The 60,948-nt window shown below is 46.6% G+C and overlaps 2 protein-coding genes across 6 annotated transcripts; one reads left to right on the top strand and one right to left on the bottom strand.

The window, feature by feature from the left end:
• Window positions 1-450: 450 nt before the first annotated feature.
• On the bottom strand, window positions 451-12,350 carry LOC144784957 (cytochrome c). 2 transcript variants are annotated; one of them, XM_078664075.1, is made up of 3 exons: window positions 12,249-12,350; window positions 4,859-5,035; window positions 451-869 (listed from the first exon to the last, which is right to left on the bottom strand). In XM_078664075.1, exons 2-3 carry the CDS (start codon window positions 5,025-5,027, stop codon window positions 724-726), a joined length of 315 nt encoding a protein of 104 aa, XP_078520201.1. In that variant the 5' UTR covers window positions 5,028-5,035; window positions 12,249-12,350; the 3' UTR covers window positions 451-723. The 2 variants fall into 2 exon arrangements, with proteins under 2 accessions (XP_078520201.1, XP_078520200.1); XM_078664074.1 differs by lacking the exon at window positions 12,249-12,350 and adding an exon at window positions 11,483-11,528.
• On the top strand, window positions 12,350-42,956 carry CMC4 (C-X9-C motif containing 4). Of its 4 annotated transcripts, none has more exons than XM_078664076.1 (3): window positions 12,350-12,486; window positions 15,398-15,465; window positions 42,419-42,956. In XM_078664076.1, the coding sequence occupies exons 2-3, from the start codon at window positions 15,408-15,410 to the stop codon at window positions 42,589-42,591; spliced, it is 231 nt and encodes a 76-aa protein (XP_078520202.1). In that variant the 5' UTR covers window positions 12,350-12,486; window positions 15,398-15,407; the 3' UTR covers window positions 42,592-42,956. The 4 variants fall into 4 exon arrangements, with proteins under 4 accessions (XP_078520202.1, XP_078520203.1, XP_078520205.1 ...); XM_078664077.1 differs by lacking the exon at window positions 12,350-12,486 and adding an exon at window positions 12,525-12,735; XM_078664079.1 differs by lacking the exon at window positions 12,350-12,486 and adding an exon at window positions 12,755-12,899.
• Window positions 42,957-60,948: the final 17,992 nt, after the last annotated feature.

Genomic DNA, 60,948 nt, shown 5'->3' with positions numbered 1-60,948 from the left:
AATGCTACTAAAACTGAGGTTTTCTATTAGCAGCACCTGTAACCTGGGCATTCACCTTGTGTTCTAGTTTTTACACTGGCAGCATAGCAGCCGGCGCATGTTTCGATTACAGTTGAAGATTCGGTGATCTTTCTTCCCTTTCATCTACAACTTGGGGGGAAGTCCTCAGAACCTACAGCCCAGTAAAAACTGCCAGGGCATGTCCATTCCCAGTAGCAACCCCAGACTGGTTCTGGCATTTTTTGGGGCCTCTTTAGTGCAAGGCTTGGTTCCAGAGGCAGTCAATAGGTTGCTACCCAGAGGGGTACCAGTGGTTTGATTCATTTGAGAGCATCCCATCCATCACCTTGTGTGGTGCTATAAACAGCCCCAAATTCAGTCACAAGCTTTCGCGTCAAGGATGCCAATGTCAACACAAGCACTTTACAAACATACAACGAACAGACAAGATTGTGCTCTCTCCATAGGCAGGTTATATTTAATTTAGGCATTCTTTACATAAAAGCACCTGCAGCAACGATATGGAGCACAAAATGCCGGCGCGGTGTTCAACTGGCACAGTCAATGAATAATGGACACATCTAAACTCAAAATACCCAACGGAAATTCAGTGTACGAATGATACATGGATCAGTGGTGAAATAATACATTACAAAGGACAAAAATGTACAGTTTTAAAAGTGCCTCTGCCGGACAGTCCACTCTAACAAAGAACCAGATCTCTTATGATGTCGCCTGCTTCAGGTAAGCGATCAAATTACGCCTCTCCTTTTCATTCCTAATGCCAGCGAAGATCATCTTTGTTCCTGGGATGTACTTCTTGGGATTCTCCAAGTATTCCATCAGCGTATCTTCACCCCAGGTAATGCCTAGAAAGAGAGAAAAAGTAGGCACATTAAGGAACCCATGCACATTACAAAGCGGGGACCCAATATATCACATGAGGACCACACACCTGCCCAAGCACCTGGAGACCTTCTCAGGTGACCAGTGAGCTATGCAAAACAACATAATATAACATTTCGTATAAAGCACTTCCAAAGAGACCAAACCGCAATTTTAAAGATTCAAACTTGAACAAAACACATAGCTGTGCACGGAGAGTGGAAAAGAAAAGTGCTATGGGAAGGTATGCAAAAGGAAGCTACAGGAACTTTTCAAAAAGATAATTTCTAATAAAGTGGGGAACTGTTCAGTAAACTTCCATTTATAAAGGTGCAGTTGCACTTTCTATGGGGTGAATTATAATACTTTCCATGTAGCTTCATAAAGAGAAGCTCAGTACAGCATGCTTTGAAGCTATAGGTCTTCTGTGCAGGAGTAAAATCTTTTGCCAAGCAACATATAGCGTGTGTGTTTTGGAGCAGGGAGGCAGAATATGATTCAAGTTTCTCCAGACAAAATAGCAAACTCACAATTTTGGAAAAGTGTGTGTCGGGGGGGCTGCTTTACCAAGCTTCTCTTAAGTAAGCTGATATATATATATATATATATATATATGGGAAACTAATGCTTTTCAATCAGGAAAGGATATGAACCAAGATATTTTAGTATCCAGTTTGCCCCAAGGAAATTCTTTTCAAACTTGGAGTCCTCACTTTAATGAGATAAGCCCTCACTGTGTACCAAGTGTATGCAAATGCAAGTAAAAAGGCATCTGGCGCATATACACTTCAGCCCTGAAGAGGACTGTCCCTGAAGGTGCATCTTCCTAATTGGTATCTGGCATTGAAGTATTCACAAGTAGTAACCCCTGGAGCTATTTCTACAATGTGCTCCTCTAAACCTTACCTCTGTGTAAATGGGCGCTAGAGTCTATCCTTCTACAGACAGATACGGACAGATACCTCCATTTATTACCTGTTCAGGCGATATAGCCTCATCCACTAGAAATGAACATGTTACTTAAGTACTAAATAAGATTCATCAGTTTGGGAAGAGGAATTTATCGAGTACGTGCACATCATTAAAATCCAAGGGCCATTTACTCACCCATTTTAAACTTATGTATGCTTACACATTAAAACAAGCATCAAGCATTTGCAATGCAATCGGTCTCGCATTTGTGAGTCTATATGTATTTAGCTCTGCAGCACATTCGCCTGGGTGCTGAAACATCTGTTCTTTAACATGGAGGGAAAGTAAGCACCAAACTGCGTGACAGGCCAGGTTTTGGAACAGGGAGAGAAATATTGCCTTTCAGCAGGAAATAGTATAGTCCAAAGCTCTGATTTAATATAAAATCATGGCGTTCGGTGCTCAGATCACTGAAAATACAAGTTTGAAAAAATATTGTCTACGGGGGCTCGTTGAAGACAATTTCTAGGGACTGGAATCTAGAGAAGGCTAAAGTGATTCTGGTATTTTACTGACCTCTGCTGGTCGTTTTCTATCAAGAAAGTTAAATAGAGGCAGTTGCCAGAATTTTTTTTTAAAGAAAGTCCCCAAGCAGAAAGCTATTCTGGTATTTTACTTACCTCTACTAGTCGGTTTCTATCGAGACAGTTAAATAAAGGCAGTTGAACAGAAAAAAGTACAAGCGGAAGCAGACTAGTCCTAGGGCTGATCAGCAGAGCCCACAAAGTACATACACATAAGTATATACAAGAGGTCTCGAACACTCCTAAATTTAAATGTAGGGGTTAAAAATAAATATTTGCCCACCCATGTAGCAGATTTGTTCCCTGAAGCCGAATTTTTACACTACTACACATTGTGTCCAAATTTTCTTCTCACACTGCATGTAACAGTGAATGTGTAATAAAAGTGGGTTAACTCGAGTGGCTACACGTCTACCTCAAGGAATAAGTCGACAAAAGCGTCAGGTTAAAAGCACAGATTCAATCATGTCCAGTTATTAGTCTTAGGTCCAAATGACAGCATGTCCAGGTCACCACAGACAGCAATATTCAATCTATTTTGTTCTTCCGCACATCCAGATGTGTTCTGAGGAGCTGGAGATCAGGTGCCACTTTTACACAATTCACTAGTCAGGTGGACTAGCTGAACGGCAACTGCAACAAAGTTGCAAGGGGCAAACCCGCCCTCTATTGCAGCACACCATGTTTTCTTTATTGTATACTATACCACCGTGCACCGTTGCCAGTGAAATTCAACATTACAGAGCTGCCAACATGGGAAGAAAGATGGTTTCTTCTTTAGCGAGGCGAGTCCAGGGTGTGGCAGGCAGGAGAACGCAGGGTTGCATTCAGATGCACGGATGTGATGCAGCGGACGTCTGGAAGTCCTCAGCGTAATATAAATGTGCTTTGTAGAGCGCAAACTCAGGCCCGAAGGCATCTTGGAGTTGTCAAAGGCGGGTCTGGGTGTAGATCGGTTGGAAATGAGGCTACTTGCTGGGATTCGGTGTCTGCTAGTCTTGCAAGAAGAACCAAGTCTTTAAAGCCTTTCTAAAGGAGAGTAGGGAGGGAGCGGCTTTTAGTGTCAAAGGTAGGCTGTTCCAGAGCACTGCAGTGGTCCTGAAAAGCTCTTGCCACCCCAAGTAGTCCTCTTAAATGAGGGGACTGTCAAGTTTACGGCAGAGCCGGAGCAAAGAATATTCCAACTGAGCTTCTCCTTACAGCATAATAGTTCCTGGCAGCGCAATGCTTTATAGGCCGGGTATAAGGATTTGAACCTGCAAAGACCAGTGCCCACTTCCTGTGCCAGTGTTGCTTTGGGCCTTAAAGCAATGGACCCCGGAGGGTGAATACTGAAGCAGGGGAGACACTGTTAAGTCTGGGCGTCAGAAAGGTGACAGGGGGTTGGGGGTGGACACTGCTTAGTCTGGGCATCAGAAAGGAGGCGGGGGTCAGGAGATGGGAGCCATTGTTTTCCACAAAAAGCAGAGGCGAAAGCCTGCTTCACAAGGCAGAAGCAATCATTAGTGAAGCAGGTGCAGCGACAGACGATTCGTTGGAGGGGCCCAGTGCATCACAATTATGAGTCTTACTTTAGAAAGGGTGAATGGGGCGCATTTTCTGTTCGTTGGGGCTGAGGGCACCATTGCTGCAAAAAGGAAGACAACGTGTGCAAGTAAATTTTTTCAAGAGAGGGGCAGAGCCCGTTTCATGGCTGGAGTGGTGCTTAGGCAGGGTGGGGGAAGTGGTGGAAGAGAGACGGATATGTAGGGCCTCAACAGTTATTAGTGCAGCAGGTGAAGTTGCAGCGGGGTCCAGGGTTGCTGGGGGCTCACAACACCCCAATTATTGGGAGTGGTGCTTTTGTGTCAATTCCGTTTGATGCCCAACATTTAGTTTGGCGCATGAGAACCTCTTGGATGCTCTTCTAGCCGGTGAACGATAAAGAGTTGTCAACCCGGCCTCCTGGAGCCATCACAAACACCACAAGGATCTTCCCCAATTGACAATTATGAACCTGTAGTGCGGGCACTGTGCAGAGAGCTGTGAAATGCAAGTAATGCAAGAAAACTACAACTCTTGGAAGAGGCAGTCGAGCATTTGCCTGGGTCGCCACATCCACCCAGTTCTTCACTGTTCTACTGCTCCAAAATACCCCTACTGGTTGAATGTGTGGGTTCAGAAAGTATAATTGGTACATGTACAATACAAACCACAACAGTTCTGCCCAGAACAATCTATGACCAGCAAGGCCCGTTGGCGACACTCCTGCACAAGATCTCTATCATAACATGAGTTTGCGGTTTAACTGCAGAGGCGAGTCCCTTCCTGGGTCATCCTCTAAACAAGGATCTGACCGCCTTGGACGTTCTTGTTAAAGGGAATTTTGGCCATTCCGAGACTGTCTTGAGGACACTGGGGTTTTCAGAATAGTGATAAACCGGGCCTGGTGAGAACAGGTTCACGCAGAAGAAGCGCTTCACACTTTGCACATTTACCTTTGTTTTTGTTGGCCTCTGTATACGAGAAGCCTGGAGCCTGCCCCGTCTTGCGCCCAAACAGGCCGTGGAGGTTGGGGCCAACCTTGTGCTTCTCTCCCTTTTCAACGGTGTGGCACTGCGCACACTTCAGAACGAAGATCTTCTTTCCCTTTTCAGCATCTCCCATTTTGAAGCCTGAAAAAACAATTGGAAAAGTCACCTTTTTTAAATGTTCTAGGTCTGCAAAACATACAGTGAAAAAGGGCGGCAGTTCACGAGACCGAGATCCACACACAAGGTGAAAACCCTCACATATGAACGGCACAACACTTTCATCGGTGAAGTAGAAAGAGCACGATTACCTACTAATATAAGATCCTCCCAGAGGAATACACTGGACTATGCTCTGTTTAGTCTGTACGTTGATAAACTGTGTCTACCTACTGCTATTTCAGCAGGCGATGGCGCCCTGCTCATCTACTCTGGCATCGCTAGGAACTGCAGATAACAGAACCAGAGATGATAGCTTACTTTTCAAGCAGCACAGAGAGAAGCGAGGATTGGTCAGAGTACAGAGCACTTTAAAACTATATCCAACTGGAATGGAAACGAGTGATGTTTTGGAACACTGAACGCTGCACCGCGCTGCAGCAAGCCCACACAAGGAAGCCTTCTCACTGGTGGCATGGTAAAGTAAAGCACGCTCCATCTCTGCTACATAGGTTATCTGATTCAGGACAGTGAAATTATGGTCTGTTACTGTAGGGAATATACATTTTCTCCACCTCACAATCAGTACACAGAGCAAGGCTTACAGGAGGCTGGAATGTGCTGGTAAGAACTCAGTTGTCCGTGGCAGACAGACATCCAAATGGATGTGCCCTTATGACCAGAGCGGTCACTTCGAAGCTGGGGAACCCGGTTTGAGTCTGGGGAGAGGCTCAAATATCCTGTGATTCTAGGAAAATCACTATCTCCCTGGGCCTAGAAACGAACGTGCCAGTCTAATGCAACTGATGCTCATGTAAAGTAAAGCGCTCTGATATCTTCGGGTCGAGTTCACGTTAGATAAAACTCTAATATGCAGGAGTATTGTGTGTGACATGGTGAGGTGGAATCAGAGGGTGGCTAGAATAGCTATGGGGTGCACAGGTGTAGGAAGGAAGGTGTCTACAACAGACTAGTACTCATGGGTGCAGGCGGACCGGATGTCAACAACAGATTACAGCATACAGGTCTAAAACATAATACCGCACACATGTGTAGTAAAGGCAGGGATTTACAACAGAATAATGCTACAGGTGTAGCAAGATTAGAGGTCTACAGCAGAATACTGTTTGGATGTTTAGGGAGGCCAAAAGGCACAAAAATCATTAGTTTGTGATGGGATGTGTTAAAATAAGCCTTGGCAAAGCAAATAGGTCTCATCTATGCAAGAGCTTTTGGTGTTGCCAATATGTCTTAGCCATGTTGTACCCCAGCGTGGTGGTTGTTCAGCATGGCTAAAGGATAGTGGGGTAAAGGAGTGTGTTGTGAAGTAGAGTTCCGTGAAGTGTTGTGGGGGGAGCAGTGTCAGAGTGGATGGGCAAAGAGGGAAGTGGAGTGGTACAGAGTGTAAAGTGCTGTAGAGCTTAGTGAAGTGGTGTAGAGGGTGTTGCAGAGTTGAGGGCACAGAGTAGCGACGCATACAGCAGAGTAGTGTGTCCTATAATAGAGTGGACGACGGAATTGCATAGAGCGTCGTGGAGTAGTGTCAGTGGACTGGCATAGCATAGGGTGGAGAAGAGTGCCGTAGAGTAATTTAATGGAGTAGAGTCAGAATGGAGTGTGGTGTCAGAGTGGACTTTAGTGGAGTAGAGAGGTGCAGAGTAGAATTGGATAGAGTGGCATAGAGAGCAGCGGTGCACAGAAGAGTGGGGTAGAGTACACTGGCAGAGTATTGTAGAGTAGAGAGGTGGAGAGTGAAGTTGCATGGAGTGCAGTGGTACACAGTAGATTAGAGTGGCGTAGAGAGGGTTGGCATAGAGTGCAATAGAGTGGTGCAGAGGTATTCAGTTTTGCAGAGTATAGTGACATACAGTACAGTGATGCAGAGTATGAGCTTAGAGGTAAAGTGACAGCAACGTAAACAGGTGCAGCGTGCAGTGGCAGAGAGTGCCGTAGAGTGCAGTGTAGATTATAGTGACGAAGGGAGCAGCATGCATAAAAGAGTAGTGTGAGGTAGAGTGCACTGTCAGTGTTGATTGGAGCAGAGTGCAGGGACGCAGAGTGGAGTGGCATAGTGTGGAGTGTTGCAATGTAGAGTGCAGTGTTGTTGAGTGGTGCAGAGTAGGGTGGGGTAAAGTGGAGTATGCATGTACTGCCATTACAGACAACACTTCAACTTAAATGACTTACATTTGTACAGACAGTTTTACTGATTAAAGTATACAGCGTACAATGTGTGGCTATGTCATCACCTTGAACTTTGATTCGCTTCAGGGGTATTAAAATTTGTTTCCACCACACTTCAAAAATATCAAATATTGTGCTTCATTTGTGCTTTCCATATTCTGAAATATCTGTACATTTCAGACATTTAAGTTGTGATTTATGCTAGAAAACCCAGCAGGATGATCTTAAATCCTCTCACTTTGCAGTCAGAGAAAGAAAAGTAAACGCCAAGCTCCCTGGAAGATAGAGCCTATCTTTGAATGCCCCGCAAATAAGGCAAGAAGATCATACTGTTGAAAGAATACTGGGCAAGGGAAGGGAAGCAAATAGAAAGCAACCAAGAGTTACAATCCGTAAAGTCAATGGTAAGCAATGGGCGGAATGCATTCCCATGGCAGCTTTCTGAATGTCCCCAAGATGTCATTAGCAAATTTAGACTAAAAAGAACTCGATAAACTTACAAAACGCACATCTCTAGTTAATTTGGCCTTGTAAAGCACATTAAGTGCTGCCAGTCCCAATAAGTACACCACGGTGGGCAGAGGATCCGGATTTATTTCTCTAAATGGCCGATGAACTTAACGGGCTTGTTCTGAACAAATCGTGCAAAGAGCTCAGGTGTGGTCTTCAGGTAAACAGTTTGCGTATGAATGTAATGTATTTTGGTGTGAAGGTTTGGAAAACCTAAGTGTACATCAAAAGCAGATTACACAAATGTTACAGACATTTAAGCATGGGGAGATAAAATTAGAACATGGGTCCCCAGGTCGCAGCACAAGCCCTCCCTATCAAGAATTAGAACCGCTGAGAAAATGGTTTAGTTGAGAACTAATGGGAGGTCACCCTGGGAGACCATGACAGGAGGCAGAGAAGAAGGGAACAAAGTATCCAACAATGCAAGCTCACCCCTGGGGCCCAGCATCACATCACTGTGTGGCCAGCAGGCACCCCTTAGGTTTAACAGTTTCTTCTCTCTGCTGCCCTTAGTCTATAATCTCTGCCCTCGTGGGAGCGGATCAACAAATATGCTGGATCTAAGCATCACTCTAATTCCACACTTGAAAAGGCCAGTGTGTGCAGGAGGCCCTGGCTGGGACGTGCAAGAAACCGGTGTGGGACACAGTGGTGAGAGCGCTCTTGTCTGAAGCCCTGAACGGAGGTACAACACCCTACGGATGCCTCCTTCTTGGCGTAGGGTGAAGATTGCAGAAACTGTGGTGGAAACACAGGGCCAGTCTGTGCTCGAAGGGACACTGGAGGGATGGATGACCCAGAGTGAGAAGTCTGAAGGCCTTCCTCGGACAGGAAGGTAGGGTAATGCTGGCCTGGCAGGCTGCGTGTGGTCGGAAGTTTCAAGACCGGAGATCGCCGTGTTCTGTGTTCACCGCTGATGAGGAGGGGTTAGGACTGCCCAGAAAAAAGGAAGTACTTCAACTAAAACCCCGGAGAAGAGGCAAACAAAAGTGGGCCTTGTGGGTCCCGCAGCCACAAAGGTCTGCATTAGCAGGGGAAAGTAAAACATTCTGCCAAGCTTTGTCTTTCAGAGTTAGCAGGACTGGAGCAGGGAACCTTACAAAAAGGGACTAGAACTCACACATCCCCTTTTTAGTGGCAGGTCGACCCCCTACCAGCCGAGGTCCTTCCTGCACGCCCCGTATGCTCACGCCGGAAAAGGTGCCCAGAAGCCCCCTCGCTACTGTCGGGCACACCTCACATGGCAGCCGCTCACCTGCCTCAGACAGCAAGTCACCAACGTTTAATAACGATCTGTGCTAAGACTTTCTGTATAACGGATTAATAAAAACATTTCGCTAAGAGAACAGGAAAAATAGCCACAAATAGATGGGATCAGAAAAATCCGTGTTTAACGTCACAAAAAGGAATCCCTTCATGGGCCAGAACTCCATGAAAGGGAGCCCCGCATGGTTTGTAAGGCGAGGGTGGGATGAGAACAGGCCACGCCGCCCAGGGACCTCGGCTGTGTGCAGGTGACGGGCTGACAGCTGTCCCAGCAGCCTGTCACTGACTGCGGGGGAGGGAGGGGCCGAGACATGCCGAGCCTCCCAGCCAGGCCTCGGAGGTGACTGCCTGCACGTCGGCGGTGCCTTCCAAAGCCCGTCCTTCCAGGGAGAGTGAGTGCGCCTGGGGAGGGGGCGATTCCCTGCAAGCCACTCGGGCAGATGTGCACGCAGGCCACTGCCAGGGGTGCGGGTAACTCCAGGAGTCACTGGACGTGTCAGATGAAGGGGAGGAGTCCGCGTGGGCAGCGGATCCCTCCATATGGCAGTGGTGTAGGCCAGTCTGAGCACTCCATCAGGGGTGACCTTGTGTACATCCACTGATCCCTTCATAAGGCAGGCCCGCGGGGGAGGGGTGTTGTGGGTCAGTCTGTGAGCGCTCCATCAGGGGTGACCTTGTGTACATGCACTGATCCCTTCATAAGGCAGGCCCCCCGGGAGGGGACAGTGTTGTAGGTCAGTCTGAGCACTCCATTAGGGGTGACCATGTGTACATGCACTGATCCCTCCATAAGGCAGTGTTGTAGGTCAGTCTGTGAGCACTTCATCAGGGGTGACCTTGTGTACATCCACTGACCCCTTCATGAGGCAGGTTCCTGGGGACGAGACAGTGTTGTAGGTCAGTCGGATCCCTTCATAAGGCAGTGGTGTAGGTCAGTCCGAGCGCTCCATCGGAGGTGGCCATGTGTACATCCACTGATCCCTTCTTTAGGCAATGCTGTAGGTCACGGAGCTCCATCAGGCGACCTTGTGTACATCCACAGATCCCTTCATAAGGCAGGCCCCAGAGGGGGCAGGAGAACAGTGTTGTAGGCCAGTCTGTGAGCGCTCCATCGGAGGTGGCCTTGTGTACGATCCCTTCATAAGGCAGGGCCCACACATCGAAAACTTCAACCTACTCGACCCCCTTCAGTCTGGCTTCAGGAATGGCTGCAGCAACGAAACAGCAACGCTCAATGTCATTGATGACATCCATCAATCACTTGATAATGGCGAGACCTGCCTTCTTATCCTCCTTGATCAATCCGCAGCGTTCGATACAGTCAACCATTTAGCCTTACTCAATGTTCTTAGGACCCGTTTCGGCCTTAACGACACCGCCCTCAAATGGTTCACCTCATACTTTAAACACTGAACTCAGCAAATCAAAATTCAAAATTGTCTCTCTAACCCCTCTCCTGTGTGCCTTGGAGTCCCCCAAGGATCGATTCTCTCCCCTTCCCTCTTTCTGGAACCCCTCACTCTCATTCTTAAACAAGGAGGCATCACATACCACCTATACGCTGATGACATCCAAATCTATTACCAGATTAAAACTCACGATGACATCTTACACCTGAACAACTCCCTTCACAAGATTCAATCCTGGTTCTAGTCAAATCATCTCAAACTAAACCCAAATAAAACTGAAATCATCCTCTTCTCCCCTAAAAAGAACCCTCTCCCCGTTCAATCCTGGATTTCAGACCTTAACGCACTCAACTGCTCATGCACACAGTCCAACTCCGTAAAATCTCTTGGCATTACTACCAACACCCTCACCCTTAACGTTTACATCAAAAACTCTGCCAAAGGAGCCCTCTTCACTCTCTGTCACCTCAAGAAAATCAAACCATTCTTACCCAGCCATGATTTTAAACTTGCAGTTCAATCACTGGTTCTCTCATGCACTGACTATGGCAACGCCATCTTCAACTGAATCCCCAAGGTCCACCTTGCTCCCATTAAAGCTGGGCTCAACCTTCCAGACAGGCTCATCACAGAGTGCAAACGCTTCGATCAGATCTCCCCAGTTCTCAAATGGCTCCCTATCGAAGGGAGATGAGCTTACAAAATGGCCTGCATTACTCAAAGCCCTCCACCAAAACACTCTGCAGTACCTATCCAAGAAACTCCTCACCGCTGGTACCACTCGTCCTCTGAGAAGCACCAACGCCCTCCTCCTAATCCCACCTCTGCATAAAAAGAAAACCACACAACCTCGCTCCTTCTCTGGTAAAGCCCCTACTATCTGGAACACCCTCCCGAAACACCTGCGCTGTAACCCCTCGTACGCCAGCTTCAAAAGAGACCTCCAAACCCACCTCCTTAACTACTACTGGGGATCCTAACCTGTGCCCGACTCCGGATCTCTTCACCATACCATACTTGTCTCAGTGATATATGGCGCTCCTCCTGTACCCCTCTCTACCTGTATTGTATGGCTCCAGCTCCCGTTTCATCCCTCCTTGATTTTGTAATTAAGTTGTTCTTTCACTTTGTGATTATGCTTTTTATACCATGTTTGCCGTAAACTATCCTGATCACGTAAAGCGCTCCGATGCCTCTGGGTCCAGCCAGCGCTATAGAACACTTAAAATAAAGAGGCGCCCCCGTGTCCATCAGCCCCCCCCCGGTACTCACGGCTCCCGCGGGCTCCCCTCGGGTCTATCGTCCGGTCCCTCTGTCCGGCCGGGTGTGTCCAGCCGCGGCCGGCGCGCGTCAGCCCGGCCCTTTATTACACGGGGTCCGAGCCGGCCCCGGGGGGGGGGCCTATGGCGGTCACCTAGGGATCCCCCCGCTGCCTCTCTATGGGGGGCGCACCGAGGGATGACCCTCCCCCCCCATGAGGGGCCATCAGTCCCTCCTGATCCGAGTGGAGCCCCCCCGGGTCAAACATGGGGGTCAATGCGATGACCTTGTGGAAGTGACGTGTCTACAAGTGTCACACACCGGGGGGGTCCGTCCCCCGGATAACGGGGGGGGGTCGGGCACTGAGATAGCGGGGGGGGGGGGGTCGGGCACTGAGATAGCGGGGGGGGGGGGGCCCAGACCGGTGTCGCGACGCTGCCTGTTGTCTCCCACCCCCGGCGCCCCTCAGTGTCCTCCACAGCCCCCTCGCTCGACCCCCGCTCTCCCCCCTGGCTCGGCCCCGGCTCTCCCCCCCTGGCTCGGCTCGGCCCGGCCCCGGCTCTCACCTCCGGTCTCGGCTCCGCTGCTTTCAGCTGCTGCTCTCGCGCTCAAGGACACGCTCTGCTCTGGCGCCGGCCGGCTCACGACACTTCCGCTTCCGGTGACGTCTGACGCCTACTTCCGGTGACGCTGGCGACGTACTGCCTGTGACGCCTCCCGCTCTGACTAGAGGGCGGCCTGGGAAGCAGAGCTTAGGTCACCCCTCGAGCCTAGTCCGGGGGCCCGAGCGGCGCCGAGCCCGGGGTGAGAGAAGCGAGGCGGGGCTCAATGCGGGTCACCCCCCCCCGGTGCCCGTAGAGAAGCGCGGGGCTGTGGCACGCGCGCTCCCGCATTACAATGCGTGACATATCCTCGCGCTGCGTGACATATCAACGCGACCCTAGCAAAGCCCCCCCCACCCTGCAGCACAGGCCTCATTCACAAGCGCCCCCTGTAAATGAAGTCAGAGCACTCCAAGAAGCCACGCTAACTATTTTCTACAAACTCCTGCGAGTAACAAAATACAAAATTGCAATTTATCTAGTCAAATCAAGTTTTTCTTTGGTCCCAAAGACTGTTGCTCTTTCTTTGAAATAATTCACATGCATTTAGTTTTGGTTTTAGTACACCACACAGACGGCCCTGGAGGTGAACAGCCTTACATGGGATGCTACAAGGTAATCCAAGCGAATGCAGAAATAACACCGTGCAATCTACAACTGCCTCTACACTCTTTGGAGACACTGTTTTCCTATGAGGGTGACCTCCATACCTTGGAAAACAACGCTTCTGATAAGATTGCTGAAGACATGACTCGGCCTTCAAGCAGTATTACAAATATTGTGCCCAAGCTCCGGCCAGGTAATAGTCTACACCGTGTAAAACTGAAAGCGAGGCACCTAGGCCGGAATACACAACAGCAGAATAGATACTCGCACAGGTGACAAGTAGCACTCTATAAACCTACTGATTCATTGAATAGAATCAATAGTTGGCCTAACGGCTAAGGCGCTCAACCTCGGACCTGGGGATCTGGGTTCGAGTCTTGGTAACGACGCCAAACATCCTGTGATTCTGGGCAAATCACTTAATCTCCCAGTGCCTAACAAAAATGAATACGTGTCCTCATGTAACGTAACTGGTGCTATGTAAAGCGCTCTGATACCTGATTCAGTTCGGGTCAAGTTTGCGCTATATAAAACTCTGCAAAAAAAATAGGGATCCTACGGAGATAACTTAATGAGCTATGTTAATACTGTGGCAATCATCCCGACACACACGAAAAAAGCATCACATTCAAAGTAGTATCATTGGCTGCACTGGGAGAGGAGATCCGTGTCTTCCCTCCCACTAAAAGCATGAATAAGGATAAGTGGCTGGATACAGCAGGTCACTGCCGAGTGTTCGGGGAATCAGTAAAGCAGGTACCTTGCATTTGGTATCCAGGAGTGCTGGTTAATATCCCAGATACTAACCCAAGTTGGTCAAGATGTTCTACTATCAAGCAAATAGCTGGAAAGACTTTAAGAACTTAGAGATAATAGGTTTAATTTTAGTGAGGCACCATCGCTTTGAACACTATATTTCAAGAGCATAAGGTTAGAGGGACTTGATATGGCTCAAATCAGGACTTTTTGACGGTGAAACACGTTAGCTGCGCTTGCAGGAACTGACAAAATAAAGAAAGATCCAACTTTAACATGAAGGTCCAAGAATCGTCTTTGTCTAAACTTTTTTTAAGATTGTTGCCTCTCACTTTATGATTGTAAAATGGCTTCAGGATGACCCTGCAAGAACCTGAAAGTTATCGTAGAATGTATCGTCTTTAGCCTGATATTGCTTGATGGCTGTTCTTTGCATCAAGCCATCAGATTGCCTGGCATGTCTTTGTATACTCAGTCAGTGCCAGATATTTATTTCATCTTGGGCACAGGAATTACGTAATGTCATAGCGCTTCCATCTGTAAAGAGACCTAGAAGCATTTCGATAGACACCAGGTTCATAAAGGTAGCTTTAGCCCTGTGGGAAGAAAATAGTTGGGGAACAGTCATGACCTGTGAACCCTCACCTGCTCACGAGCCCAAGTGTTCTGGTATAGTCCTAGTCACTGTAATTATGAGTTTCAAAATGTTCCCTCATTACACTGATCATTACGGCATTAAGTGGGTTAATATTTTCCAATCTAGTTACTTCCACCAATAGTCACTACAGTAGTCTGAGCGGTAGTGTCTCCAATTTTAGCCCTGGTCATTGCTGCAGCATAGCGAAACAAAAGGAGAGAGAAAAGTGTAGACCAGTTCGCCTTCCCAGCCATTCAATTTATTCAACAACTTATTTTTACCTACGTGTCTCGAAACACCACTTTTCATCTATCGTCCAAAGTGTTAGTGACTGGGAACCCACACGGTGTTTTGAAAGAATCCTCATCCACCTACATGGTAGGTGGCATGCTTCTTCATTGGGTTCCCACCCTGGTTGCTGAGTGTTTCCAGGGTGTGCTGCGATGCCTTATTCCAATGGAGCTTGTTTTTTTCTGGGGGAGTGATCTTGTGACTGTGTCAGAGTGAGGTGATGATTTTAAATCTGGCTTGAGATTCCCTCTCACAAGTCGTTATTTTATTTGTGAGATTCTTAGTCCGTGTTAAAAACTGTCGGATTACTGTGGGATAGTAAATTGCTCCGACTTATCCTTGATGTGGTCTACATGTTTCGGCCATCTTCATGTGCCTCTCAGGGTCAGTGTGGCTTTCATCAGGACCAAATTCTGAAAACTAGCATTCGTACTAAGGCATGAAAGTGTGGGGTGTCTGCAGCAGATACTTACAACCCCCCAAGTTTATGAAGACAGTACCTCTTGCATCTTGTCTTATTGTTAGTTGGCTTCTTGCTCCTTAGGATACTGTGTGGGGGTGGGCACTGTAGTCACACTTTCATCAAGGTGTCTCACCCGTTTTCGAATCCTCTGCAGCCTCGACAGTCCTGTATATGCTGCAGCATGCCACAAGCTTAGCTCAGCATCTGGCTTCTGTCATTGAGATTTTTCTAGATGCCTCAAGTCCTCATATGCCTCTCGGACTGCATAAATGGCCACTCACTAGCAATACCATTATTTTTTACCATTTATGTTTGCAGCATGGGACTAACATGAAATAATTCATGATGTTCATATTGCAGGCTCCTGGCTATGTCTCAGAAGGATCCCTGTCAGAAGCAAGCGTGTAACATACAGAAATGTTTACAAGGTATGTGTGTTATCGATTTATTCCCAATTCAGCGGTTAATGAAATATGGACAACATGCATGATAAAGAAATCTGAAGTTCAAATGTCATTGTCCAGTGGAAGTACATGGTGTATGTTAGATATACAGGCACATATATGGATCTGCATACCCACTTCTATCTAGGTAGCTTCTTTATTATGTTAATGTTTACACAGTGTTGATGGGATCCAACTGGGGGGTGCATTTTAATGGCAGTGGCACTTGAAACCATTGTCATATAAAAGGCTAATCATCCACTGTATGATACCGGTAGAGCATAGGCTCCTGGGTTGGCATTTCTATCACAAAAAGTATAGGATCGCAGATAGTGTCATGCTCATTAGAACAGTTAACAGCCCCTACATAGGTGCAACCTTACTACCTCCATCGAAACACAGATTCACAAGTGCTGTGTAAGTAACTAAACCTATATGTATAGAGAAGGGCAGAGTAAAAATCAGGGAGTCACAACTTCATGATCAGCAGTAAAATTGTTGTCCGCTCACAAGCGATTAAAGGAAAGTCATCAAGATGGGGGCAAATGAAGACACCTCAATCAAGTAGTGTTTGTATAGTGCAGATAATGACCTCAGGGTTTATGCAGGTGCTGTGCTGCAGGTCTCATTTGAGGAGCCAGATCTTGAATCCTTCCTGAACTGGGTCAGTGAGGGTGCAGTGCGGAGGGGGAAGGTGTTCCATGCTCTGGCCGCGATGTTGGAGAAGTGGTATCCTCCGGTGCGGCTGTGGCGGTTACGTGGTGCCTGAGTGAGGGTGAGGTGTGTGGAGTGGAGTCTTCTGATTGGCTGGCCGAAGATCAGCTGTGGTTCACGTAGGCTGTTCCTTAGTTGTGGAGGGCTTCGTAGGCATGGGTCAGGAGCTTGAAATTGCATCTCTTCTGTACAGGGAGCAAGTGGAAGTCTTTTAGGTGCTGTGTCACGATCTGTCAAACAACCCATGGCCAGAAACTAGTGCAAAGTTGGAAAACTAGAGTGAAACCTAAAAGAAAGGACAAATGCAAGAGAAATAAACTAAAGGTGTCCAGTCTCTTTCTAAAACGATGCCTTTTGATTCTACAGAAATCCAACATGGCTGAGACCACATTCTCGTAGGAGAAGGTTAGCGCTCTAGTCTTTATGACTCGCGCGCTCTCAGTTGTCCATCAGGTGTAAAACTCTCGTTTTGAAATGAATCTGCGCACTTCAACCGTCAGCGCACTGGAGGAAGGTTCTCCGTAGTTGCGCTCCGGTGGAAATTGTTTTGAAACTTCAAAGTTAGAGGAAGCATTAGAGGCGCTTATTTAGTCGCGTCTTCTGTTCCGTTCCGTTTGGTTTTGTCAGAGAGTCTTCTGAGAACACATGCGTAACGTGGGAGCGACGCCTCTTCAGAGTCAAGCAAGAATCAAGGCTAAAGCCCGTTGGTGGATACATTGTATATAGTTCCTGAGTAGCTGTGGTGAGAGGTGTATTCGCCAGTTTTCTTTTGACCGAACAGTCAAGCTTCAATCTTCAATTTGTGTTCATGTACTTCGCGGTTCTTAGAGACTAAGTCTATATTATTAGTTTCTACATGCAAACCAAGAATAGTGATTACTACAGAGCTGTAGTTTTGAAGAGGTAGTTATAAGTGTAAAAAAACAATAATAACAAGTATTTAATAGTTTAAAACCAGTAGAGCTAAGTATAGCTTGTTATTGCAGATTCAGAATTCAACTGAAAATGCAGTTCAGTGCACATAGAGAGAAGCTAAGCCCCTGGATTGAATAGGTAACATATTTTAATATATTAAGATTAAAAGGTTCTGTTATACAATTCCACATGTATGCTTAATGAGATTTTCATTGCTACAGGCACAACACGCAGAACGGCTGTCCATTGAGTGCTTAACTTCGCCAATCTACGTCAGGCTGTGTCTCTATTGTCTCTCCACTTCCCCTTTCCCCCCTGCTGGTGCGCTGCCTAGAAGAGTTTAGTTTCTTCGGGAGGTGTACTGGTGGGTGGGCATTAGGTACATCATCGGCTCTGGATGTCAGTTTTTGGTTCGTGACATGCTGGGTGATGTGTGTCCTCTTGGGTTGAGGATGAGTCTGGCTGCTGCATTTTGGATTGTCTGGAGTCTTTGCATGAGTTCGTTGGTGGTGACAGCAAAGAGTGCATTGCAATAATCAAGCTGGCTGGTGATTAGAGCCTGCGTCGGTTTTCCTTGTGCGATGGGGAGCTACCTGAATGTTTTGCCGGGTGTGCAGATCGTGTCGAAGCAGGCTGAGGGGACAGTGTTGACATGAAGATTCATGGAGAGTTCTCTGTCCAGGATGATACTGAGGCTGTGGGCATGGTCTTTCGACGTGGGGGTAGGACCAAGCTCCACTGGCCACCAGGAGTCGTTCCAAAGGGCGGTGTGTCTGCCAGAGATCAGAACTTCCGTGTTGAGTTTCAGGCAGTTGTCTTTCATCCATGTCGTGGCGTTCTTCATGCAGTTGTGGATGTTGGTCTTCGTCGAGGTGCGGTCTCCTAAGAGTGAGAGGGCAAGTTGTGTGTCAGCTTAGGAGATGATTTTGATGTGAGATCTGGCGATGTCTGCGAGTGGTGTCATGTAGATATTGAAGAGGGTTGGGATGAGCCTTGGGGGTACTCTGTGGCTGGTGTGCTTGGGTTGCGAGGTGAAGCGAGGGAGGCAGATTCTTTGGGTGCATCCCGTGAGGATGGATGCCATCCATCTGAGCACATCGTCTGTGATTCCAATCTGGAGTAGTCAATCGATGAGTGTCTGGTGGGAGACAATGTCAAAAAATGCGGAGAGGTCCAGGAGGACGAGGGCGGCTGATTCTCCTCTGTCGAGTAGGGCTTGGATATTGCCTGTTGCAGCGATCGGGGGTCTTGGACCTGTGGTTGGCTCTGAAACCCGTTTGGGATGGGTGCAGCAGGTTGTTTCTTTCCAGATGATCGGTGAGTTGGAGGTTGATGGTCTTCTCCAGGACTTTGGCAGGTAACCGGAGAAGGGAGATGGGACAGTAGATCAGGAGCCCGCTCGGGTCTGCCGAAGGTTTCTTGAGGAGTGCTCTAACTTCTGCGTGCTTCCATGCATCCCGACAGGTAGCTGTAGTTATGGAGGCGTTGAGGATGTTGGTGAGCTGGTGGCTAATCTTGTTGCTTCCGAGTTTGAAGAGTTGATGCAGGCAAGGATTGGTGGGTGCTCCTGCCTGGATGGAGTTCATCAGGTTGGTTGTTTTCGGTGTGCTAAGTTGTTCTCATGCGGGCAGCGGTGGTTGTGGTTGAAGGGTTGCTGAAGAGTTCAGAGGGTTGGGGATTGAAGTTTCTGTAGATGGTTGCTATCTTGTTTTGGAAGTGGTTGTCGAGGGTGTTGCAGAGTTCCTGTGAGGAAGGGATCAAGCTTTCTCTGGCTGGCGGACAAGTGAACTCCCTGACGATAGTTAAGATTTTCTTGGTTTCGTTGCCGCTGGTCTTGATCTGGTGTCTCAGGGCCTCCTTTTTTGCGGCTTTTAGCTGGCGGTGATAGTCATCGGGGGCTGATTTGTAGGCGGCTCGGTTGGTGTGGTTTCTACTGGTGTGCCATCTTCTTTCCAGTTGTTTACAACTGCCTTTTGATGCGCTGAGTTGGTGTGTACCAGCTGGCCCGTTTCGTGGGTCTGTGTGTTTTGGCTGCTTTGGTGCGGGCGACTTGGTTGGCAGCGTAGTGATCCATGCGTTTAAATTCTCTACGGTCTGGTCTTGGTTGGGAGTGAAGTTGGGCTGCTCAGTGCTGAGGGCATCGGTCCATTGTTGCTGAGTTACCTTGGTCCAGCTGCAGTAGGGAGCGCTGTGTCGGGTGGGGGCAGTGCGAGGAAGTCCGGTGACGGTGAAGTGTACAATAGAGCGCTCCTCCCCTGTGAGCTCTGAGGTGTTGCTGTACCTGATTCTGTTGCTGGGTGTGACAATGGGGTCTAGCGTGTGTCCTGCTTTGTGTGTGGGTTAAGTGACTACTTTCTTGAGGCCAGTGTTGTCTGGACTTTCCAGGAGGTCGGTGAAGTCTGTGTCAGTGGAGTCTTCCTGGTGGAAATTGAGATCTCCCAGGAAATGTAGTGTGATGAATTTGGTGATGGCGCCACTAAGGCCGGTTCGTGGTCCCAGCGGTCGGTATGCGAGGGTTCTTTTGATGATGGTTTTGGCATCGAGGCGATGCTGGAAATTCTTGTATTCCATGATCGGCGTGGTGTCGTCGTTGGTGATGGTGCAGGTGATTGATTCCTAGTGTATGATAGCAGTGTAGGTGATTGATTCTTTGTGTATAATGGCAATGCCTCCTCTGTGTCTGTTGGTGCAGTCGCTGTGTTTCATCTTGTAGCTGTTGGGGAGTTGCTGTGGCGATGTCTTGGGCCGATGTGAGGGTGAGCCAAGTCTCTCTGATGAAAGTCTTGTCGGGGCGATGGTGTTCCAGATTTCGGTGGCCTGTTTGCAGGGTGATCTGGCGTTGATCAGGAGGCAGTAGAGTTGATCTGGGGGTGGGGTCAGCATCCAGGGTTTGCGTGGCATTATTCAATGTGGTAGAAAAGAGAGAGGGTAGTAGTGGAAGAAATTGCACCTCGTATTGGAGAAAAAACAATTTAGTGCGCATATCGTACACGCTACGTATGTACAATTAATTGGTCAGATAAATGGTGCTACAAGGGTAATGCCACACCCTACTATCCAAGGTGTGTGTACGCACAAGACAAAGTCCAATGTGTCTAGGAAGGAATACTACCCTGGCACTCCACATTGAAGTGTAAACCAAATATGTAATGACTGTCCAAAAAAGAAATTGTTTGGAGCAAGACATTTTCTTTAATACAGATGATGCATCAAATGAAAGATTCACAATTAAAGTCTCTTTTCACAGGTTCATCTTTTTCTCACTGAATGATCAGCACATAGATAAGGAAGTTATATCCATCCTGTTATCAAAGAAATGGTAATAGACTCAATATGTTCATGAACAGGTTACATCTGCCCAGTTTTCGGTATTGGTAACAGCCGACACGTGTTTCGTTACACAGTGACTTATTCAAGGCTGTATGATAGCAATAGACATATACTGAGGAACAGATAACTGCTTAATCAAAGAAATAGATTACAAAGTTTAGGGTGAGTCCCAGTTGTGACAAGAATTCGAAGTGAACGCCGAGAAGAAGGCCAAAGCAAATTAAACAAGCATTTGCTATGCAATAGGTCTTGCATTAGGGAAAGTGTGAGCTATTGGTATTGTAAATGACACATTTTTCTAATATGTGTTGGCTTTGAAAATATATAAATTAATAGCATCGTTATTCACAAAGCCAATAGCTTACACTTTCCTAATGCGAGTCATATTGGCTCTGGCAATGCTTGTTGGTAGCAAGCAAGGACAGTGCTGTTGTGGTGCTGATGATGTGGTTGGGCTGAGTGATGTGGTGGTGTCCTAGAGTGATGTGGTGGTGTTCCCAGAGTGATGTGGTGGTGTTCCCAGAGTGATGTGGTGGTGTTCCCAGAGTGATGTGGTGGTGTTCCCCGAGTGATGTGGTGGTGTCCCCGAGTGATGTGGTGGTGTCCCCTAGTGTTGTGGTGGTGTCCCCGAGTGATGTGGTGGTGTCCCAGAGTGATGTGGTGGTGTCCCCAGAGTGATGTGGTGGTGTCCCCAGAGTGATGTGGTGGTGTCCCCGAGTGATGTGGTGGTGTCCCCGAGTGATGTGGTGGTGTCCCCGAGTGATGTGGTGGTGTCCCCGAGTGATTTGGTGGTGTCCCTGAGTGATGTGGTGGTGTCCCTGAGTGATGTGGTGGTGTCCCAGAGTGATGTGGTGGTGTCCCAGAGTGATGTGGTGGTGTCCCAGAATGACGTGGTGGTGTCCCCAGAGTGATGTGGTGGTGTCCCCGAGTGATGTGGTGGTGTCCCCGAGTGATGTGGTGGTGTCTCCGAGTGATGTGGTGGTGTCCCAGAGTGATGTGGGGGTGTCCCAGAGTGATGGGGTGGTGTCCCCAGAGTGATGTGATGGTGTGCCCAGAGTGATGTGGTGGTGTCCCTGAGTGATGTGGTGGTGTCCCCGAGTGATTTGGTGGTGTCCCCGAGTGATTTGGTGGTGTCACTGAGTGATGTGGTGGTGTCCCTGAGTGATGTGGTGGTGTTCCTGAGTGATGGAGGGTGGAGTTGGAGGGTGGAGTTGGAGGTGACGAGAAAGGAAGGGGACTGGTGGGGGGGGAAGGATACAAGCTGGATACAGGAGATAAAAGGACGGGGAGAGAAACATAGGAAATGGAAGTGAGGGTGTCTAGTCAGGAGAAGGCGCGAGGGCGGTAGTGGAGGAGTAGGGAGACACGTCTTAGAGGAGGCAGTGGAAGGCGACAGTGCATTAGAGAGGAAAGAAGTGGGGGAGGTGTGAAACTCCAACACCTCGGGTCGAGTTAGCACTAAATAAAACTGCAAAAAAGTTTTTAAAAAAAGCTGGAAGATAAATTGGGAAGAAAGTGTAGAAATGAAGGGAGGAGGAGGACGACAGAAAATGCGAGGGAGCGAAGCCAAGAGTCGGGGAGTAGTGGGTTTGAGGTGTAAATGAATAAATGAGGGATGGAGACGGGGCGTGGGCAAACGAAATCAACAGAATTTGAACAAAAAAAGCTAGAGAACGCGAGTCAATTATAGAGCGCTTTTTCGGCCTCGAAAGGGCCTCTGGGCGCTACTGTTGAAATACGGTTGAAGGAAAAAAATGGCTACTATTGAAAGCCACATCAAAGAGAGGAGGTGGTGGTGAGTTATGCCAGATGAAAAGTGGGCGGATAAGAAGGGCATTACGATGAGAAACGAGAAACAAGAAACTTGGAAGGACAAGCTCTCTGCATTGCGTGGCAGGGGAGCAGGGGAGCGGCGTTCCCTTGAAGTCGGAAGGGTGTGAGGGAACGAGCATATGGGTTGTGAGCAATAACGAAAGTAAGAGGGGGGCAGGAAGTGATGCGTGGCCGGGGGGCGTGGGAGCAGGGGAGCGGCGTTTCTTTGAAGTTGGGGAGGGAACGAGCATATGGGGTGTGAGCGACAACGAAAGTAAGAGGGGGAGCAGGAAGTGAGGCCGATCGCGCGCTTGCGAAGCTTCGCGCTTGAATGCCTCACATGCACTGGGCATAATCCGCACTCCAAAACCTCTTGGTAGGATTTGCTGGTGGCCCTCTATATCTCTCGCCAGCAATGCGCAAGCACATTGGCAGGCGAGACCTAAAAACCAGATACCAAAATAATAAGCTGTAGATATGTTCCACGTGTAGTAAACAGATGTAGACATGCTATAAAAGTGCAATAAATAGAGCCCTTACTTTTGTGTTTTCAGAATAGATTCTCTAGACAAGTAGAAAAGCGTGACCCCATGTGTGAGAATATATGCAAGATATGTAAATGAGTGATCTAACCTCAAATAATTCCAAGGTTGTCAGTCGCAATAGAGTTGTGTAAAGGAAGGCCATTCATGTAGTGGCCTCTTGCTAGAAGTCTTGACTGCTTCGTGTGGAACAGGGAGAGATGTAAAACACAGCAGTGCAGTGTTCCTGTGGTCAGAAAGCTGTAAGGTCTGAAAAAGCTAGAGAGGCACTACAAACTAGAAATGAAGACTTCCTCTTATGGTGCGAGAAGTGAAATTTCGTATATTCATAGTGTATCCTTTCATCCCAATCCAAAGAATGAGGAGTTCCAAAATGTACTACAAAAAGAATGGGTGAAACACAAAAAATAGCGTGCAAACGATATGCCTAATAACACACTTCGAGCCTTAGCTATAAGTAATATGCTACATATATTGCAAGGTGCTAGCATTGCTGCTTACATATGCAAGACTAAAAATAAGTATGAATTTAAAAGTAACTTGCAAAGACGTGTGATCTAGATGTCAAATATTTAGTCAATGTGGTTTAGCGCCGAATCACGGGCTCAGCAAAGATTAACCATATTGGCTCGAGAAGACTGACCTGATTCTTGTGTATTCTTCTCTAAACTGTGGACAGCTCATTACCATCAACAGCAAAGCCCTACTTCAAGCTTATCAATCAGGGTTGAGGACAAATTGCAGCACTGAAACCGCCCCAATACACACACAATCACAGACAGTGGTGACTGATGTCTCCTCATCCTGCTTCACCTCTCTGCAGCCTTCAGTATCAGCATCCATGGTGCCTTGCTTGACACCTTCTCCAGACTAAGCTTTGGCAGCAGTATCCTCAAATGGGTTCCATTCTATCTGAGCAACATATCCCAGTGTGTTCAGATAAAGTCTTCTAGTTTAGAGCAATACCCTGCGTCCTCTGGCATATATTAAGGTTCAGTTTTCTCTCCAGAAACCTCCAGCCTATTACTATGATGCTCATAGAGCTCCTGCAGACCGGACAAGAACCTTAAGATTCATCAATATTCAGACGACACCAAGCTCTACTTGAAAGAAGCTTTTTGCTAACAACTGCAAACACGAACAACTAGACGGTTGGGTCTCTGTATCAAATGTAGACTTCCTTAGACGGCTCATCGACGGCGCCACATTCCCGACATTACATTTCACTGCCAGCCTCCATTTCAAACATCACATTACAAAGATATTTCAAGCTCCTGGCTCTAGCTGTCCTGGCCCAACAGACTCCTTTCAGAATCAGTACTCAATCCTTGGTCTTTTCACGTCTGAATGGGTACAACGTCCTACATAAGCCATCCCAGGGTCCCACTCTATCCCCTGAAAAGGTTGAAGGTTGACAATATTCTCCCACTCGAAGAGCTCCACCGGCTCTCTCGCCTGGCTCACATCATCCTCAGCTGCTTCACTTGTAATGTGATAACCTGGAGCAGCCACTCGGCAAGCAAGCCCTCTGGTGGGCTAGGACACCCACAGTAGCAACATCACTGTAGGAAATGAGAGGTGGGAAGGAAACAACAGGATGTGAGGCTTTCTTCTGGATCTATAACTATATCCCACACAGATCTTATAACCTCTTGACCTTGGGGAGCAGCCTGAGGGACTCTCGTGTTAGCCACCACTGTGTGTCTTGTGCTCTTGGACTGTGCTCCACTGCTTATTTATGGGGACTCTTACACCCTTGTGTATATACATTCTAATGAATGAAGTAAAAAGCTTACAATCCCACATAAGTAAATAAATAGAGCAGTGCCAGCAGATTTTGAATTGTCTGTAGGATTCCCAGCCAGACAGGCTAGTTTCGAACAGAACACGTCAGACAGCTTACCCATCATACATCCGACATAGCTTGGATATTCAGATATTGTAGTACTCCTAACATTTGCCATCAAGATAGACCACATACAAATATCCACAAGCATTGTCAGAGACAATAGGTCTGACTTTAATGTGTTGGTGTATGCACATTAAAGCTAGATCCATATGATTTACTAACACATGTTCTATAGCTCACATGTACATATGGCTTACTATGCACAAGTAACACGGGGAAGACAAGGCATCTTCGTAGCTGCTGTTCGTGAGGGTGCTATGTATTTCCCTCCTCCCCCCCCCAGAGTTTTATATAGAGTGAACTTGACCCAAAGGTATCAGATCTCTTTACATGAGCATCAGTTACTTTATACATGGACACTTCCATTTTTGTGATTTGCCCAGAATCCCTGGTTGTTTGGCGTCATTGCAGAGACTCAAACCCTGTTCCCAAGATTTGGGATTGACCGCCTTAGCCCATTAGGCCACATCCTTCATGCAATAGATTTGAATCTGTCGCTACCTATTTACTGAGTCTAGTGGTTTTCTGTCAACCAATCAATCAATCAATCAACAGAATTTGTATAGCGCGCTACTCACCCGTAAGGGTCTCAAGGCGCTGAGGGGGGAGGGGGGGGCAGGTTCGCTACTGCTTGAACAGCCAGGTCTTGAGTTGTTTCCTGAAGGAGAGATGGTCCTGGGTCAGCCGTAGGTGAGTGGGGAAGGCGTTCCATGTCTTGGCTGCCAGGTAGGAGAAGGATCTTCCTCCGACGGTGGATTTGCGGGTTCGTGGGATGGAGGCGAGGGCGATGCTTGCGGATCGGAGCTGGCGGGTGGGTGTGTCGAATGTGAGGCGGCTGTTGAGGTACTTCGGGCCCGTGTCGTGGAGAGCCTTGTGTGCGTGGGTGAGGAGTCTGAACGTGATCCTTTTGTTGACGGGGAGCCAGTGCAGGTCTTTCAGGTGGGCAGAGATGTGGCTGTGGCGAGGGATGTCCAGGATGAGTCGTGCTGAGGCGTTCTGAATGCGCTGGAGTCTTTTCTGGAGTTTGGCTGTGGTTCCAGCGTAGAGGTTGTTCCCGTAGTCCAGACGGCTGGTGACGAGGGCCTGGGTGACCGTCTTCCTGGTTTCGGTGGGGATCCATCGGAAGATCTTTCGGAGCATGCGCAGGGTGTTGAAGCAGGATGACGAGACGGCGTTGACTTGCTTGGTCATCGTGAGGGAGGAGTCCAGGATGAAGCCCAGGTTGCGTGCGTGTCTGTTGGCTTGGGTGCGGTGCCCAGGGCAGGGGGCCACCAGGAGTCGTCCCAGGCAGAGGGAGATGGTCCGAGGATGAGGACTTCCGTCTTGTCTGAGTTCAGTTTCAGACGGCTGATCTTCATCCATTCCGCGACGTCTTTCATTCCTTCCTGGAGGTTGGCTTTGGCGGTGGCGGGGTCGTTGGTGAAGGAGAGGATTAGCTGGGTGTCGTCGGCGTAGGAGATGATGTTGAGGGACCTGATGTCGTCGGTGGCTGCGCTGAGGGCGGTCTCGGTGCTGTGGTTTGCTCGGAAACCGGACTGTGAGGGGTTGAGGGATCCGTTGGGGGTCGAGGAAGGCGGAGAGTTGTCTGTTGACGGTCTTCTCGATGACTTTGGCTGGAAAGGGGAGGAGCGAGATGGGGCGGAAGTTCTTCAGGTCCGTGGGGTCCGCGGTGGGTTTCTTCGGGAGGGCACTCAGCTCGGCATGTTTCCAACTCTCCAGGAAGGTGGCGGATGCGAAGGAGCTGTTGATGATGTTCCGGAGTTGTGGTGCGATGATGGAGTCTGCTTTGTTGTAGATGTGGTGTGGGCAGGGGTCGGTAGGGGAGCCGGAGTGGATGGTGTTCATCAGGCGGGTGGTGTCTTCGGTGCTGATAGGGGTCCAGGTGCAGAGGGTGGTGGTGTAGTGTAGCTCCTATTTTCCCAATAGGCTCTGCGCATTGGAATAGTACCTACAGCAGTAAAGGCCTAGGCCAGACGTTAACTAGGTCTACTACTGCTGTAGGTACTATTCCAATGCGCAGAGCCTATTGGGAAAATAGGAGCTACACTACATGGCGCCCAACGTGGGGCGGCATGTAGTGTAGGTACTATTCCAATGCGCAGAGCCTATTGGGAAAATAGGAGCTACACTACAGTGGTGGGGGGCGTTGGTTCGGTGGTTGGGTGAGTGGTCAGCGCGCCGAAGCTGTTGTGTATGTCGGCGATCTTGCGGTGGAAGAACGAGGTGAGTGAGTCGCAGAGGTCTTGCGAGGGTGTGATGTCGTTGTTGCAGGCGCTGGGGTTGGAGAGCTCTTTAACGATGCTGAAGAGTTCCTTGCTGTTGTGGGTGTTGTTGTCCAGTCGTTCTTTGAATGTTGTCTTCTTGGTGGTGCGGATCAGCTAGTGGTGTTTGCGGGTGGTGGTCTTGAGGGCGGTCATGTGTTCTGCTGTCTGGTCGTGGCGCCAGGCTTTCTCGAGGGTGCGGCAGGTTTTCTTGGAGTTTTTGAGGTCGTTGGTAAACCACAAGGCTTTCCTGCTGCCGGGTCTGCTGGGAGGATTCTTCAGTGGTGCGAGTTCGTCGGCGCAGTTGGTGAGCCACTGTGTGAGGTTGCGGGCTGCTTCGTTGGGGTCCGTCGTGTTGGTGGGCGGGTTCTGGCTGAGGGCGGTGGTGAGCTGGTCGGCGGTGATCTTGCTCCAGCTTCTGCGGGGAACCCGTTGCGGGTGGTGGTGGGTCGTGGTTCTCCTAAAGTTGAAGTGGACGCAGCTGTGGTCTGTCCAGTGTAGTCCGGTTGAGTGGCTGAAGGAGATGTGCTTGCTGGAGGAGAAGATGGGGTCGAGCGTGTGGCCGGTGTAATGGGTGGGGGTGTTCACCAGTTGCTTGAGTCCGAGGTTGGCGAGGTTGTCCAGCAGGGCGGTGGTGTTGCAGTCCTTGTTGTTTTCCAGGTGGAAGTTGAGGTCCCCCAGGAGGATGTAGTCTGTGGAGGTGAGGGCGTGCGGGCTGACGAAGTCTGCGATGGCTTCGCTGAATTGTGTGCGTGGTCCCGGGGGTCTGTAGATGAGGGTGCCTCTGAGGGTGGTCTTGGGTCTGTGTGAATCTGGAAGTGAAGGTGCTCGGCGGCGGTGAGGGTGTCGTCGGAGTTGGTCGTGATGGAGATGGTGTTTCTGTGGACGATGGCGATGTCTCCTCCGGTTTGGTTGATGCGGTCCCTCCGGGTGATCTTGTAGCCCTCCGGGATGGCTATGGCGATGTCGGGGGCTGAGGAGGCGTTCATCCATATTTCTGTGAGGAAGGCGACGTCTGGTGATGTTGAGTCGAGGAGGTTCCAGAGTTCGACGGCGTGCCTGTGGACGGATCGGGTGTTGATCAGGATGCACTTGAGGTGGTTGTTGCTGGAGCTCGGCTTGGCGAGTGCGGTTCAGGTTCAGGTTCAGGTTCGGAGGCAGGTGAATTGGCAGGCCTGGCAGGGAAGGGTCCGTGGGTGCGTTTCGGGATGGCTCGGTAGCAAGCGGGGTTCCGGCCGGCGTTGAGGGTGGCGTCGTCGTAAGTTCGTCGGGAGCGTTGGCATCGTCGAGGGTCCTGGCGCTGGGCGCGGTCCAGGCGCGGACGGTCGTAGACGGGCTTGCCTCTGGTGCGCCTTCGGCGCACAATCGGCGCGCCCGCTGCGCACGTCCGCTGCGCCTCCGTGTGGCGACCTCCATAAATGAAATTCTTAAGCCGTCAGTTGCACACGTTTTTTCAAATTCTCAAATTTCTGAAGTTTTCAACAAAATATTAGTTGTGTGCGACTCCCTTGTCTAGTGTTTTGTCTAAGAACACTGTTCCAAAATGAATATATAGGTGGGGGTAGAAATTCTGCTCCCGATTTCAAGGTGTGCACATTTTGCTGTGGACCTAATGGTCCTGATCTGCATCAAAATCCATTCACAAATTCATCCAAGCCATTTGTAGATCATGATTATGTGCTTTTTATTAATGAAAATTATGTTCTCATCATTTCATTACGTTTTTTTTCCAAAGTATCCACAACGTCCTTGTATTAAAGGATTTTACATCAAACCCAATGCATTTCGGGTACACCTGGACCCTTCATCAGGGGTCTCTATGGAGAGAGCCAAAGGAAACAATATGAGCCCAGAGCTATGTTAAATCTGATCAACAAAACAGTATTAAACAAAAACAGCCTTCTTGACTTTGTACGATTAAATGCGTTCTCACAACTTATATCTAAACCATTCTACTTATTGTCTGCCATGTCTGTAATCAAAGTAACATTAATATCGCTATGCATTTCTAAGATCAGAACGACCGGCGTTCTGTGTCAGTTACTCACGGGAATTAGAATGTAGCAGCCCGCTTCAACTCCTATCCAATAGCATTCGGGTAAACATCATGTTCAACAGTATTCATTGCTAGTTCAAATCTTATACGCTGTCGATATGGTCACGTGCCCGCCACACTTTCAGAAATTTTAACGATGTTCAAATACAATCATGCTGTGTATAACTACTATGTGTACGCCGCAGCATTAATATTTTACATCCTCAACTCGCGAGCGAGTTTTTAAACATAATGCATAAATGGCAAAATAGAGCATGAAAATGTCAGATGAAGTTAATTCGAGCTTCATGATTACAACAAACATGCGGATAACCCCCCCATTTAGTTATATAAAGATTAAACCATGTAATGAAAAAGTTTCACAAAACGCTGTATATAGATGTATTCGAAGCATGCCAGTGCTAACTGGTCGGCCATCTTGGAGTGGAATGTAACAGCGATGTTCAGCAAATGTCAAATCAAATAGGACATGATAGCAATAATTTTAAGGTTGCCGCCTGGTGGCACTAATCACCAAGGTCAGTACAGGGACAATACAAAACACATGTTCATATTTACAAGAAACAAGATAATTCCAATCTGTCATTGAGCCCGTGTGGTTGTAAGCTTGCCATCTTTTTGATCCAAAAATATTCAGATCTTAGTCTCATTTTATGAGTGTCTACACCAGGTCGTGCACTCACCACTTCAAGTATTGTAAATCTCAACTGTGCGATGTTGTGTCCAGATTCAGCCCAATGCGCTGCCACAGTGGATTTCAAATTTTTTTGACGGATGTTACTTTTATGTTCGGTAATTCTAACCTTTATCTTGCGCTCTGTCTGCCCTACATACAATTTTCCACATGGGCACTTAATGCCATAAATAACTCCTTTGGTGTCACATGTACTTGAATGTTTCAAAGGGATCAGTTGGCCCGTTGTGGGATGTGTGAAAGTGGATCCAATTATTACATTGTTGCAATGTGTGCAATTTTCACATTTTCGCATACCTTTATGCATTGCCTTAGTGACATTAGATTCTTGTCTCTTCAGCAATTCTTTAAGATTTTTAGATCGATTGTATGCAAAAGTAATTTTGTCTGCAAATAAAGGTTGAAGATCAGGTTCTTGGGTGATTATAGACCAGTGCTTCTTCATGATATTACTAATTTGAGTTGACTGCATTGAATATTTTAAGACACACACTGTACGTTTTTCATCAGTTTTATCCTTTTTGGTAAGTAAAGACTCTCTTGTCATGGCCATGACTTTCTCTTTTGATTCTTGTAGTAGTTGATTAGGGTACCCTCTTTTCTCGTACTTTTTGATCTGTCTGTCAATAGTTTCAGAAACGTCCAAGGCCTCTGAGGTGATTCTCTTGTAGCGAATGAACTGCGATAGCGGTAAATGTTGTTTCAAAGCCTGATGATGAAAACTGGAGTAATGTAATCCACTGTTCCGATCTGTTTCTTTAATGTGCACATTAGTGCATATTTGTCCCTGTTTTATGGATACCATGACATCCAGAAATGAAAGTTGTTGCTGATCAATATTGTAGGTGAATTTTATCCTTTCATGGAGCATGTTCAGTCTCTCTATGTTGGCTGTTAGTTTTTCTTTCTTACCACGCCACATGATAAAAATGTCATCTATGTAGCGTTTAAATACCATCAATCCATCAGTCCAATCTCGGTTGTTCAGTATATGATCACTTTCAAATTTAGACATAAAAATGTTCGCGTACGACGGTGCGCCCGCAAAACCCATACTGGTTCCGCTACATTGTGCAAAAAATTCTTCATTCCATTCCAGGTAGCTGTGGAAAAGTGCAAAATGCAAAATTTCCAGTAAAAAGATTTTTTCTGGGCCTTCAATCTCATTGTTAAGTAAACACCACTCCATTGCTTCAAGACCTTCATTGTGAGGGATCGAAGTGTACAAGGCAGTTACATCGATAGAACTAAGCCAAACTTCTTCATTCTCTGGGATGTTTACTTCCTGTAGAATGGTTAAAAATGCTGTCGTGTCTTTTATGTGGGTGCACCATTTCTGGACTAGAGGCTGTAAGAACCAGTCTAAATATTGTCCGATAGGTTCCGAAAGAGATCCGCAAGCTGATACTATTGGTCTGAATGGCGGTCTTGTAAGGTGCTTGTGCACCTTGGGCAGCATATAGAATTGTGGCCTCCTTGGGTGTTTAGGTCCACAGTAAAATGTGCACACCTTGAAATCGGGAGCAGAATTTCTACCCCCACCTATATAGACCTCCATAAATGGCCAGCTGGGAGGCGGGAGCAGGGTGGCCAATGGGCGGGGTACAGAATAAAAAGGGGACGGGCCGCAGGGGAGCAGCGGCAAGGAGCGGGGAGAGGGAGAAGCGGCGGGAAACCGGCGCGGGCACACAGGGACGGTAAAATTACAAGGGTACAGCTAAGATAGAAACAGAGAGACTAGAAAATAAATACAGGGGCATAGGCTAAGAAAAAAACAAAGAAACGGGCACAAGTCACACGCAACAGTCCTGGCAGGCAGGCACTCAGCTGGAGCGAGGCAGCAGCTGAGGGCTCACGGCAGTAGCGGAGGGGTTAGGGGTCCTGGCACTCACGGGGGGGAGGGGAGGGAGCCGCGCGGTGTGTGGGGCGACCGGTCCTGCAAGCAAGGACATCTTTAAGTGAAGATTTCTGCATCAATTCTTAACATATATGTAAAAATGTCTTCATTGGATTTGCTTACTTTAAGATGAAAATAAAACGTAGTCAGGTTGCCCTAGTAATCTCTTGCTCCACAAGTTTAGATGTGTTAGGTTGTCATTGCATTAAAAAACACAGAGGGCAGTATTTTGATAGTTACCTTAAGTTCCTAGCATATTTCATTCAACTTTCAGCAGCCTTTTACCCTTTGCTTCTGTGTTTGTTACTGCAGGTTAACTTGCTACTCACTTGTTATGCCATTCAATTTTCTCATTCTTGTACTTTCAGTAGATCAGAACTATGTACTCAGGCAGTCACTCTGCGCCAATGTTTGCATTGTAGCACTGTGTAGAAGAGCGACAAGGCCTGGCTTCTGGTGGGTTCTCTCTGTGCCACTGGTATAGCCTGAGTCCAAGGTGGTCGCCTGAAGCCTTGCAATGTTGGGCCATGTTTTATTTATTTTGCAAGACTTCTGGGCAGGCAGGCGGAGTTAAGATGTCAGGTCTACAAAATAGAAAAGTCAATAAACTTGCCATGTTAAGGTCAGGTTTGCACCCAAGTACTGACATCCATATACATACTTCATTTCATGTGCTCCAATGTTAAATAAGCCAATAGGTTTCATCATTCAAACGTGTTAGCTGACGTCTTGGCTTTGCTGAGGCTGACAAGCATTGCCAAAAAATGGCAAAATGTTGCTGCAGTATGTAGGCACACACATATGTCAAGATGATACAGTGGCTAGTTTGCCTTTTATAATAGATTATTCAAAGTGTGTGGATGCCCACATTGTCTAGTAAGTTGGCTTGAAAATCACATACTAATGCCCAATTTCAGTTCACGATCCTTGAATCACTGACATTCACTGAGGGTCAAAATCCTGAAAGAACACTAGCTCAGAGGGAGGCATGGTGGATCAAGTTTTTACAAACTTTAGCACCAGGGGGTCTCAACGATAGAATTGAATTGATATGTTTTCTGTAAAGATACATTATGTTCTAAGCAATATGTGTGGCCCTGGCGTGTTTTTGCAGTTTTGTACATGAATCAGCTGTTTGTTTTAGCTATTCGCCACGCATTGGGTTACAAGGTTTTACACATCATATATATGGTGGATACGTTTTTTCTTTCTTCTTTTCTTTTTTTCTTTTTTTCCTCTTTCCTTTCATTCATGATACATATCTTTCAGGCAGCACTCGCACGTTTTTTCACAGCATGACTATATCATTGTTGGCTCTACACTTTAGTAATAGGGTCTTAGCCTCTTGGCTTTTTCATACACATTCACATTTTCCATTCATTTTCCACCAGTACGTTCCTTGAACATTGCACCTATGTTCCGCCCGTTTCATTCTCAATACATTGAATGATTCCCTTCCACATTGGACATTTCCTCGTTATTTCTATAGCTGGTGACACGCTTACACCATTACAAGATGGCCGCCTGCGCTAGTCTTCTTTCTAGCTTTAGTCCGCCTTCCAACTTCATAACCTTTGCGCATAACTGGAGAACTCCTTCGCCCGTTCCGGTGCTTCAGATGAAACCGCTTACTCAGCGGGTAAGGAGTAGTTTCTGTCCTGTAACTCCAGTTCTGTAGTAGGGGTATCTCTGTTATAGTCATAATCTAGTGAATAGTCCCGCCCATGTGCGCGGACCCCGGAGCAATCAAAAATAATCTCTTAAGTTGTCCAAACATGCAGAACTGCAAAGACACTTAAGAGAGAATTTAAAGACAGATAATGCAGCCTATATCCACAGGCTACACTGTCCAGTACTTCGACTAGAAATTCCACCAAAAGTCCACAAACAGCACAGCCTGTCCAGGGTTTTCTTACAGAGAAAACCTTGCCTGTAACAGCAAAACCCTCTGGAATGATAGAGAGGAAGAAGTGGACAGACAAGCCCCATATGCTGCCATTATGTGGCTCAAAACAGGTTACTGTGCCTTTAAGGGAGCTTTCCAGAAGCCTCACAGTATCCCAGAATGCACTGCAGGTCCCTTCCACCTTCAGTTCTTTTTGAAGGCGTAACACGCCAGACCTGTAGTATTTCTTACATGAATATCTCTCTCCACCGGGGAGGAGGGCGGGCGCTTATGACTATAACAGAGATACCCCTACTACAGAACTGGAGTTACAGGACAGAAACTACTCCTTCTGTAGTAGGGGATCTCTGTATATAGTCATAATCTAGTGAATAGAATGGCAAGCCCATCCCCACACCAAAGCGGCGGTGGAGAAAAGAGAAATAACACCACTACTGTGTGAACAGATGTCGCAGCGAAGCCTGCCCAACCCGAGCATCTGCCCTGGCCTCAGCGTCCAGACAGTAATGCTTAACAAGGTATGGACCGACTTCCAAGTGGCCGCTTTGCAGATTTCTGCAATTGGAACACTATGGAGCAAAGCAGTCGTGGCATCTTTGCCCCCGGTGGAATAAGCCTTAGGATTACCCCCTAAGGTCTTATCAGCCTTTTTGTAACACAATTGTATACAGGACACAATCCACCTCGAGATGGACTGTTTAGGAGGTAGCAAGACCGGTCCTGACTGATCCATAATTGATAAACAATTGGTCTGACCTACTAATATCCCTGGTTTTATCCAGATAAAAATTTCAACACCCTCCTAACATCCAGGGAATGCAAAAACCTTTCCGCTGGGGATGAAGGATTCTGAAAAATCGTAGGCAAAGTTATAGTCTGGGTAACATGGAAGCCAGATATAACCTTTGGAAGAACTTTAGGGCGAGTACGCATAACAACCTTAGCAGCATGAAATACTGTATAAGGTTCGTGGCAACACAACGCCTGAATTTTCCTCACCCTGCGGGCCGATGTAATGGCCACGAGGAACGCCGCCTTCCAGTACAGGTGCTGCAATGAAGCTTTATGAATAGGTTCAAAAAGCTCCTTCATCAAACTGGACAGCACCACGTTCAATTCCCATGAAGGCGAAGGAAACCGGACAGGAGGGAACACTTTCTTCGAGCCTTCCAAAAACCCTTAAATCACAGGGATCCGAAAGAAGGAAGTCTGTGAAGACCATTTCCTGTAGGCAGTCAGCGCAACAAGAGGAACCTTAATGGAATGGACAGTAAGGCCAGACTGCGCCAGGTGTAGAAGATACGGAAGGATGACCTCTTCCTTACACGTCGTTAGGTCATAGTCCCTGAACTTGCACCAGATGCAAAACCTCATCTACTTGTAAGCATAAGAAGGCCTAGTGGAAGGTCGCCCAACCTCCTTCAGCATGTCCATACAAACTTCTGGTACATTCAAATGGCCACATTGCACTAACGCATGAGCCATGTCGCCAAACTCAAAGACGAGAGGTTGGGGTGCAACATCTGCCCCCCCCGAACTTCGTGAGAAGGCCCGGCCTGCACGGAAGCCGTATGCGAGGAAGGAGAGACCGGTGAAACAGGTCCCTGAACCACCACTCCCTGGGCCATTCCTGGGCAATCAGGATCATCCGTGCCCTGCACTGGGACAGCTTGATGAGTACTGCCGGAAGCAGAGGAACGGGTGGAAAAGCGTACAGAAAGCTGTTCGACCAGTGAATCCATAACGCATACCCCTGCGTCCCCTGCTGGTAGTACCTGGAGGCAAAGCCTCAGCATTTGCTGTTTTCGGCGGAGGAGAACAGATCTACGTCTGGAGTCCCCACCTTGCGAAGACTTCTCCTAGTACTTCGTCGTTTATGACCCATTCGTGGTTTTCCTGAATCAGGCCGCTCAGTGCGTCCGCCTGAACATTCTGCACACCTAGCAGATGGATAGCCGTGATCGTCAGTCCTCTGGCTAGAAGCCAGCGCCAGATCGCCTGCGCCTCCTGCGACAGAGTGCGCGATCCCGAACCCCCCTACTTGTTGAGGCAAGACATCGTGGTCGCATTGTCCGTCTGTACAAGCAGAGAGTTGGACTGGAAGGACGTAACAAACGCCTACAGTGCCAAGTGAACAGCTCTGAGTTCCAGGAAATAAAAGTGATACGTGGACTCCATCGGGGACCACGTTCCTTGTATCTGTCAGTCTCCCGAATGCGCCCCCCCCCCCCCAGCCGTGGAGAGACACATCCGTCACGATAGTCCGTGAGGGAATGTCCTCGTGAAAGGGAACCCCTCCAAAGAGATTCCCCGCCGAACACCACCACTTCAGAGACTGAAGAGCATGCAGAGACAGTCGTATCCTGCCGTCCCAAGAACCATTCCTCTGATCCCACTGATCCTCCACGCACTCCTGCAACGGTCTCCTGGGCAGCCGTGCGCGTGGCGTGAGGAAGATACAAGAGGCCATCGACCCCAATAGAGCAGACACCGTCCCACCGTTGTAGATGGAGGGATCATAAGAGCCTGAGCCTTCCGAAGGAGCGAAAATCGTCTCTCCCCCGAAGGAGACACGCTTGCTGACAGCATATTGACCGAGGCTTCTCAAGTACTGTATGCACTGGACCGGAATCGGGACAGCCTCGGACATACTGATGCGCAACCCCAGCTCGTTCAAAAGAACGCACGTCTTCTGGAAGTGTGCTTGAGCTTCCGAGAAAGAGGAGGCCTTGATCAACCACACGTCCAGGTACGGGTAGACAAACACCTCATTTATCCTCAGGCGTGCAGCTACCACTGCCATGCACTTCGAGAATGTTCTGGGCGCAGACGTCAGTCCGACTGGCAGTACTGCGTACCGATAATGATCGGTGCCGACTTGGAATCGCAGGAACTTCCTGTGTATGTGTGTAAAGGGCACATGGAAGTACTCATCCTGTAGATCTATGGCACAGAGCCAAACTCCCTGTTGCAGCCGAGGAAAAAACCTGATGCAACGATAGCATGCGAAATTCCCTTCTCTGCGAACCCACTAGTTTGCTTGTCGCAAATCCAGAATGGACCTGAACTCGTTCTTGTCCTTCTTGCGAACTAGAAAGAACCGGGAGTACAGACCTCTTCCCCTAAGAGACAGAGGCACGTCTCCTATCGCCCTTTTCCTTAACAGGGTATATGCCTCCGCCTGGAGCTCGCGCAACTGAAACCGCGCGCTGACCGGAGGAATTGCTGGAGAAGGACTGATAAACCGAAGACTGACTTAGACCCGGCCGTCCTTTGTTCGCTGAGGAGCATCAAGCTCTCCCGCGTACGCGCACAATATACTTGTGACGTATTTAAAGGCGGCCCGGGACCACAGAAAAAACCTGGGAGGAAAAACGCCGCCAGAAAGGGAAGGAGGCCTCAAGCCGTTCTCCACGCCGCAAACCTACAGCCTCCCAAAAGTCTCCGAGGTAGACTTATGCGGACCACACACTACCCTCATGGTAACCCAAAGGTTGCCCAAAGAAAGGGAGAGCAGGTGCACACTGCTGAGCCGTAGGCTGCAGAGACGCCCGACGAATACAAGTATAGCAACGTAGGACAAACCCACAATACCTGGGGGTCGGCAGGAGAGAAAAAAAACTCCGCTCCGACACCGATGCTTAGACCTGAAACTACCAGGTCCATAGACTATCTCTTGTAAGGCTTCCCTCCTGTCTCTCGGCAGGGGAACCAGTAATTCGTGAAGAAAAACACCCCCACACAGGGATCTTACCACAACGGCCCAGCAACAGCGGGCCACCGCATGACGCCTACATGCCACCACCCCTGCGACCAAGTCAGGAGCACGTTCGAAGCCAGACCCCCTGGCAGGTGGTAGCGGACCAAAACTAAGTACCGCCAACCCGTAAAGAGTCGGAGAGAGACTCCCCGTACTCATGGAAGACGCATCCCTGGCAACAAGGCACGGGGAATAGCAGACTGAGGGGCCAAAGACCCCTGGGGTGGTGGAAGGGAGAGGGAACCGAGAAAAATCCGAAACATCCCCGGTGGTCTCACCAGTGGTGGCAGAGCAGGAGGCGACCTAGCCGTGGAGTAGGTATGCGCAAACTCAAAGCTAAGCAAGAGGACCAACGTCCCTCGCTTACACGTGGTGAGTAGCCACAGACTCCCCATCAGAAGGGTTCCTCGACGCTGATCAACTGCCCGGCGTCGTGGGCGGACGGTGCCGGGAACACAAAGTCCCCTCCCACGCAGAGGGGGCTCACCACGGAGCGAGGCCTGGAACAAGACCCAGGCCGCAAGCGCCGGCAAGTATACTGTGGCTGTAACCCATGACTTCGACCGCACCACGACGTCACCATCACTAAGACAGTGACTGTCTCTACGCCAACACTCCGACGTCAAAATGTCACTACGGTGTAAAACACCGAGACACCGAGCCATCCAAAAAGGTGACGTCTGTACCCAAAGGCAGACAGCGGAGCCCAAGCGACCAATGCCCCAAAAGGAGCATCACTTCTCCATGACGTCGAGCATCACTGCTCCATGACGTCGAGCATCCCTGCTCCATGACGTCGAGCATCCCTGCTCCATGACGTCGAGCATCCCTGCTCCATGAAGTCGAGCATCACTGCTCCATGACGTCGAGCATCACTGCTCCATGACGTCGAGCATCACTGCTCCATGACGTCGAGCATCACTGCTCCATGACGTCGAGCATCACTGCCCCATCGACGTCGAGCATCACTGCCCCATCGACGTCGAGCATCACTGCCCCATCGACGTCGAGGCACTCCATCGACATCGAGGCACTCCATCGACGTCGAGGCACTCCATCGACGTCGAGGCACTCCATCGACGTCGAGGCACTCCATCGACATCGAGGCACTCCATCGACGTCGAGGCCCTCCATCGACGTCGAGGCATCTCCACGACGCCGAGGCATCTCCATGACGCTCCACGTCCTCGAAGCCGCGTCATAGCTCACACGTGCCCTTACCGGGGAGAACCCCAGAGGTTACAGCATGGGACTCGGTAGAGGACCCACCCTCTCCTTACCCAGAGGCTGAAGATGCCTTCAAACTCCTCTGTTCTGAACCTGGGAGCCGAAGCTTTCCAGAAAAGAAGTCACAGAGAAGACAGGTGTCAAAAGACACAGGCAAACACAGAATACAAACCTGTGAGCTCCAGCTTTGGTCTTTAGTACAGCTGCAGACAAAGCACTTGTCAGACTAGAAGTAGTATAAGACAAGAATACTGCAGAAATTCTGCCAAAAAAACACAGCAGAATGTAGATAAAGGCCAAAGACGTCGAGTGAAGCTGTAAAACTTCCAAATTTATCACAAATAATATAGAAAAAGCTCAAAAAAGAAGAGCTAATGCTCCAGGGTCCTGCTAGCAGGAGCCGGAAAAAAGAACTGAAGGTGGAAGGGACCTGCAGTGCATTCTGGGATACTGTGAGGCTTCTGGAAAGTTCTCTTAAAGGCACAGTATCCTGTTTTGAGTCACATAATGGCAGCATATGGTGCTTGTCTGTCCACTTCTTCCTCTCTATCATTCCAGAGGGTTTTGCTGTTACATTAATACATTAATAATCCAACTCGCCAACAACCAGCCTGAGGAAGCCGCTAATTTTTCCAACTGTATGCGGGCGGTGGCAGGATGGATGAATAGCAACTGCCTCCGCCTAAATGGCGATAAAACGGAGTTGCTGGTGGTCGGTAAGGCCTCCTCCATCTGGTCGCAGGACTGGTGGCCTACGGAATTGGGGCCAATCCCCCGCCCAGCAGAGGCTGTCAAAAATTTGGGAATTATGATCGATGCTGAGCTTTCCTTTAAGCAACAAATTAATAAAATTACTGGAAAATGCTTCGGAATATTGAAAACTCTCCGCAAAGTTCTCGATCTGCTCCCCTTCGGTGCCAGGAAGAAACGTATCCATGCCCTGGTCACGCCACATTTGGATTATGGTAATGCCCTTCTTCTTGGCTTGAGCAAAAAAGGCATTCAACAGCTACAGGGTATCCAAAATGCCGCAGCCCGCTTGGTACTCAATCTCCCACGCAGGGCATCCGGTAAGACAGCTTTGCGTAAACTTCACTGGCTCCCCATTGTGGAGCGCATTAAATTTAAGGCACTTTGTATGGCCCATCGTATTGCCCAGGGAAAAGGCCCCAACTATCTGCAAAGACTCCTTACTATCCACCGCCCCACCCGAAATCTCAGATCCGCCGGAGTGATGTTATTCCAACTTCCCCGTGTTCACAAAACCAGAATGGGAGGTAGCTCCTTCCGTTTCTTGGCTTGCAAACACTGGAATAGCCTTCCCCTAAACCTTCGTATGGAGCCCTCCGAAACGAGATTTAGACAATATTTAAAAACTTATCTCTTCCCCAAATAAATAATACCCTTGTACTTTCTTGCTCATCTGGGAGTAGTAGCATTCCAGCGCGGGGACACACCGTCATAGGTGTAACCAAGCGCTTTAAAAATGGTTTTATTATTTTATTATTATTACAGGCAAGGTTTTCTCTGTAAGAAAACCCTGGACAGGCTGTGCTGTTTGTGGACTTTTGGTGGAATTTCTAGTCGAAGTACTGGACAGTGTAGCCTGTGGATATAGGCTGCATTATCTGTCTTTAAATTCTCTCTTAAGTGCCTGTGCAGTTCTGCATGTTTGGACAACTTAAGAGATTATTTTTGATTGCTCCGGGGTCCGCGCACATGGGCGGGACTGTTCACTAGATTATGACTATACACAGAGATCCCCTACTACAGAAGAATTATTTCTTTCTGGCAGACTCTCAGAGTAGTCTCATTCATCACCACATTCAATCAACAGTTTGGCATCCGTTAATGTATGCATACGTCTTCATCCTACAGACTCTGTTCAGAGGCACTTTGAGCGTTCGCAATCACACGCTACACTGCGATTCCGCTGTGATCGTTATGTAGGACAAGTTCCCCCACCTGCAGGTAGGAAGTTACAACTTTTTTCATTTTCGTGCTTTTGTACGTACATTGTACCAGCGTTACCATAAGTGTTTAGCCACATCCACTGAATCTCGCGTTTTTTTCATTTCAAACGCAGAATACATTTCATTGAGTCCAATGTTACTGGTGACAACTGAGCAGCGTCTCAGTGAGTACATTTCATTAGTATTACTTCAGACACGACCCTGGTCTTTTTGGTAGCATTCATGTTTACACATGGATCCGGTTTTCGTTTATAGATAGACACTGCCATCGCTTGTTCACACAGCAGTGGACCCCTATTTCTTACAGTACATGGTCATAGTAAGTATTCACTGGACTGTCGACGTAGAATTCTTTCCGAATGTTTCTTTTGGCACCAGTTAGTCCTATAGCACACGCACTTTGCAGTGTTTTACAGTCAATGCATGCTGATTCACGCAAGGGGAATAACCAGGCAGGTGTTTTCTCTCTCTTTTCACATCATTCATGTAATGTCACTTTTTCACTCACTCATTCCTTGAGTACCTCGCTCCCATATATTTACCTCTGACTGTTCCAGTAATGCATGTCAATTACTGACTTATAGCTGATACATTAGGAATGAGTTATCAGTCTCTCAATGTACACTTTTGTTTGTGATACCTTGGACATTGTCACACGAAGTTTCAGAATACAGTAAGCAACAAGCTTACTAAGCATTGGTTGCGTTACAAGTTGCGTGTTTTTTCTATCATTCTCTTTACAGTGCCCCTGAAGAAGGGATTGCATCCCGAAATGCATTGGGCATGATCCGGAAGACTGTTTTTGTAAATGTGAATTCTATGTAAAAATCTTTTTCGTGTATATTGTTTAATGAAGTTACAAATGTGATCATTCAACATTATGTATCTTTGTACTTAATTGATCTTCATTTGGACTCAATACCTATGACTTCTTCACAATAGATTGTTTTGTGAAGCAATCAGTGTAGTGATTGCAAAAATGTTTTGGACAATATAAAACTGCATTCAATAATATATATCCATTTGTTTTCTCATGTTTGAAAGTGATCTACTTTACACTAGCAGTGCATCTGGTATACTAGTGGTTTTCCACTAGCTGTTGATCTGTTTTGCCAGGCTGGCCGCCTTCTCACCAGATAGCACGCATTCACTATCAAGTATTGGTTAAACTAGTTCAATAGGGACTGCGCAGACTACACTATTTATTTATTCTAGTAAGTTTTAAACCACAAATGATCCGCGAAAGCACCATTAAAAAGAAAAGAGTGACTAGGTAGCAAATTGCAATTTATGTGCCCTCCAAAAAAGTGTGGGGGGGAGAAAACTAGCTGTCTGAACTAGTTTGGTAACTGCATCACTAGTAAAGTACAAAGAACACATTAGACTGACCACAACACACATGTAACATAGCAGAATTAGGCCACAGCACCAGCTACAGCTCATTCAAAATGTCTTTGTCCACTGGAGAAGGCTCATTTTTTCGTACAGTCCTATGGACTCACCTCTCTGACCCAAGCCAAGCCAAAATGCAACACCCAATACATATGATGTAAGGACGACTCGGACCCTTGTTTGCAATGGAAGCCTCAGAATAACATGACAGAGTTCCGCAAACAGTGCTACAAGGCTCTACTAGTGGCACACCGTGTGCTATGCAAGTAGCAGTAATATAACAATTTGCCAGCTGTGTGTGGGGGTGTTCTACAGCTGCAGATTGCACCACATGCCTCAGAAAGTGTCTATAGTATGCTGAGAACTGCTGTGTGTGTGCTCCATGACTGATGGGTAAGCTGGTAACTTCACGTCAGTGCCTAGTAATTGGTTCATTACTTGTTACTTCGTATGTCTGGTCAGATTGGTGGAACCGTCTTTGACTGAAGGAATGCAGTAGCTTTTTCCTTTCATCAAGTTTTATTTATTGTTGCTTTTCTCCAAATTTCAGCCAACAAGTATGTAGAGAGCAAGTGTGAAGCAGTTATCCAGGAGATGCTGCGGTGTTGTGCTCTCTACCCACCCGGGAGGTCCATCTGCTGCTCTGGATTTCAAAAAGAGGAGGAAGCAAAAAGAGCAGCCAGGAAGCCTGTGCCAGACGTCACTTCTCCTGGGAGGTGCTAAGAAGCCAACTGCATGCGTGCACCAGACATCGCCTATCAAAGAAGAGGCAAATAACTGAACAGGCCTCGCCTGTCATGGGTGATTCTGAGAACCAAACAGTAAACCTGGACAGTGTTTACTGCTTAGAAGTAACCAACAATGCTGGACTAGATGTCACCCGTCCAGGGAGGTGTTAACGCCCAAACATTGGTTGTGGAATGAGGAGACCTCTGCAGAAACCACCAGAGACTCCCTTCCCACACTCAGGACTGATTGCTGTGCCTCTCCTGCAGATGGGTTGTGCACTGAACCTATGAAACAGCATGGGGGATTATAACACAAGTATCTTTCATGCACTGTGTAAAATTAAACATTATGTTTCTGTTTTGCGTTGTCAGGTCATTTATGGAGTTAGGCATCTTGTTCTCTATCTGCTCCAATGCAGTGTACTCTAGCCCAGTCAGCTGTAGGTCATAAGGAAAGACAAACACAGCTCCTTGAAACAAGCACTTCCATTCCTACCAAAGGTTCTTTGCGTTAATTAGGTTTGATTTAATGCAAATATAATGGTAGCTAGGGGGCCCATTTGTAGCACAAGCCTCGTGTGCTAACTTGGTTTACAATGCACTGAGCAGGTGTTGCCCACCTCAAAAATGGCTTGCCACCAATTTGAACCATAAATTATATAAACTTATTAAAACGCACAATTGAGAGGCACACCTAAAACAAAACAATATATACCAAATGCTATTAGTATTTGTAAAGAGATGAGTCGAGAGGTGTTGTCCTTGATTAGTACTGTTCTTTATTTGACTTTTATTATGTAGACAAGGGAAAAAGACTTCGCTTAGCCAACACGTTTCGCCCAGTTACCAGCTTCTTCAGGGCATCTTAACAGAGTATGATTAGCATCTATCTTTGACATAACTAATCCCAAAATTAGTTATCCATTGTAAGGGCTTAATCCTCATTTATCTATTCTGTGTGGTAGGTTATCACATAACACGATTTTTGTTTTGCTCTGGTATTTTCCAGTTTCTTACTGTTTTTAGTAGGCTATGTGATCTTTCACCATGTTCGGTACAAGGAAATCGAAGCGTGCAGTTTGGCGTTCGACGTGTATAGTGATATTTTCCCTTGTCTACAAAATTAAATTCAAATAAAGAACAGTACTAATCAAGGACAACACCTCTCGACTCATCTCTATACAAATAAAAACAAGTTTGAATGTATGTCTATGGTGGTCGTGTCTTGCGTGCACACAAGTATGCCTGTGTTTTGCTTTGGCGAACAAGAGAGACCATGTCTTCTTCTCAGAACATAATACTTGGGGTTTCTGCCTCCTATGTCTGGAAGGCTTTCCAAAGAGCCCGCCACGGCCAGGGCGACTGACGCTGGAATCTGGGGACCACGGTTCGATCCCCGGCTCCGGCGGCAGGTTAGCCCAGCACCATGTGACTCTGGGCAATAGCTCGCTTAATCTTCCCGACGGCCCCCAGCGCCTAGAGACCCTTACGGGTGATTGTGCGCTTTACAAATGTGGACTTTACTTTACTTTACTTTATCCCGTCACTTTGAAAATGATGCAGAGCTCTGTGAAGGCATATTTTGCAACAGGAGCTGATATGTTGAGTCCTTTTCAGGGCTTTGAGAAGACCAGAAGAATTACATCATTGACATCGTACCAAGGCACTAGCAGGTTCGGGCAGGTTTGTCTACACTGACCTCCCTGGGACACCGACTGCAAATACAGCATCTCACACTAATAACTGTCCAAAATTCCTCAATCAAAAACATGCACTCATAGCTGTGGAAGTCAGGCGCCAAGGGCCTGCTACTTGCAGACTTTTCTCGATTTTCAAGTGCAAGGTAATGGTGCGCATGATATGGTATTGGTTCAGCCTTCCTCTCATTCCTGGGTCGCTGAGGCTGAGCGCCAAGGCTCACATAGAGGAGCAAGTGTAAAGCATTTAAACAGCACCAAATCAATTGAAGAAGAATTCAACAAGACACCAAAGAAATCCAACACCAGTTTATCAAAATGGACTGTGTTTTTATGTATTTATAGACACCACAACAAAAACGATACACCAGAGGGTTCCTGGAGATATAGAAACTACAAGATATAGTAGATCAAAGCATTTCACTCAACCTCGAACAAGGATTGGCAAATTCAACAAATTTGACACTTAGAAACTTTTTCACAAAAAAGTTTAGACTAGGTGTAGTGCAGTCACTTGGAGTCAATTTAGGCAACCACCTCCAGTGGGGAGCCAGTCAGGGGGACCAGCAAGGTACTCAGAAACAGTTACCACAGAAGGTGAAGAGGCCTTTAGTCAGATCCAGGCACTTTTATCCTTTGCAAGGCTTTCCTACCTATCGAAGTGGTCCTGATGTAATGATGAAGGATGCTGAAAATGTTCAAAGGATGCGGTAGAAAGGACGCGGTCGACAGGGGTCTTGCTGCGAGTTCTTCTCTGTCCACAAAAGGGGTGAGCCGGTCTTGGTAACAGGGCCCATATCCCTCAAAGTCCTCTCATTGCAGTCCAGTCCCCATGGAACTACTGGTCGCCCAGTATCGCGGGTACTGGTGAATCCTTCTTGGGTTGATAACTCGTCCCCTGGGGATACCAGCTGCACTTCGACGGCTCTCTGGAGCTCAGCGAACTCAGTTGGAACTTTGTGCTTCGGGTCTTAGTCCCTGGTACTCCATTGTGACTTGAAGATTGTGAACTATCAACTTGCCCCAACAGGCTTCCCAGCTGCTGTGTTCCTGTGCTGGGAATAGGAGCCCAGCTCACTGCCCTTGGAATCTCCTAGCTTTGGCTGGGCTCGGGAAATAACTTCTTCTCGAGCCAGACACAGTCCCTTTCTTGTGCTAGCCACCATATTCAGCAGGTGCTGTCCATGCCGGTGCAGCCTATCTTTGCTGGTTCCACAGTGCAGCAGGATAGACCTTCCTCCGTCCTTCTTCCAGCCCAGCTAAGATCTGAGTTTGTGGTTCCTTACTTATGGTCAGAAAATGCCCTCAAGGAAGGATGTGGTTGGTAGCCAATGAACTACAAGGTTCCCTCCCACTTGATGACCACTCCCTGTGAAGTGTGGCATATGGGCATTACAGGATGCACCATTCTGGCCACTTCTAGTATAGCAGGACCCCTCTCCTGGAGTGTGGAGCTCCTTATCCCAACATAGTGGTGTGGCTACCAAGAAGGCTACACACCCCTGGAAAATCGGTTTGACAACTGGTTTCCCATTTCCTGTCCCTAGTGCAAGCCTGTCTGAACAATGGAGCAGTCCTGCTCTCACATTTTACCCATTTGCCCTTTAAAGTCAACTTTTCTTTTGAAGCTCACCATTTGGAGCAACACCTGTGTAGCTTTTTGCAAAAGGGAGGTAACACCTCCTTCCTGAGCATGCCCCTATTGTATCTTTTCCTGAGAGTCGTTAGCACGTCTCCCCAGGAGGGCAGAAAGCTGTCTCTGTGACAGGACCAGAATGGGCACTGGACTCAAGACCACAAAGTGGCAACTTTGCTAAAGTTGCTCATCGCAGCTTGTTACATTAATTTCAAACTGAGAATCAAGTCAGGATTAATGTAATGAGTTGTTTGATACATTGGATGACCCACTTTGGCCGCACTGTTCCAGAATTAACACAGCTGAGGAAGTCAGTGTGTAACTCTGCACTTGTCAATGGGGCGAACAAGCTATTCCACAGTAAAAACATAAGTTCTGCATTTTAGCTAGCAGAACGTGTAAAAGTACATGTTCTGCCTGTGGAATATGTTGCTCCCTGCCTTATGATTTGTCACCCTTACAAGTCTGCCATGGGGTGACGTCCACATATACCAGGGAGAAGTCTTGCTTTGGCATTGCTTTAAATGTCAAAGTGGGGCCAGCAGCTAAACCTGCTCTTCGAGCCTGCAAATGGCGGGCTGGGGATTCTCTTCCACACTCCTCAACTTCCATTGTGGGCACTAGAGGATAAGAGGTTAGGGAGTGGTACACTCTCTTCTTCCTCCCATACATCTGTTACCATCAACATGGTGAGGGCTGCGCTGTCATGGTGCAAGTTGAGTTTGCTCACATGAATGACACTGTGAAGGTTCCTGGGGGTAGCCAAGTCCACCAGGTGGGTGACTTACCCCCTTTTTCTTTATAATAGGGTATGGCCCAGCCCCTTGTGCTGCAGTACCCTGGGTGCTATGGGCTCCAAAACCCACACCAACTGTCCTGGTTGGTACTCAACCATAAATGACTTCTGGCCACACCAGATCTTCACAAGCTCTTGGCTGGTCTCCATTTTCTTATTTGCCTTCTTCAAGTACTCAGCCATCCTGTGGGAAGGACAAGCATATAGTCCATTATGTCTTGTTTTGGTTTCTTGAGGAGTCTCTCCCAACCCTCTTTAACCAAGCTTAGTGGAACTCTTACAGGATGTCCATAGACATACAAACTAAAGCCAACTCCTTTTTGGGGGAGCCCCCTGTAGGCGAATAGTAGGCATGGGAGATGGACATCGCATCTCCTCCTGAATTTTTCAGGCAACCCCAGGATCATACCTTTCAGGGTCTTGTCGAATCTTTCAAGTAGACCATTTCCTTGGGGATAGTAGAGGGTGGTGTACCTGCTCCAGCTCCATTTACAAAGTATTCCTGCAAATAAAATTACAAGGAAAAACATTTAAAGGATCAAAAGGCTTCAGAGAACAATGACAGTAAAGTGTTCCCAACATGCTCTTCTTGTTTGTAAAGATCCCGCTTTTGCAACAGTACGTTCTCTGCATGCTAAGAAATGTACTAGAATTACAAAATGGCTCTACACATTTTTGTTATTTTGTAGTTTTTACAATTTTTACTAGAATTGAAAATACAAGAGGACATTGGATACAAATATTTTCTCCAGGCTTTGGATATTCTACATTTGCTGTAGCTCTAGTCTGCAACTGGGCCTTAATTGTCACTTACTGCAGGAAAGCTTTTAGGTATGCATATAACCACATGCTTGTACATAAGAGTAATGGTTCTATAGATATCCTGTCTTCCTCCTCAACCTTCACTCTTCTTTTCTTTTCATAGATTGTATATCACTCCCTTGTATACAGTCACTCACCTAAAAAAATCAAAACGGGAGAGAGGATTTATACAGCTATTTATCTAGGTGCATATTCAGAATAGTTGTATGGTATATATGGGGACTGACAGAGACACTGTTTCCACAGTTCTCTTCACATACAGGAGACATATGGAGAATATCTGGGCACCATGGATCATCCTGCTCTGACAGTGGACCTGTGTTTTTCTCTTCACATCCCCCTTTCACCCATTCCACTTCGATTAGCTTTGAGGATCTTGCTGAGGGTGAAAGTTGGGACCTTGCTTCACTCCCTTCCTATCGCTCCTGTGGAAACCCAGGATAGAGTCAACACTAGGGTACCAGCATTATCTATTCCCACCACCTCAAAGGTAGTCCCCACCACAGGTAGTGGTATCAGGGGAGCCTTTGGTTTGGTCCCTGCCTTGGAAGCTGAGACAGGAGTGACAAAACTCCTTGACCTCAGGAATCTGGGGCCAATAGAAGTGGTTGACCACCTGCCCCGGGTGCCCAGCTAAGGGGATGTCATGGGCCAGGTTAAGAGGAAGCTCTCTGTACTGCTGAGGGACCACCAGTCACCTGGATGCCCCTGGCATGGCGTCCCTTGGCTCGCTGTACAGGAACCCCTCCTTGTATACCATATGGGTGCCACTGCTGTCCCCATGTCTAACAGCTAACTGCCCCAGGTCTTCTAGTGTGATTTGTATAGCGCACTAATCACACAAGAGGTTTTCCAGGCACAGCAATGGCAAAAGAAGAAAAGAATGGAAAGAATACAGGACAGCTAACCGCCCAAGATTGTCTAGAAATGACATTTGGTCAAAGATCCGGGGTTAGCATGTGAAACACCACTTGTTAGAAAGCAAAATAACGACCTGTACTCGGGTAATTCGAGACATCACTGTGTAACCGAGAGGTCCGAGACTTGAATCCCATGATGGGCAAAGCTTAAATTTCATGGCTCGGGGAGACTTTTGTTGCTGACTCTGGAAAGCAGATTGCTCTTGGTGAAGTGGGGGACACGACAAGGAGAAGAACCACGCTCCCTGACACCGCAGCGCTACCTGCCATTTGCTAACTCCTCACGTTTCCCGCTTCGCGGGAAACGTTCGCTGTTGGGGGCCCGGTGGGCAAGAGGGAGGCTGCACTACACTGCCCAGAAAACATCGGGACAAGGAGGCACCCTCCCGCCACGCCTCCCACAGGTGCTTTAAATCCTGCACCAGCACCGCGTGTCGCGGGACGAGCCGGGCGAAGCCCGGGCCAAGGGCGGGCTCGTTGTAGCCCGTTCGAGACCAAGCGAGACTGGACTGGGCCCCCCCCAACTTCTGGCATATCGTGCCCGGTTAAACATTGGCCTCCTGATAATTGAGTAAGTGTGTTTTGGTTGTACTTTGGTCACAGAAATGCCTGCCCGGGAGAAAAGGAACAAGAATGTTGATGGGCCACTATTACTAGGTACCCTAGATAGTTTTATTACTAGAACGAACACTGTTATAAATCAGGGGATTATTTTGATGGAAAGACGGGTGTTGCAGGATCTGGCTTTGGCAAAAAGGTCTTCCATGGGTCACCTGGCCAACGCACGTACGCCCGAACCCACCAATAGATTAAATACCACTGACATTGAGGCGCTCATGCATAGTCCTCCCAGCTCGCAGGGTTCTTTTTGCTCCCTGCCAGCTCCTAATACTCACACATTAGTGGATGCGCAAGTAGATATAGAAACTGTGAAAGTGGTAGCAGAGGCAGTAGAGGACAGCCCCCAAAAGGCAGGAAACACTAGACAGCTACGAGGAAGAAAGGAAGGGGCAATACCAAAAAGGAAACAGCCAGTGCCCATTGCTGCAAGCAGTAAAAAATCTAAATCCACTAATGGCTCGGATTAAAATGCAACAACATCTGCTGCAAAACTAGCGGCCGATTCTAACAATCAACATTCCAGCGTTGAAGGGACTCGTCTCGTAGTCTCAAGTCAGGACGAGACACCAGGAATTAGTGCAACTAATACCATAAATAACCTACGGGGTAGATCAGGTCCTGTTGAATTTGATGAGGATTCCCTTTTAAATAACTTGGCGTCCTTATTAAAGTCCCTACTCGCCCCTTTGGAAGAAAGACTTCTTGGAATAGAAAAACAGCTAGTTAAGCTTGAGGTATAGGGGAGGAGCAATAAGGCTGGTGGGAAGCCTAAAAACAATTTAACGAGTACACATACAGTTGTTGCGGCACCTGAAGCACAGCCTACACAGCAACATATGCGATCAGTGGCGCAAGCCAGCCTAAGTCTCTCAAATCCTCAGGTAGTTAATGGACCCATAGCCTCACAACATACTCCCAGTATCGCGGGCAAAGAATTTACGCCACCTGTATTACAACCAAAAGTTGGCGAAAGGGATACCATTGATGAAATCCCCAGGCGGGTGAAACGGGCATTCCTGCCTCCACAATCGAACCCGTATGTTATAGTTCTAACGGGAGTGCCTGAACTCAAAAACTCTAGCCATGAGCCATATATGTGTTTAAAAAATAAAGTAGTACATTGGCTCAATACAAACAGACCGCTACCCCCTCACATGCAAAGTAACATGATGGTGCGCAGGATACCTTGGGTGGGACATACTCCAAAAACAGTCGTGGGAGATTGTGTTTTGGTCAATTTTAGAGACCCCGTACGGTGGAGTATATTTGCTCATGGGATCAAAATAACTTTAATCCTAACCTAGGGACAACGATAGAAGTTAGACCGCTATCGTTCTTTTTTCTACCATCCATTCACTCGGACTCCGCAGGTGCATGGTCATACGTGGGGCATGAACAGGGCAGGGTGGGTGGCTATAGACAGGGCCCTCCATATTTAGAGAACTACCTACCATTACAAAATAGGTCTAGTTCTCTAGAAATGGTTGAGTGACTGAACAAGCCTAAAATCAGCATCAAGTCTACAAACGGGGGGGGAGGGGTTTGGAGCAACACTCCGTCCTCTTGAAGCAAGATCATTATACTAACATGGACTGTTACCCCAATGGAATAAACGCACCAGTTTCCACTGTCGGTGCCACTCTAAGTGTAGAGAATGGTTTGGGGGCTGCAGAAGATGACGATCTCCCGTCAAACCCACCAATAACCCCCATCACACAGTACCCAGAGCAGGAAGGGGCCAGTAACTTACCACACTCAGCTATGGTCCAAGGGGCAGGTGAAAGGGGGAAGCCCATAACTTTTCTATCATGGAACATTGCTGGTTTGGTAAATAAGTTGAATGATCCCATCTTCTTGAATTTTGTAAATGATTTTTCCATAATCTGTTTCCAAGAGACTTGGGAGAGGGAGGCCGTGCCGAAGGCGCGCCAAAGGCAAGCCCGTCTGCACCCGTCCGCGACTATTCCGCGGCCAGAGATGCTGCCAGTTTTGGTCCCGCGGACCTTATTTCCTACAATAGCCAGACATTGCTCTCTTTTAGGTCGAACGAGTGCGCCTACCTACACTCTTTTCCTTCAGACCTAGCTTTTAAGACCTATCCGTGTAAGGCCTGCGGCCCTGAACTGGTGGGAGGAAGTCCCTTTACTTGCGCTCCCTGTCTCCCCCCACATGAATCAAAAGGCCTTAAATCTTAAGGCGGGGCTTATTAACTGTTGCTCGCTGGTGAAACACTCTTTAGAGATTGCTCAGACCCTTACTGATAATAAGTGGGATCTCCTTTTCTTAACTGAAACCTGGCTGGGAGAAGAAACCAACCCAGCACTGTGTTTGGCCATCCCGACAGGGTATAACATCTTGTGTGCCAATCGGCAAAGTAAAAACCACGGAGGTGGAGTTGCTATTATTTATAGGTCGCAATGGACGATTTTGTCCTTTCCATACGATCAGATCGAAGCCATTGAAGCTTTGCCCTTCTGTTTAAAACTCACCCCCAATCTTACGTGCTCAGGCCTATTGGTATACCGACCCCCTAAATCCAGCACATCTTATTTACCATCCTTTTTAGACTTTGTGCTTCAGGCCACCTCTCGTTACGCAAACTTCACCCTGCTTGGGGATTTTAACCTTCATGCGCAGGAAATATCGGACATAACAAACAAGAATTTCATATCTACCCTGGCCGACTGTGGACTAAAGCAGCTTGTTACCTCTCCTAATCACAAAGCTGGTCATACTTTGGACCTTATCTGTTCCAATCTTGCGGACATTACAGTCAGTGAACCCCACCCGGTGATTTGGTCCGATCACTATCTTATTCCTTTCTCCCTGCTCCTGCACCATCAAGATAGACCGAAGATATTGGCCAAGGAGGTTGGGAGAAATTGGAGTAAGATTTCCCTGGAGAGTATAGGTGCCCACCTTCCGTCTGTGGCCCCCCCAGATGCTCCAGATCTGGATTCACGATTGGCCCATCTGAATTGAATTGAATTGGGTCTCTTCGGCTATTGATTCTGTTGCCCCTTTACGACATATAAAAACCCATAGATCAGCCCCCGCTGCACCCTGGTACTCCGATGAACTTCGCAAATGCAAATCGGCATGCAAACTCCTGGAGCGCTGTTGGAGACACACTTACTCCACGGAAAGTAAAGCTAAATACAGAGCCGCCCTCAAGGATTACCGAAAAAAGATCATAAATCATAAACGATGCTACCTTGTGGAGAAAATTATTAAGGCACATGGTTCCACTAGGGAAATTTTTCACACAGTAAAAACTTTTACTGACCCACAAGCTCTTAATCACCAACTTCCAGTGTTGCAATCTCTTTGCACCCGACTCTCCGATTATTTTGAGGAAAAAATAGCCTCTATATAGGATTCTTTTCCCCATACTGATAGCCATGGAACCAGGGAAACACCATCTCCCCTTCACACTTTAGCCCCAGTTTTCTTAGATTTTGAGGAGATTTCTGAAGACCGTTCACTTTCAGAGCTTTTTAAGTGTAAGTCAGGATCTCCAATCAACCCTTGGCCGGCCAAACAATATAAAGCTCTCGCTTCATTCCTCAATCCTTTTTTTAATGGCATCTGGAATGACTCCCTCAGGACTGCTGTTTACCCGGAATCCTGGAAACATGCCAGACTGGTTCCTATTCTTAAAAAAGCTAACGCCGATCCCGACAACCCGGCCAATTATCGGCCTATTTCCCTCCTTCCTGCCCCAGCCAAGATTCTCGAAAAATTGGTACATCAGCAACTGGCCGGCTTTATTGAGACCCATGGGCTATTCCATGATTCTCAACATGGATTTAGATCCGGGTATAGCACTGAGTCGGCCCTGATTGAGATGGCCGACTCCGTACGATGGACGTTGGACAGGGGCTCAAGGGCGGTGTTGGTGCTGTTGGATCTCTCCGCAGCATTCGACACCGTCTCCCACCTGTCCTTTTAGACCGCCTGCGGTCGATAGGCATCCAGGGCAGGGCCCTTAACTGGTTGTTTTCCTTTCTGTCCAACCGTACGCAAGCTGTATATACACCACCTTATACTTCCACCAGCCGCCCGCTCAAATGGGGCGTACCTCAAGGATCTTCATTGAGTCCTCTCCTTTTTAATGTTTATTTTTCCCCCCTGGCAGAATTAATTTCCAAAACAGGTATAAAAGTGACCTCTTATGCTGATGATATTCAACTTCTGTTCTCCTATGATGATCCTACCCCGACTACTTTTGATCCTCTGAAGGATTGTCTCCGCGACATAGCCTGCTGGATGGACAAAAACTTCCTTCGGCTAAATGCAGGAAAAACTGAGGTCCTTATCTTTCATCAATCTTCCCCCTTGGACTCAAACCTCTGGTGGCCAGTACATTTGAGTGCGGCCCCTTTACCTAAGGAATCAGTAAGAAACTTAGGGGTTAGATGGGACACAGGTCTCACCTTCCATAGTCAAATTCACCCAGTCTCTGCCGCCTGCTTCTCCAAGATTAGAATGATTAAAAAAATTATTAATTATCTCCCCAGTAATACCAAGAAAGTCATAGTTCAAGCATTAATAACATCTCACCTGGACTATGCCAACAGCCTCTATCTCGGGCTAGCCGCTGGTCTGTGTAACAGACTACGGGTTCGAGTCACGGAGTCGCTCGACATCCTATAGTTCTGGACGAATAAGCTAATATTCCCGGGACAATAAAAATGAATGTGACCTTGTGTAAGGTAACTGGAATGAATGACGCCCCTTAACAGGAGACACGCCCATCCAATACCTGACCTCTCTAAAGAGAGCACGCAGCGATGGTCAGCTATGTGCGAGTGTGTGAAGAGGTGCACAGCGCTGAAGGAGGTTACAATGGGTTGAGAGGGGGGTGAAGGGTGAAATAACTTGCAATACCACCTACCATCGTCCTGCCCTAACAGCCCCACATAACGCCTTAATTTTCTAAAATGTGAGGGACAGGACAGCAGCAAAAAGTGGATTGAAAGGATAACGCCAGCAGCGTGGGTAATGTAATAAAGGGACTGCCGTAAATAACGTGAAAAAAACAAGCAATTAGTGAAGTCCAGCACAGGAAAGTTAATGATATAAGTAGCAGCAGAGAAATTTAAGCACACCGTGAACTGAGCAGGGGTCCGGGTTCAAGCAAGAGTATTATAGAATCTGAGCGCTGGACACTCACCGAAAAGAACATGTATTAGAGAAAAGCGGTGAGGGGTGACCACCTGAGCGAACGAAAGGCAATAACAGGGGCTGTGTAGAAGCAGGCAGGAAGAAAACAACAAGCGATGCGTGCTCTGTGCTGGGGGAGGGCCATTAAAGGAGGGGGGCGGAGAGGAGCCTGTGAGAACTCGCGCTGAAAGTTCAAAGAAAAGCGGAGATCAAAGGAAGGGTGGGAGGGACATTGGCGAGCAAGCTTATGGGAGGTGAGGGTGTGTGCAGCCTGGTGAGCTGAATGCGTGTGGCAGCAGAGGTGGAGCGCGGCGTGCTCGCACGAAGTGTCTGGTGGCAAATGGAAGCTGTGTACAATGCGCGTGGTTGTGCTCACATGCACTGTACCCAATCCGCATTTTAGGAGCGCTTTTCAAAGCCCTTACTTTATATCTCGCAAGCATTGCTAACGCAATGGCTCAGCGAGACCTAAAAACAAGATCATGTGTCACACATTCGTGTTGCGCAATGTGGGCACTTGTCTGGTATAAAAGGAGGGATGTGCTGGTACAATTAGTGACACAGTGAGGAACGGACTTATAAAAAGATTGGCAGTCAGTTATGTCATCATTAATGACAGAGGCAATTTTAAGATTTGTACAATACTGTTGCCAGAATTTGTTCAGAACTTGATATAATAACCAGATGTTTTTTTTAGAGAAACGGAATGTCTACCACTTGCTACAGTGTGGCTGCCATATCCTACTACTCAGATAGTCTATAGCTAAAGCAGACATTCATATTGCAAAACCAAAAAAAAAATATATATATATATATATATGTATATATATATATATTCACTGAAAAAACCATAGGTTATAGACCATATATAGTTAGGAATTAGCATTTACAAAACCTTGAAAATTCACTGAAAAAACCATAGGTTATAGACCATATATAGTTAGGAATTAGCATTTACAAAACCTTATTTTACTCACACAAAACCATTGAAATTCCATATATAGTTAGTTGCACTAACTATATATCGCGCACCCGCAATCCACTGCTGATGATGTCACATATTACATCATTCATGACATGGTCAGTGACATCACTGATGACATCACTGATGACATCATCTAGTGTCTGTGTGTTTTTGTAAAGTTTAAATACGTTTTACATATTGAAGAATGACTGGATGGATGGAAGACTGAGTGTGTGTGTGGCTGGCTGGGAGGTGTGTGACGCTGTGCATATCAATGTGTACTTGTATCAGTGATTGTATAAGAGAGTAAGTATGTGTTAGTATATGTGTGAAAAGTATGGTGTTCTGTGTTTAACTATAGATGAGGAAATCGAAGTGTGATTGATTCTTCACAGGACTGACTAGGTGTATGAGTGCATATCATAGTGTTCTAATAATAACTGACTGTATGTATGAGTAATTGTATGGGTGAATGAGTGAATGTGTGTGTAGACATACGAATCAGTGAGTGCGTATGTAGTAACTGGTATTGGTGTGTCATGATGTCATCAGTGATGTCATTTGAGATGTCATCAGTGATGTCATTTCAGATGTCATTAGTGATGTCATCAGTGATGTCACTGAAGTATGGTGTTCTGTGTTTAACTGTATAGATGAAGAAATGGAAGTGTGATTGATTCTTTACAGGACTGACTTGGTGTGTGAGTAACTCCATGGATGAGTGGCAGTGTGTGACTGTCTGCATAGGTGTATGAGTGCATATGATAGTGTTGTAATAATGAGTGACTGTATGTATGAGTGATTGTATGGGTGAATGAGTGAATGTGTGTGTAGACATAGGAATCACTGAGTGCGTATGTAGTAACTAGTATTGGTGTGTCAATGGTTTCAAAAATTATACTCTGTATTTTATTTGAGATGTCATCAGTGATGTCATCAGTGATGTCACTGACCATGTCATGAATGATGTAATATGTGACATCATCAGCAGTGGATTGCGGGTGCGCGATATATAGTTAGTGCAACTAACTATATATGGAATTTCAATGGTTTTGTGTGAGTAAAATAAGGTTTTGTAAATGCTAATTCCTAACTATATATGGTCTATAACCTATGGTTTTTTCAGTGAATTTTCAAGGTTTTGTAAATGCTAATTCCTAACTATATATGGTCTATAACCTATGGTTTTTTCAGTGAATTTCATTGGTTTTTTAACAGCTAATATCTGTAGCTGTAAAATGTATTCTTCTTTAAATCCAAAAATATATTTTATATGTTTATTAAGAACTTTTTTTTTTAATATTTTTTTTTCTTCGTTCCCGCTTCGCGAATCGGGAAGCTTCCCGTTAGCTGACCTTGATGCCGCGAAATAGACCGCGAGCCGGTAAACGTTTCTTTACCGCAACTGCCACGTTAGAAAACAACATCGTGACGCCTCCCGTCCGCATGACGTTTCGCGTTGTCGCGTGATACGTCATATGACGTGCTACGTTAGCGAACTCGTACGCTTACCGAGTCGCAAAGCACAGGTTTCTGGAAGCAAACCGGGAGGCCCTGCAAAGCGCGTAACGTAAACACAGCAGGTCATGTGACTTGGTAATAACACTTTTCATTGGTTCATTTCACTTTCGGTTTCCTAATGATGTAAGACTAGGTCATATGATCTAAAATGAACACTTTTCATTGGTTGAGAACTATTTTTTTTCCCAAATGGTGAAAATCCCTCCTTCTTTCCTCACTCTGACTTTCATCATTGTGAGAGAAAGACCCTTTGTTACCAGTGAGCAATGGCTTCTTTACTAGCTTCAGCTGGTGCTTCCCCACCACCTCCACCACATCCAAGGAAGAGTGGACCACCTGCTAAAGTTATAATTCAGCAAGAAGAGGAAGAAGAGGAACAGGACGACCTAGATAATCTCCCTATTATGGCCAGAAGATCTGTTGTACCGGAAGTAACGGGACCAGAGGGCAGGGAGATGGTGCCAAATATACAAACGAGATTTCGTGAAGTAAAACAAGTCTGTGTACATTGCAGTGGATTCATTTGCTACGGAGAAAGTAGCATCACTCTGATCAACAGAGCTATTGACAATCATGCTCATGTTTGTCCGAAACTCCCCAAACAATAAATTCTTTTTTTTTGTTTTCTTGCTCCTGTTGAGCCCTTTACAATGAATTGTTTTCGTTGCCCCCTCCGAAAAAAAAACAAAAAAAATATAAAACTGTTCAGAAAAATTCAAAAAAAGTAAAAAAATGTTCAGAAAAATAATAAAAAAAATATAAAACAACAAAAACAATTTAAAAAAAAGTTCTTTTCAGAACTACCTCCCCGTTATTAAAAAATTGGTACAATATTTGCAACTGTGCCAACCTCTATTTCTCTTAGTTCGCTTCCCAGTTCGCTCCCCGGTACGCGAACCGGAAGCGAACCAAAAATTTTTTTTTTTTAAAAAGAACAGTAAGTATAAGGGAAGGAAACAGACAGTTATGTTAAAAGAAAGACAGCTATAGGGGAGTAAACTAGAGATACTATTACCCGTAATCCACTGCTGATGATGTCACATATTACATCATTCATGACATGCTCAGTGACATCATCAGCAGAGGATTGCGGGTAACAGTATCCCTAGTTTATTCCCTATAGCTGTGTTTCTTTTAACATAACTGTCTGTTTCCTTCCCTTATACTTACTGTTCTTTTAAAAAAATTTTTTTTAGATCAGTCAGAAACAGTGAAAGTAATGAAATATAAAAGACTACGTAGAATATGAGCACTGTATGCAACAACTTTGACACTTACAGAAGCCTCACCTTCTCCATGCCTCCTACACAGTTCTACATGTACATCATAAATGCAAACAGAACAGAATTAATTATACATGTTAAATGGTTTATTTTTGCTGTTCTCAGAATGTATCAAATTTCACTAAAACAGTGACTTGAAGGTATTCATCATATAACAGCGGGGAAAAAAAAACACAATCAAAATGATTGTGTTTAAAAAACCCATACAACATTACAAATCAGAATTCAGAACTCCTTAAAGTTAACTTACTTTCCATGACGGCCAAGGATGTCCTATGAACAGCTTACACTCTGTTGTGCTGTTATTACTTTCAACCCGCCACTTTCTGAAAGAAAACCTCCATCGTTTTCAAAAACATGTTACATACAATAAATGACTTCTTGCTCTCTACCACAAGTTTCCACAAGGCCAAATCTTGTCAGAGCCATGTATAACTCTTGGATTTCTTGTTAGCCAATCCCGTCTTTTCGCATTTCCGCAACTTTCAGAATTAAAATGTTGAAGATCATTTACACAATCCTGGACTAGTAATATCTTCCCCTTCTTGCTCAATCATGTTCTACATTTCCTATCACACTGATACTGCTTACTATGAAGCAGACTTACACTACCTTTATGACTAGTACAATTATTTAATTCTCTACATCACTTTTAATCACAAAGCAATGTAAAACAGTAGACAGCATTGCAGACTTACATTCCCTCTACTCCATGTTTTGATTGGCTGCTTCAATTAGCTTATAAAAAGAAATAGTTTTTCTGAACTCATTCAAAGTGCACGTATTTCTCAATAACGTCCAGTGTTATGGTAAAAAGTTATGTCTCTGTACTACACTTATCCTCAAGGCCAAATAGTGTAGGAGCCATGAGAACTTCTTGAAATTCCTCAGAGCACATCCCGAGATTCTTTCCCTAAAATTTTGGTTTTAAAAACACCAGGTAAGAGTTTTTAAGGTCATACGGCAATTTTTTTTTTAAAATTAAAACAGAATCATTGCAGAATGACCAGCCATTTCTACACTTTAAATAAGCTGTATAATGTCCTGATGTTATTGAAGGACCATCATGATATATAATTGCTACAGTTACAAAAGTCCTTCCTGATATTGACAACTGTGAAGCCACAAAATTTTTAATTAAAGTTGTCAATTTTGTTCCATCAGGCCTACATCGTTGGAACATTAAAATGACATACTGGCCATATGTTCGTATAAATAATGTGGACATCATTTCAGATTTACATTGCCTACACTCCATATTGTGATCAGCTGCTTTTACTAGCTTATTAAAAGAGACTGATTTACTGTCTGGCAAAGTTAAATATATAAATCTTTCTGAGTCTACACTAGTACTACTTGATACCCTACAGTTCTCGCAGTCATGCTGCCATTGATAAGAAAGCCCAAACAGGTGATCTACATCTACACCTTCATCATGCAATACATCAAGCATATACATTAAAAACTCCTGACAATCTTGCTGACTATTTTGAGAGAATTGTGTTTGGCCTGAACATCTGTCTAACAGATTTCGAATTTCAGACACACTTTCTATGTTTGTTCTATCAGTGCTACATTTCTCTAACACAGAATTTAACAAACTGCAAAATCTTTGATCAGAATTGACCACAATCTCTTCTTTTACATTTTCTAGAGAAAACAAAACATTAACCACTACATTAGCATAGCAGTTGACACCAGAACTGTTTTCAAATTGAAAACCAACAACATCTTCAACAGAATCCTTTTTGTTTCTGCTTATAATTTCAGGTTCATCGACTTTTCGTCTTTTTGCTACAACCTCCCCAGTATTGGTCACATTTCTTCGTTTCCGGCCTACCACACGTTTCTCAAACAAAGGATACTGAGGCAAATGTGGCGCATACTCTCTTCTCAACCTATTGTATTCCTTAACACAATCTAGATCCGCACAAATGTTTGTGACATCACACTCAATCAAGTACAATCCCGATAAAGTCCTAACTCGTGACAATGCCACATATGCCATACCCTCCTTGAACACAGAACTGCCAATATTCACCAATGCACAGTCTACACTTAAACCTTGCGATTTATGGATTGTCACCGCATATGCCAAGCAAACAGGAAACTGCTTACGACGAACATATAAGTCTTTTACAAGCAAAAATCTAGCAGAACAACGAGCAATTAGCTGTACTTCCTCAATGCCATCAAATTTAATTTTTAAAAATTCAATTCCATCTCTATTTCTGTATTTCACAAAATCAACAACATTACCCATTGATCCATTTACCAGACCTCTTTCAACATGTAAATTCCTTCTTAAAATTATACGGCAGTTCAAGCACACATTCAGAGTCTTTTCAAAACCCGCAGTTTTAGATATACTCTTCTCTAATGAATCCAATTTTGTTTTCAGATTCTCAGACAAAATAATTGTTGATCCCATATGCTCTACTCTGTCAATAGCTTCCAGTTTCACAATCTCTTGCTTTTCTAAATGCAACATTTTGTTGTTGAATTTGGCACATTCTGCAAGAGTTGGCATCAAACATATTCCAGATTTTTTCTCAGTAAGTTTCTGAAAAATATTCTCAGGCACAACATCTTCGTCTGGATATAAATTTGTCAGTAATCGTGCATGTAAAGCTTCTTTCCCATGCTCGGTCACTTTTCCAATTCTAACATCTTGTAGAATAGTCTTGTAAACTTCATCCTTTGCCTGACGCATATTTTCATGCAGTTCAGCATAATTGAAGTTTAACCATATATTGACGTTGCCAATGCTCCCTAAGCACTTCCTGGTATCTTCATGCGTGAGCATTTTGAACACAGGTTGCCCTTTCACTGGTGTCAGCTGCAGAAGATCTCCGAAAACAATGATGTGTTTGCCACCAAATAACACATCATACTCTGTTTTGAGAACTTCTTGCATTCTCAAATG

This window comes from Lissotriton helveticus, chromosome 10 (genome assembly GCF_964261635.1).
Source record: "Lissotriton helveticus chromosome 10, aLisHel1.1, whole genome shotgun sequence".
Classification (NCBI taxonomy): Eukaryota; Metazoa; Chordata; class Amphibia; order Caudata; family Salamandridae; genus Lissotriton; species Lissotriton helveticus.
Note: the sequence above shows the minus strand (reverse complement) of the source record. Positions and strands in the feature narration are given on the sequence as shown.

Excerpts from the sequence above, each read along its gene's own strand:
- CMC4 (XM_078664076.1), top strand. The coding sequence starts at position 15,408 with ATGTCTCAGAAGGATCCCTGTCAGAAGCAAGCGTGTAACATACAGAAA. Across the intron at positions 15,466-42,418 it reads CATACAGAAATGTTTACAAG|CCAACAAGTATGTAGAGAGC; the intron begins GTATGTGTGTTA and ends TCCAAATTTCAG.
- LOC144784957 (XM_078664074.1), bottom strand. The coding sequence starts at position 11,513 with ATGAAACGGGAGCTGGAGCCATACAATACAG. Across the intron at positions 5,036-11,482 it reads GCTGGAGCCATACAATACAG|GCTTCAAAATGGGAGATGCT; the intron begins GTAGAGAGGGGT and ends TTGTTTTTTCAG. Across the intron at positions 870-4,858 it reads AGAGGCCAACAAAAACAAAG|GCATTACCTGGGGTGAAGAT; the intron begins GTAAATGTGCAA and ends CTCTCTTTCTAG.